Genomic DNA, 52217 nt, shown 5'->3' with positions numbered 1-52217 from the left:
GCTCCAGCCTAAAAGGGAGGGCTCCCCAGGCTCCTACCTCCACTAACTCCCCCTTCCTCACACTGGAGTAGTGGCTGCTGCTGGCCTGCGATGGAAAGACGGCTCCACCTACTCCAGAGACTCTGCCCTACTCAGTGCATGCAAGGGCACCCTGCAGCCAATGGGAGCAGCTAATGCTGCCACTTCTGAGCACAGTGATCTCTAGCGGCGGAAGGAGGAACTGCAGCAGACAAAATTACTGAGCTGCCTGTGGGTGTTTGTGTAATACCTAGTAACCCCTACCTTTCCTGCAAGGAGCAGGAGGTAATAGACGCTAGGGGCATGGGAGCAGCTGCTGCTGCTATACGCAGGGTTTGATTAATTATCACACCCACCTTGAGAGAGCATAGAGGGGAAGATAGACTGAAAACCATGATTTATCCTTTTTAAAGTCTCACTACTTGCAGGCTAATCTCCGCATTTTTGCAATCCTGTAGCTACAATGGATATTGGGAGTACATGTGTGTGTATGGATGTAGTGGCTAACTAACAATCCATTGTTCTTTGTACGTCTGGTTACATTCCAGAGGAAAGAACATTCGTGTTACAGACTTTTAGCAAGTTCTGGTTTGTATTATTAGGGCAGACCTCTAGGTCTGTAAGTGCTCTGAAATCCATATGTATTGCCTTGAAGTATGGTTTCACATTTCACAATGTTTTTTTGGTCAGACCTGGGAATCAATCCATGGAGGTGATCCTGGCACAGGGATCTCAGTTGCTGGAGAGTCTCCCCCCACGCCCCCAATCACACCCAGTACCCCTTTGGGGGAGTCAAATTTAGAATAGTATTTGCTAGAGCTTAGGGTTCATTTTACGCTCACATCTAATGTTCCTGACCTAAATAGAGTACACTGAGCATACGCAGACAAAGGAGTTAAGAGGAGCTGAAAAAAGTATAGCTGCATAACTCAAAGGGATATGCCTAGTCTTTGATTATGAACTACACAGTCCTAGTTCAAGACCAAGCCTCCTCCAGAACAGAAATCTGGAAAAGGGGTGAAAGCATATTGCTAAATTCTCTCAGTCAGAGGTTTTTTTTAATTATTATGGGGTAATGTAATCAAAGTGTTTTTGAACAAAAACAATTGGACATATTCAAATACTTTGTAAGGGGGTTAGGAGACAGGAGTGTGGGGAATACAAGGAGCAAGAATTATGGGGAGTGGTAGTAGGAGGGGGCTCAGCTGAGGGAGCAGGAGGGGAAGGATAGGACACTAGGAAAGGGACATGGGGGGGGAGTGGCTGGGGAAGTATAGGTTCAGGGGCACTTGTCAGTCCCACAGCTTCCCCTCTTGTGTGTGGGGCCAACTCTGGTTGAGGGGATATGAGCCCCTCTCTTTACCTTTGTGTGCCAGGATCTGGGGCCTCTGCCCCTCTATAGGTGACTAAATCCCCCTACTTATCCACCTTATGTGAGCTAGGCAATAAGAGGCCGTGACCCTCTGGGGGTATCTCAGCCCCTCTGCCTCACCTGTGTGTGTCCTCTGAGCTAAGCTGAGCTGTGGGGAGGGATCTAAGCTCTTCTCAACCTCTCCCCCACAATGTAAGCTGGTATCAGGGGGCCTTGGCCCTTGAGGTCTGAGCCCCACTCCCTGCCCCCTATGTGAGCCAGGATCTGGGGAAGCCCTGCACCGCTGAGTAGGGAGCTGAGAAATACAGGTATGCTTACAGAATACACCATGAACACACTCCTGAGACTGGACTGGAGCTGAGAACGGGCATGCTTGTTGCACATCACAGGTTCTTCAGCACAGAGGAGGGGGAATGGGAACACTCAGGTCTCTGGAGCTTTCTATGCTTCAGGTAAATGTATAAAGCCCCTTCCCTCCTTCAAAAGCCCCCTGTGACACTCTGTACCTCAGGGGAACACCCTACTCTCCCATGTTCATTTTTATAAAATGATTGTGTGGTATCCAATGCAAAGTTTGTCATGTTGGGTGTCTTCAGAAGGCTCATGATGCACTGAGCATGGTTGTTATAGTAAGGTTATAATTTCATATACATAGTTATGAGGCTGAAAATGTATCCTCATAGCTTAAAGCGAGCCCATGCAAAAACTCTCCAAGAACAGATTTCAGAGTAGCAGCCGTGTTAGTCTGTATTCGCAAAAAGAAAAGGAGGACTTGTGGCACCTTAGAGACTAACCGATTTATTAGAGCATAAGCTTTCGTGAGCTACAGCTCACTTCCTCAGATGCATATCGTGGAAACTGCAGTATAAATATATATAAATATATATAAATGCATATAAAGCTTATGCTCTAATAAATCGGTTAGTCTCTAAGGTGCCACAAGTCCTCCTTTTCTTTTTTCTCCAAGAACAGAGAGGCAGTTCACACCTCATCAGGTCATGGATGGGACAAACCCTCAAGGGAGTCACCCCTTCCTTTAGTCAGTTTGGAACCGCAATGAGGTAATGCTCACCTGACTCGGTGGGATGGAGGGGGGGAGGCAAAGCCAAGAGGAAAGAAAGGACATGATAAAAGGGAGGCACATTGCCATGCTCTTTCTCCCACCTACATCTACAGACACCACCAAGTGACTGAAGCACTGATCAAAGGGGAGAGCCTTACAGAAGAGCAACCAGCCAGCCCGTGGTGAGAAGCATTCAAGTTGTAAGGACATTGAAAGTGTTACAAGCAGCTTAGAATGCATTTTGCTTTTATTTCATTGGACCAAATTTGACTTATGTTTTGACTTATAATCACTTAAAATCTATCTTTATAGTTAATAAATTTGTTTTATTTATTCTACCTGAAGCAGTGTGTTTGGTTTGCAGTGTGTCAGAGACTCCCCTTGGGATAACAAGTCTGGTACATATCAATTTCTTTGTTAAATCGACAAACTCATATAAGCTTGCAGCGTCCAGCAGGTATAACTGGGCACTGCAAGTTGGAGGCTCCTAGGGTTGTGTCTGGGACCGGAGATATTGGCTAGTGTCATTCAGTTGCACAATCCAAAGAGCAGCTTACATGCCAGAGGCTGTGTGTGAACAGTCCAGGAGTGGGGGTTCTCACAGCAGAGCAGGGTAAGACTGGCTCCCAGAGTCAAGGAGTGGAGTGACCTAGCAGATAACACCAGAGGGAAACGTCACACCCCCTTTCAGCATTACCCTGTGCTAGGGATCTGGATCAGCAAAGCAATTGACGATGATTGATTTTATACTATATTACAGCAGAAGCACCAGCTTTGCTTCAGTTAAGGTTGGGAAGCCCTTCCTGTTTAAACAACTCTTCCAGGTCCTCAGGTGGATTGTCTTCAAATTTGCCATTGCTCATGGGAGAGTAGGAGAGGGTAAGTCAGTCATGGTGGGGCTTATTTAAGCAAGGGGTTCCTGAGATACAAACCTCTGGAAGAAAAACATCATTTCCTACAATTCGAAGTCTAGCAACTTTGAAGTTTGAAACCCATTATGCACAGAAGTCAAAGTGAACTGTAAATAGTTGAGTAAAATCCACTTCTGTCAACTCCATTTTTTATTTAATTTTATTTTGAAGAAATGTAATCTGAAAACAGCAAATAATTGAGATGGTGCCCAAACTATTTTTGAAAAGAAAATACATTTCACATACAAATGGTAGCTGGGATAAGTGACTATGGATGGGAAAGGATAAGGAGGTTGGGTGGAAGGCCCAGCTGGGGATGGAAGGGGGGCGGGGGGAGGATGATGATGATGATGATGAACCTAGCCAAGACTTCATAACCAAGGAAGTGGGCAGCCCTCCAGTAAGCTGCTGCTTGTAATGTGTACACAGCAACAGAGGACACAAGACAACAAAGAGCATCTTCTTATGTGCCAACAGTCCCTACAGTGTTAACAAATGGCTTAATGGGATGGGAAAAAGAGTGTGAGATGGAAGTATTGGTGCATGTGTGTGTGGGGAGAGGGGCCTATCTGTTGTGTGGAATAGTGATAAAAGACATACAGCGGTCTTCTCTTATGCACTTAAAAGTTACGGTAGCCACCATGCGGTAAAACTGTTTCGATTCTATGCCGCACACAGGCCATGTCTGAGAACTCTCACACGGGCACTGTTAGCAATTAGACCTTAGTACAATTATCCCCATTCCACGATAAACAAAAAAGGTAGAGCTGGGGGGGGGGAAGGGGGAGGGGGAAGAGCACAGTCACACAGCAACCATGTGGCCTAGCAGAGAGACCTGTACATTGGGCCTATTCAAGGCTCTGCCACTGGCCTGGTGGGGGACTTGGTCAAGTCACTTTACCTCCCTGTGCTTGTTTCACATCTGTAAAATGGGGCTCAATGATGTAAAAGTACTTTGAGATCTACTGATGAAAAGTGCTGTACAAAACTTCAGTTTTTTTGTTATTACCTAGCCCCACTAATGTATCAACTGCAAACCTAGGTGAGCAATGGCCTAAATGACCTTTTTTTTTTTTTTTTTTTAATAAAAGATTCACTGACAAAAAGATTAGTTACCATAGAGTTAAACAAAGTTGGCTGGAGTTCTCTCAGGCCCTTCCAGAATGTTGAGATCTCAAGCCTCTGAAAACCAGGAAAGGAAGAGTTAAGGGAGAATATTTTGGATAAACATGTATGTCATGGTGTCTGGAGTGTGGCTCACAACTCAGTGCGCCAAACTCAGGTCAGATCGTCAGAAAACAGTGCACACACCCAAAATGATGGTATATTCTATAATTAGATTTTACCAAACCAGTAACAAGTGTGCACTCCTGGATTACGATATTAGCCTTACCACGGAGCACAGATGGCCCCCTTAGGCTCTCCAGTGCATCTTGCCACTCAGACAAACCGGACTTTTGTGAAGAAAGGTTATTAAAACCAAAAATCACCACACATTAGGTTACTCCCAGCCCCAAAGGTCAGTCACTTTTGGTGAGATGTTCTGGATCTCACCAAAAACAACGCAAAAGCCAATCCGTTAGTAAACTAAAGATTTATTAGCAAAGAAAAAGAAATGAGAGATATTGAGAGGTTAAAGCAGGTAGAAGTTACAGTTTGTAAGTCCAAATGATGGCAGCAATGTGATAGCTGCTCGTTTCTCAAGTTCTCTCAGGGTTGCCCAAAATGGCTTTGGGGACCTCTGTCTTGTACCTGGAACGCCTCCTGACAGCAGCCAAATAGATCACAGATGCAGAATCGCTCCCAGGGTCCCTTCTTATAGCTGAAAACAGTCTGGCAAGCATTACCATCACAGCATGGGTCTGTATTCCCACTGCTGAACACAGAATGACCAGCCAGGCTTTGATGTCAACATGTTCCTTAATTAACATATCCAATACTCCAATCTCCAATGGGTAAACATAATGTAAACATAAAGTGATAGAAACAATTCTTTATAGTTTTCATGCAGCTTTACACCAAGTAAATTCACATTTATTTAACACTAATATATTTCAATCCAAGGCTACTTAAGTACAGGTCAGAGACCGATGAAAATAATTCAATCAACATCCCTTTTGATTTCTATCAGAACGAGTGAATTGGCCTGAATATTGATACTCAACCCTTCTCTGATATTCATACACAAGTGAATTGCCTTGTTGCTCTATTCTGAGCTAGACTTTCTGCATGACATAGCTGGAAACCTGTTTAGACCGCATCACAACTTACTCCCACTTGGGAGGTGAGAGACACAGGGTCCAGTCCCCCTGCTCCAATGATTATTTATCCGGAGTGGAACATCTTCAACAGGAGAGATGGGGAGAGACTCACATTCAAATATCCCATATCCCAGTGGGTAGGGTGTTTACCTGAACAGGGGAACAATCTTGTTTAAATCCTCTCTCCTCCCCCAACATTCAGACAGAGGAGGGAACTGAACCTGCATCTCCCACATCCTCAGTGAAGATTCTAAACACTGGGCTAAAAGTTATAAGGGAGGCATTTGCAGCATCACCTCCTCCAGCCATTTCTTGCAAAGAATGTCTTAGTCACTTAACTCCGGGTGAGGGTTTCCCGGATGTAAATCCCAAGCAGAGTGAAGCATCTACAGCTTGGATTTAGGTGCCTAAATTCCAGAGAGAGGGGGGGCTTAGCAGTACAGACAGAAGGGATGTGTCCTTTCGGTTCACTTAAGCAGGGGGCTGCCTAGGATGCTGGCTTTTGTGGCACCTAACTCAGGCCTTGTGAATTTCAGTGATTTTTCTTGGTACCTAAAAGTTGGGCATTGCAACACAAAGTCCAGTTGTGCTTCTGGGGCTAAGCTTTTTCTGGGCTGCTCCAACATTTAGAAGATTGAGACAAAAGGAAAATGGCTCATCCTGCACCATGGACTGCACTACTCAATTAAAACAACCCTTCACAATAGCTTGAAAAAGGCCTTGTTTTCATGATGCAGGTAGAAACACTTATATAAAATAGCAAAGGTTGCAGGACATACCTATCCTGGTGGCATATTGATAACCCAATCTGGGTTAACCCCAGTAATAACTTGCTTTGGGTCTCCTCCTGATCCACCCTGCAATGAAGTCATAATTGTACAGTTGTCATAACAGTTATTACAGCTTGCTGTCATGGAGATTGCAATGTGACAAAGAACATTGTAACTTCACTGCAGGCCAGGCTGAGAAGCAACAAATTCAAATAGCTTCCTGTCATCTGTAAACACGGCAAAAAAAATTACACGTGAAAAATAAATTGAGAAATGTGCACACCTAATATATTTGACACAGATTCTTCAAATCTTTGGTTTAAAGCGCTAGGTCATCGGTCTTCCTAGATTAAATATAGATCAAAAAAGGATCTCCAGGAGGTCCTTCACTGGAAGGTAAGCAGCTCTTGCAAAAGTGAAAATGTGGCATAAATTCCTTGCCACCCCACAGAGCTTGACAATTTCACTATAGTGCAAACACAACAGCTACAAATACACAGCATGTATATATTTTTAAGAATTAAGGTTTTTTAAAACAGGAACACACAGGAGTTTAGGAACAGTTTATTATTATTATTTTTTTTTTTTTACTACTTTGGTAGTACAAAAGTCTTATACAAACCATATTGTTAAAAATACAGTTGATGTCCAAGATTAAGAAAAACTGACTTCATGAAGTTTAGGTTTATTTGTTTTTTTGTTTGTTTTTTTTTGATGACAGCAATGTTTGTACCACTTATATGCAATAAGATCACACATTTACCACATTTTTTTTCTAAAGTGGCAATACACATTTTACTTCCCACAAACATCAGCCTTATGTACATAATTAGAAATTCATGTTAAATAATTACTAGATAATCTCAACGAATAAGATTTTACATGTTAATGTACTGGATAAAAATTCTGCATATTTCTAATGGAATCAAAATAGCAACTAATTTTAAATTAAGTAAAAAATAGCATATATATTAAACATTTTCACTCTTTTGAGCATATTTACTTGCAGTGTTAAGCCACATATTACTAAAATGTGCTCCCATCAGAATAAAATCTCAGGTTTTGGGATACTCTACAATTGCACATCTTCATATTCAAAACAATCAACTGCTTAGTTGACTGTGTAAGTACAAAACAACTTTTACTCTAGAGTCCACATTTTCATCCAGTAATTTTAATATTAAAAATACGGTCACATATGTACACTTCAGTTACCTATTCTCACGATATCCTGGAATTCTGAAATTAATATACTGGCACGATTTAAATTCCTTCTGCATACATTTTAGTATGCTGTAGAGCTGTTCATGAAAAGAGTGAAATCTGCAAACATAAGGGGAAAACACAGTAGGCCAAGGATTTATCAATTTAAGTATCTCTTTTAGTAGTTTTAAGATTATATTGGTAGTCTGAGTTAAATCTGAGTGAAGGAATATATCTTATTTACACTAATAATGAAAAATCTATTAAATCTTTGTATTTACTCCCAAATAGCAGTCGGGCTCAAATAAAAGTTACTTTTGGAACTCCGATCTTGAAAACTGTAAATAAAACATTTGTTAAAAGACTTAATTTTATTTAGAATTGACAAAAATAATTGGTTTCTCTTGTAGGTCTGAGATTTCTGGACTACATCTGCCACCTACCGATCAAGTAGAGCACAGTCAGCAATGTAAACTTCCCTATATACAGTGTTGCCAACTCTCATGAGTCTCATGATAATTGTTTTCCTTAAGCCCCAGCTCCTGGAGTCAAGGGATGTGTGATGATTTCAGCCTTCATTCTTAAAGAAAAAGTAAGTTTCTAGCCCTCATGGCTAGGGAGAAAGCTTCAATATGTGACCTCCAATGCACTCTGAAGGCTCAAAGAGCAGAAGGCAAACAAACATCAAATCTATTATTTTTACATAATCTCATGATTTTTGGTGAGCCTAACTCATGATTTTTGAGCTTTTGGGCTTTGCAATACTGCTACAATATTCCTCATTCCTGAACTTTAAGTGGCAACCTATGGGGCATGTGAAATGATAGCCAGGGGAAAATCTTTTGCTGTTACACATATTGATAATTAACAATACATGCGCTGATGGAGAAACCTGACTTTCAGAGATAAAGAAAAAAATTAGAGCACTTACTCCGACTAAATAAGATGGACAGTACTCATTTAAAAAGACAAGGTGGGTGAGGTAATATCTTTTATTGGACCAACTTCTGTCTCTCTCTTCAACAGAACTGGTCCAATAAGAGATATAACCTCACCCACATTGTGTGTCTAATATCCTGGGACCGACACAGCTACAAAAACACAGCATTTATTTAAAACATGAATCAGTTATAAAGACATTTACAAGAAGTTTGTGAAGCAGATTAAACTGCTTTATAGTTTTCTCATGATTTAGTACAATCCCTATTGACATGCATTAAAGCTACAGATTGATATGTATTCTTGTTAGGCACGCAGTAGAGCAAAAGTGTCACTTTTCAGTTTCTGTTATACAGCAAAGTCTGCCAAAATATCACAAATGCTCCCAATTAAACACATCATTTCTAAGGCAAAGTGGTAATCATGGCAAGCAGACACAAACAACAATTAGCACTGCTTAACAGTCACTGATTTTGTATGAGTCACACTCAAATATGAATATAAGAAAGGACACTGATATTATGGCTTAATAGTTGGCACAAATGGATTGAGGGTACCTATTTTCAGAGACAGACACTCTGAAGGACATGGGGCTGCTCTATAATAATATTTGAATACTGTATTGTGTGCTATATGTTTGATTGTTGTCAGGCAAGTTTACTATATGATATTGTCTTAGTTTAATAGCAGGCTGTTGTAAAAAACAAGTAGGAAGGCAAAACAATGACTCAAGATAATACATTCCTCAACAAAAAGTATGTGTGTGTAGACAATGGCAGGGCAATTGGCTCAGAAGAGGTGGGCTTGACCTTCAATGGAGCCCACCAAATTGGTTTTGAGCAGCAGAGTCCAAGCACAGGAATGTGAGAAGACTGGTTAAAAAGATTCTCTGGCCAGCAGTTAGGTAGTTATCGGGAAGCTGTTCAGGGGAAACAGACTGACACCCACAGACACCTAACATGGTGTCTGACAAAGCTAGGCCTTTCTAGGATCCTCTTGCAGAGTGAAAGCGCTTTGACAGGACAGACAGCATGTAGGCCTTTTGTTGTTTAAAAATCCTCTCTCTCATGTTTTACTTTGCTGCTAACTGTTAAGAATAGAAAATACTTTTGTTTTCAGAAGGCTGTTTGGTCATTGTATTTGCCACTGGTAATAAGCTCCCAAAGACAGACCAGCAGGTGCTGAATGTAGTTGGACCTGCTGGCATAAGCATGCTTGATTCAATGCCCCACTTTCAATGGGGGAGAATCACCACCCCATGGGAAGTAAACACATGAGGCTCAGGAAGACCAGACAATGATCAAAAGTGCTGTTATCCCTGTAACCATGACAGCCACCATGCCATAAGTTTCTTATTTGGAAATAAAGGATAAAGCTGTCCCCATATAATACAACTTGCCTATGTTTTCCATTGTTTACATTGCTAAGCTAATTAAATATTTTAATTTGGACACAGCAGTTAGGAAGTTCTGGTGGAAGAACATTTGCTTTCCCAAAGGGTTACATACGTTTTTCTTTGTAAGATGAAGGCAAACCAATAGGCTGCTGACCACAGGATGCAGCACTGTCAGTGACTGGAAATATTTTATTGGCTACAAGTCTTAAGTGCTTAGGACCTACCCCTGCATAGATTCCTTCACAGAAACTATAAAGAGCTACAGTGACATAAATACATTTCCTATAATAGTACATCTCCTAAGTTTTCAATTTCAGCAACATGTTATCAAACACACTTCTAAAAACCCCATCTGCAACAGAAACAAAACTATTTACCCCACAATAAAACTGACAGACTTGGTTTTCCTTTACAAAAGTTACTTTAAGTACATTGTTGACAATGCAACAGAATGTCACTCATGAACAAGTGGCCTGATCCACTGGTACATTGGAGCTGCCCTGCACCACTTTGAGTGCACAAAACAATCCGGAGTCCAACTTAACTGGTCACTGAATGATCTCCTGATCATTGAGCTCCTAGGCCACCCTTAAGTCCAGCTAGAGGGGCTCTGGTGAGGAAAAAAGTGCAAGATCAGGAATGTTCCTGTATCTGGCAAATTCCTGGCTGCTATAAGGGCCCAGAGGGTCACTGGCAAAGACAGATTAAAGCAATTTACAGGCTACTCTAACACACACTACTGTCTAGACAACCAAGAATTTGGGAGAAGGGTCCTCAGACTGGAGAAGATAGCACAAGATATTAGTTTAATATAGTGAATAGTGTGTGCAGGCTTTTTTCAGCATGCTCAAATTTAAGTAATTGCCTTGTATTTAGATTAACAGAACTTTAAATCAATAGCAGATGCCTTACAAGTAAACTTACAATTAACTGAAAAAACCCCCTGTATGTATACCTTTCCATTATGCCGGGTTTAACAAACTGATTGTGAACAACTAACCTACGCACAGGAATATATGGTGAGCCCTGCCACAGAATTCAGATTTGCTTGATCCATAGTACAACGAGCAAGAATACAGACCAATATTTCTAACAGACTTTAGGAAGTCAACCTATAGAGAAGAGTCACATGAGTTTTAGTGTTCATTTCCATTCCTTACTCTGTGTCTTCTCCTCTTCTCAGTGCATTTTCTCTTCCTCCTTGTTGCCTTAGCATAAATAGGTCATCTGGTGATGGCAAAGACACTGGAGTCAGAAAATGGTAGTAGAGCACACACCCTAGTACAGAATCTGTGACAGTGCTGATGCTAGTTAGGGTGCATTTTATTTATTATGAACAATTTTCATTTATGTATTTAAAGCTGAAGTTATACTTAAAAAGGGAAAGAGATAAATGTGAGTTTGTTTTTTGTTTTTTTAAGTGAACCTGGCAGATTTACCTGTGCTAAAATTTTAATGCATATCAGAGTAACTTAAGTGTTCTCAGAAAACCTGAGGCAAACAAGAAAAATTGTTCTTCTTAACCTCTGAGGATAGGACAAGAAGCAACGGGCTTAAATTGCAAGGGCGGTTTAGGTTGGACATTAGGAAAAACTTCCTAATTGTCAGAGTGGTTAAGCACTGAAATAAACTGCCTAGGGAGGTTGCGCAATCTCCATCACTGGGGATTTTTAAGAGCAGGTTGGACAAACATCTGTCAGGGATGCTGATAATGCTAGATAATACTTAGTCGTGCCTTGAGTGCAGGGACTGGACTAGATGACCTCGAGGTCCCTTCCAGTCCTATGATTCTATATGTTCAAAATTTGAAAAATGCCTTTTTTTACATAAATGTAAAATGACATTCTTAAAATTTTAACCTTGTCCTGTGCAAAGATGAGAATTTTACCAAGTGCGTAATCTATTACAAAAGACATTCAAAGAGCATATATATCTACCTTAATTATATCACTTCTCTGTGGTGCTCTGGTGCTGAAAGTTTAAGATGACACTCATTAGTGGGTGTGACAATGATTATACCTACTTATCTTTTGAATTTCTATACATCCTGTTATGGTTGTATCTAGTTTATCTGTACTGTGATTTATAGATTTTTTTTTTTCCCCTAGTAAAAAATTATTAGCATTTTCTTGCAGCACATGGACTATCTGACATGAACTGCACTTGTTGCTCATTTAGTAAGGTTAGTACTGTCTCTAAAGTACTGTGTTAGCTGTCAATCTGAAACTAGTAAACAACAGTTATCTGAGGGTGGAAAAGTAATTAACTTGCTAAAACAACGAGTAGTCCTTGTGGCACCTTAGAGACTAACAAATTTATTTGGGCATAAGCTTTTGTGGGCTCGAACCCACTTCATCGGATGCATGGAGTAGAAAATATATAAATACATGAAAGGATGGGAGTTGCCTTACCAAGTGTGAAGATACCTTTAAGAAAATGTCAAAGATAACAACAGATTCCATAATTAGTTTTAGGATGAAGCAGGCATGTATTCAATTTAAATAGCTAAACTTCAAAGGGATACTTTGAAATGGGAAGGTGCCTTTTTTGTATTAATGGAGATTGGGAAGAAGTTACACAAGGTTTTTAGGATTTTAATTAAATATGTTTCAGAGTAACAGCCGTGTTAGCCTGTATTCGCAAAAAGAAAAGGATTACTTGTGGCACCTTAGAGACTAACCAATTTATTTGAGCATTAGCTTTCGTGAGCTACAGCTCACTTCATCGGATGCATACTGTGGAAACTGTAAGGGGTTCTCTTCTGTGATTCTCTCTCTCTCACATACAGCACTCAAAAATATTTTCCACAAACCTGGATTTGTGCTGGAAATAGCCCAACTTGATTATCATACACATTGTAAGGAGAGTGATCACTTTAGATAAGCTATTACCAGCAGGAGAGTGGGGTGGGAGGAGATATTGTTTCATGGTCTCTGTGTATATAATGTCTTCTGCAGTTTCCACAATATGCATCCGATGAAGTGAGCTGTAGCTCACGAAAGCTTATGCTCAAATAAATTGGTTAGTCTCTAAGGTGCCACAAGTACTCCTTTTCTTTTTAATTAAATATGGTGTAACGGAGACTATGTGGTTATGTGTCTACATTTAAGGTAACAGACGAGAATGTCCAAACATGCTAATCACAAATTTTAAACATCTTAGAAAAAGCTCCACAGGGCAACTGGAATTCAATTGGAGGGGGAAAAGAGAAAGGAGGACACTAACTACAGATATTGAACTTTCTACCATGTGAAGTTTTTATCTTCTTTATCCAATAGATTGCAATCCAAATGCAAGGTCTGAGCTTGCTATGCTATCTGCAATATTTAGACTAGTTATGTTTATATTCTGCTTAAAAGTTTTTATTTTATTTTCTCTTATATGCCACGTAAACTTTTACTTTCAAAATAAATTAAATTGGTGGAACAGATTGCTATGCTGGGAATAAACTCTGACTTCCAGGAAGGCAGTCAGCATTGACACTCAAGCCTAAGCTGTGCAACTGCAGGGCTCACTTCAAAAAAGTGCTGAGAATATGCTGGCTACAAGCAGTTTAAGCAGAGGGAAAACTTCAAGGATATTAGGGCAACTGTTGGCAATACTGCACAAAACTGCCCTAAAGCAGGAATGCCCCCAGCATACAGGAATCCTCAAGTGGCACAGCAATGCTGCAACAGCCCCTACACCAGCCCAAACCCTGCAGCTGATGTCAGGGCACAGAGTTGCCTCTGCCATATCCCAGTGATCTCTATCAGCCAGAAATGTCCCCTTCATGCTGTGGGCAGCTGGTGCATAGCTTTTACGATGCCTTTGCGCCTCCCTGTCCTGCAACTGCATGAAGTCCTTTTACTGTAGCTGAGGATCAGGGTCAAAATTCTCTAGATGTGAATGTATTTCATCAACATATGTTTACTGGCTGCAGTGACAAAAAACTCTGAACAGGCACCTATCTCTGTTCAGTTTCAGTAAGTCAGGATATTTTCTTAGGAGATAGTAAAAGGAATATGTAGGTTACATTCCTGAAGTTACTATTGCTTCAATTTTCTTAAACACAACTGTGAAATAGGATTTTGATTCAATTTATATTAGAACAGCTTTTTGCCAGTATTAACAGAAAAAAACAGGGGTCTATAACTATGTTAGGGAAAAGTGTTTTAGCCATCAGTCAAGACCTGATTATGGCCTAACACTGGATTAGGCTCTCTCCCAGATGATTTACAGAACAGTTATATCAGACTGGCATGAACTTTACAAAAGTTTCCACTGAGTCCCTCCGCCACTACCCACATTATTTCTGTTTCAATAGCGAGCAACCACTTAAATCCTATGGGAGATTCTACAATACACACAAGGTTGCCTTAGATGGACATTCAAAATTTCTCGCAAAGCTATAGCAGTATCATGCATTCCTAGGGTACAGTCTATTTTTAAATTTAAAAGATACAGTAAATTTTAGAAAGCAGCTCAGGTAATATGCAGCAATACTGTTATTTAACAAATGGAGTCGCAAAACTATCAAGTTTTATGCTATCAAAAAGATTAAAGAAATACAAAACATGTCTCCTGTATCGTTTTGTATAGGTTTGAAATAAGACTATTTTATAGTAACCTTCCAAATGTACTGGAACTCAATTTTTACTTTAATGTTGTATGTCCTTTTCTTGCTGCTTCATGAGATATATTAGAAAGCCCGGATTTCTTTTTTATTAAACAAAAACTTAAAAATCCTGCATGCACGTTAAGTGTTCCCAACCTTGTCTTATCCTGGAAGACTTTATGGAGACAGGAGAACCAGTGAAACAAGAGTCCGAGTCAAGAAACAAAGATGAGAACTGAGAGTTTGGTTAGACTAGGAAAAGGAATCAAGGTTAATCCCTAGTGTAGAATCAAGTTATCACCTCAGGTTAGCTGGCAGAGATCGACTCTAATGGGAAGCAAGAAAAAACACTTTTAAAAAGTTAAAATAAAAAAAGTGTTCAAGCTACCATTTTACCGCAAAAGAAAAGCAAAATGGGCAAAGTCCATTTTTTAAATGGAAGTCCTTTGTAGGTCACTTTATGTAGGTCATTGCAGCAATAGCCACTAAAAAGCCAAGAGCTACCAACACAAGCAGGGGCACCATTTCAACCTGTTTCATACTGGAGGTCTGCTCATGGCACACACCCCAGCCCCAGGCGGAGCTCTTACCTGCCATGACATGCACCTAGGTCCCCTCCTTCAGGAGCCAGGGTTCTCTGGCTCCCGCAGTCAGTTTTCTACACTGTGGTAGCTCACCCATCCCGCCCCATCCTCTAATCAGCAGCCGCTCTCTTCCAATGGGATGCAAGGATGGGGATTCAAACGGAGTCTGAAGGCTTGGAAGATGAGGGGCTCGCACAGCCTAGCCCACTGGGGTCAAACGACAGCAGGACCGACACAGACAACTTAACTGGCCCAAGCCCAAGAGAAAGGGGTTGGCCCCTGGGAAGAGCAGGGCCCCTAGGGGTGGAGCAGGCAAGGAAGGGGTCAGTCAGGGTGGGAGGAGGGAGCACAGAGTCCCCTGTGGTGATGGGGGGAAGGACAGAGGGAGCAGGGGGTGCTGGAGCCTGGGGAAGGAAGGAGTACAGTGGGGTGGGAAAAGGGAGTCAATCTCCACAGGAAGGGAGAGGTGAGGGCATAGGGCTGTGTCCTGAGGGAGGGAGTAGTGAGGAGGAACAGACCCTGGGGCAAGGATCCTGAGGGAAGGGGAGCTGAAGAAGGATGGGGGGGGCTAGGAGCAGATAAGTGGGTCTTGGGATCCATTTGCCCTCAGAGAAGCAGGAAGCGCCCTCACCTCTTCCTGGGAAAAGGTTGGAGACAGACCCTTCTGGTCCAGAGCCATCATGTCCACTAGTGGGTGCAGCTTCAAGGACAGGTGTGTTCCCATGCTGCACTGAAAATTCTGCCAGCAGGTGCTGAGCTCACTGGGGTGTGCTGCTGGTCAACACAGATATTGACTTGCACTCCACTGACATCCCACCCACCAGGTAAGTCCCCTTCAGCTACCAGCAGCAGGCATCTCAACAGCTGACGAATGTTACACTAGTGTCCAAAGTCCTTAAATCAGGAGAAGTCCGCAGTGGTGCTAAGCACCATACAAACCACTAAGAAGGCTCAGTTCCTGTCCCACAGATCTGAATCTAATCCTTATAATTCCATATGGCACGCAGGCAAATATTATTCCCATTTTACAGCAATCAAAACTGAGGTACAGCGTCTCAACACAGACTGGAACTTTAAAAACATATCTACAAACTTTAAATAATAAACAAGACTATTTTTTCTCAAACTTTAAAATGTGCAATTTTCTTGGTGTTTGGTTTTACATATTCTCCTGTGAGAACTACAACTCAATCATTGCAGTGTTGTGTTTAAGAGCCTCCTGGAAAGTAAATAGCCTTTAAACAGAAGAGAAAGTGACTTTTAAATGTCAGTTTTACTCCCGTTTAAAGTCAGTTTCTAGTCTTATTATTTGTACTAGAGTAACACCCCTAGAATCCCAGGTAGGTGCAATATAAACTCATGGAGACTTGCCCTAGTAGGATGCTTCCAAGTCAGATGATCTATTCCAATTTTGGGATTGGGAATATCTTGCTGTATTATCTCATTCTAAATTTAAATATAAACTTAAATATGGCTTTAATTGGTGTTTGTATGTATTTTTTTCTTTCTTTATATAGGAATTAGATACAGGGCTCTTGTCAGCTAATTTCTAAGTTATTATCTGGAAAAAAAAAAGTTTTCAGGTGCCTAAGTAGCCCTTGGAATCATGGTTAAAGTTGCCTCCCCACCCCAACCAAAATTTGAAATGGTGCTCCTAACAAGGTATGTGCACCATTCAGAGGTATCCAAGATTCCACAGTTATGGCACCATTTGATACAAGAAGCAATAACTGCAGCATTTAAACTATAGGAAACAACAGACATCTCAGATATTCCTGTGAGGCTGTGATCTGCAAGTCTTAACCACCATTATAAATAAGTTTGGTTCCATGCCCATTCAGTGCTTTATGCCTCTGCTGACTGCCCAAGTATTTTCTAGTTAGTGCCAGTTGTGATAATGTTTTTTATACTGAGGACATAGTCCTCACCAGCACCTGGAATGAAATGAAATAATTTACAGAGAATATGAGTAAATACAGATGTTCTTTTACACCTCTTCATTCTTTGGATTGTGGAAGCGACAATAAAAGATAAATGGATTTTATTTCAATTTAAACCTTAAATATAGAATATAAATAAATAATTGGGTAAGAGTCTGGTTAGACTTGACAAGGTAACTGAAAGGTGGTGTATACATCTTTGTAGATGTATTTTCTCTTTGTGACATTTTATAATTAACCAATGTGTGTTAGAATATGGATAGCCACATATTTAACATCTTAACAAAAGAACTCAGTGAGAATATATCTGACCCTCTCACCAGATCCCACTTTCCATGTCAGTCTATAATCTTCAGCACCCACCAGTTATTCTGTGCCAGTTCTCCCGCCTGCTCCTTGTCTGATAGGTGTGGCAGGAACTTCTCGTGATCCATGTTTGACAGGTGTGGCAGGCACTTCTCCATTGACACCTTCAACACCACTAACAGACATCAAGCTTTTCCGCTCTTTGGATGTAGATTTGTGCTCTACTTTTGTGACTCTAAATCTGAAACAAGCAATACAAGAACCCATTTAGGATAGGTTGGTTCATCAATCTTCAACATCCCAATGAGGCAAGTATTATCCCAACTATATAGATAGAAAACAAGATATTTTAAAAGGGGCTTTCCAAGAATACAGCAGGAGGGAAGTCTAAAGTTGGGAGTTCCTATCTCAAACTCTAGTGTTTGGACCATACCTACCTCTATTGGAAAAAGAAACAAGATCTCTAATTTTAAAACAAGACTACACTATTGGTTGAGCAATCATGAATAGTCCAAAAGCCAAAAAAACTGAAACAAGAAGGAAAACTGCATCTTCTGTATTTGATACTTACTGTAAAGAAAGTCAAAAGAATGAGGATTTATCTGTAATTCTTGCTTTCTTTTTAGGCAGTTGTGTTACTGGATCCACAGCTTTGGATTTCTACTCACAATATGAAGGGATTTTAAAAAATTCCACAGCACAAAATTTTAAAGCCACTGGCTCTGAGGCAAAGTATAATTCATTAGTGTCCTTGACTAGATTAAAAAGAACAATTACCCATATTAGCCCACGCTGAAGTGAAATTCACTTTATTGTGCTCCTTAAGCATCTTCCATTTCCATCCCCTCAAAGGAAGCATAAACAGTCAGACATATGTCACAGACATCAGGGTCCATGTGCAATCCAAGCACTAAACTGCAAATACTCATGTCAATATGCTATGCACATGAGCAGATGAGAGGAAGAACCTGAGTCCAGGTCTTCTGTGGTTCCTATGATGGTGGAGGCATCCATCCATTAAAAAAAAGATCGTATTATGAGGGAAATTTGGAGCTTGTAGACTTCCCCACCTAAATGTGGGAGGTAGGGAGTAATATGCACACACGTGTGCTGGAACCCTGAAGCTCCAAAGACTCAGTATAAACCTGAACGTTATTAAACTATGGGGACCCATCAAGAATTTCATGACAACAGCAGATTAGTGCAAGGCACAGGTCTTTAGGCCTCATTTTGTGCCTTCTGGGAGGTGGTACTTTAATCTCCTTGCTCCGTTTAGAGGTTGTGACTAGGATGGGAAGCCTGAGGAGTGGTGACATAGCTAGGTGAAGAAAACAGGATGAGGAGCCAGTGGTGGGCAAAAGATAGGACTTAGAAAAGGCCAGGCTGGAGGGGACACAGCAGAAGGGGTCAAGTTGGTGGGGGGAAGGGGGGGCTGTGCGCAGAAAGGGCAGACAGGTCTGTTATCACTAGGGAACATGACTCCCCCTCAGAGACTGGGGTGGAACCCATGATTCCCAAATCTCATCATTCCTTTGGTGTCAGAACACATCGGTGAAAGCCTCTGGTAAAGTGTCTCATCCCCCTCCACACAGAATGACAACAGTCACTGTGCTCGAATAGCAAAGTTCCACGTAGCAGACACTGCTGATGACCCACGTGTGTTGATACGATGCCACATCATAGAATTTCTGTCTAAGTTTGCATTTATAAAAACCAGCAGCGCGCACGTGCACACACACACTAAGAGAACATTACGGTTGTAAAGTCAAGCTCTCAAAAGATAGGAAATGCAGGTTTCTGTGCAGTCTTAATTCAGCCCTCTGAGGTGTATGTCTTACGATACAGCTTCTAATTACAGACTAGATCTTGCCTTAGTCATATCCATTCACAATGCTGCTGCAAAGGTAATTTTCCTCTCCCACTGCTTTGACCTCTCTTTGCATCCCGTCTCCCCTCTCTATGCATCCCTCCACTAGCTCCCATTTCTCTCTCCCAAGAAATATAAGCTACTTGCTTTCACTTTCAGACTCTTTCATAGCCTATCCCCACCCTATCAATTCTCATTCATTACCAAGGTGTTGGATCACACCTCCAATCAGCCCATTGCCCACTTGTTAAATTTTCAAATAAGCATCTTAGTGCATTTTCCCATGCTGTCCCTTCACACTTGGGAGGAGCTCCATATAAAATATCTGCAAAATAGCTCATCCTCCTCCTTCAAACTCTCCTTTTCTACAGGGCCAACAAAAAAACATGACAATGGTTATGTTGATGATGTGCTGAGACCACTGACCAACACTGTCTCACTGTTTCCTTGTACTTCCCCATCTGTCATCTTTTGTCTCACACTTAGACTATGGCCTTGGCTACACTTGCGAGTTACAGCACAATAAAGAAGCCCTGGCCGCACTAGCTCACTGCCCATCCACACTGGCAAGGCATGTAGAGCACTCTGACTCTGTAGCTACAGCGCTCCTGGTACTCCACCTTGGTTAGTGGAATAACATGCGCCCCCGCTGGAGCGCCGCAGCACCAGTGTGGACACCCTGGTCCTATAGTGCGCTCTGATCAGCCTCCAGAAGTGTCTCACAATGCCTGTGCTAGCCACTCTGGTCATCACTTTGAACTCTACTGCCCGGCCCTCAGGTGACCACCTGTCAGACCGGCCCTTTAAATTCTCTGGGAATTTTGAAAAATCCTTTCCCGTTTGCTCAACCATGCGTGGAGTGCTCTCAGCAAATCTTTCCAGGTGACCATGCCTCCACACGCCAGGCGAGCCCCAGTATGGAGCAATGGTGAGTTGCTGGACCTCATCAGTGTTTGGGAGGCGGAAGCTGTCCAGTCCCAGCTGGGCTCCAACCGTAAGAATTACGATACCTTCGGGCAGATATCAAGGGACATGATGGAAAGGGGCCATGACCGGGACGCACTACAGTGCGGGATTAAAGTGAAGGAGCTGCAGAATGCCTACTGCAAAGCCAGTGAGGCAAACAAACGACCTGCCATTTCTACAAAGAGCTGGACATATTTGGGGGCGACCCCACCTCCACTCCGGGGACCACCATGGACACTTCAGAGCCCAGTGCAACAAGGGAGGAAGAGGAGCAGCAAAGTGGGAGCAAGGGTGCTGAGACGGAGGAAGATACCCTGGAATCCCTAGATGCATGCAGCCAGGAGCTGTTCTCAAGCCAGGAGGAAGGTAGCCAGTCACAGCGGCCAGTGCTTGGGGAAGGACAAACACCAAAGGAGGTTCCTGGTAAGTGGCTTTTATTTTGGGAAAGAAGTTATTTGGTGTGGGCTCTTGAGGCGAGGAGGGTTAGGGCTGCATGCATGCCTAGATGCGGAATAGGTGCTGATGTGCTCTCTCACATTGCGGTAATCGGCCTCAGTGATCTCTTCAAGGGTCTCATCCAGAACTTGGGCAATGCGCTTGCGCAGGTTTCTCAGGAGAGCCACTGTGGTCCTTGTCCCAGTCAGGCTAACTTCTCCGCGCCACTGTGCCATGAGGGGCGAGGGGACCATTGCTGCATACAGGCAAGCTGCATATGGGCCAAGGTGAAAACCACATTGCAGAAGACGACCTTCCCTTGCTTCCTCAGAAGCAAGAGATCTTCCAGGACGAACTCCTGCGGAAAATGTGGGGACACTGTTCAGTATAGGGGCCCCCTGCTGCTGTTGGCTCCCCAAAGGCACAGAAACCCAGAGGACAGTACAGCCATGAAACAATCAGTCACACTTGACCGTGCGCTTACTCACCATTTTGGGGCTCCTGTGGGTTGTGCGCTCTTGCTTTGGAACAGGCAAATTATGCTATTGTGTAGACTGTGCTTGCCCTTAAGTATGGGGGAATCATTGCTCTGTCTGGTGTGAACAATGTTGCCTCTGTTAAGTGTTGCATTTTGCCTTTACAGATGCAACCTTGAGATCTCATCCACCCGTGTTATCACCAGCCGAAAGACTCCAAAGAATCAGGAAGAGGCCACGTAGAAGGAAGGAAGACATGTTGCGTGAAGTAATGCAGCATTCAAGGAATGAAAATCAAAAAGGGCAGGAGTGGCGGGAGAGTGAAAGGAGGGTCCACTAGCAGAATGCGGATCGTCGGCACTAAAGCATGGAGCGGCTGCTAAGCATCACGGAGGGCCAAGCGGACTCGATTCAGGCGCTCGTAGCAATGCAGGCGGAGCACTACCACGCCGTGCCCACTCCCCCCCCCCCCCCCGCGCAGCCCTTGTCCCAAAACTCTTTCCCTTGTGCCCCCATGTCACCTCCAGCCCACTTTCCCCAACATCCAGGTTCTTACTACCACCCACTGCCTCCAACACCTGTAGCTTCACCACCCAGCCCTGAAAACTATGACCCTTACCCACTGCACTCAACCCCCATCACCATGCAGTATAGCCATCCTGAAGTGCAGCACTCATTGCACAGCACTCCAGACAGGACATAGGCAAATCTGTGATTGTACTGTCCCCCAAATCCTTTCCCTGTTTCCCAAGCAGTTGTGTCTCTTTTCAACAAATGAATTTTCTTTTCAATAAATGGATTTTTTGGATTTGAAAACATTTTTTTATTATTGCATAAAGTAAAAGATGCAGTGCCTGTTTCTTTCCTGGGCTAAGGTAAGTCAGCGTAGCAAACACAGATTCCTACTAACATTGGAACCACTGAACTTCACTCCTGTGCAAGGCACCAGACATTACTGGTGGCTTTCAGCCTCAAATTGCTCCCTCAAGGCATCCCTAATCCTTGCAGCCCCATGTTGGGCCGCTCTAATAGCCCTGCTCCTGGCTGTTCAAATTCAGCCTCCAGGTGTTGAACCTCCAAGTTCCATGCCTGAGTGAATCGTTCACCCTTCCCTTCACAAATGTTATGGAGGGTACACCACGCAGATAGAACCGCGGGGATGCTGTCATCGGCCAAGTCCAGCTTCCCATACAGAGAGAGCACCAGCGGCCCTTTAAATGGCCAAAAGCACACTCCACGGTCATTCTGCACTGGCTCAACCTGTTGTTGAACCACTCCTTGCTGCTGTCAAGGCTCCCTGTGTAGGGTTTCATGAGCCACGGCATTAAAGGGTAAGCGGGGTCTCCAAGGATCACAATGGGCATTTTGACTTCCCCTACGGTGATCTTCTGGTCTGGGAAAAGAGTCCCGGCTTGCAGCTTCTTGAACAGGCTAGTGTTCCGAAAGATGCATGCATCATGCACCTTTCCGGGCCAGCCTGCGTTTAATGTCAATGAAACACCCACGGCGATACACAAGTGCCTGGAGAACCATCGAGAAATACCCCTTCCGATTAACGTATTCGGAGGCTAGGTGGGCTGGTGCCAGAATTGGAATATGCGTCCCATCTATCGCCCCTCTCCAGTTAGGGAAACCCATTTGTGCCAAGCCATCCACAATGTCACACATGTTACCCAGAGTCATGGTTCTTCTCAGCAGGATGAGATTAAAGGCCCTGCAAACTTGCATCAACACGATTCCAACGGTCGACTTCCCCACTCCAAACTGGTTAGCGACCGATCAGTAGCTGTCTCGAGTTGCCAGCTTCCAGATTGCAATAGCCACCCGCTTCTCCACTGTCAGGGCAGCTCTCAATCTCGTGTCCTTGCGCCGCAGGGCTGGGGTGAGCTCCTCACACAGCCCCATGAAAGTGGCTTTTCTCATCCGAAAGTCGTCATCCCAGACTTGCATGACGATGTTATCGCACCACTCAGTGCTTGTTTTCCAAGCCCAAAAGCAGAGTTCCACAGTGGTAAGCATGTCCATGAATGCCACAAGCTTATGTCATATGCGTTACTCGAGTCGATATCATCAGAACCCTCACTGTCACTTTGGATCATAAGGAATAACTTGACTGCCAAACGTGACATGCTGACGAGACTCATCAGCATACTCCTCAGCAGTTTGGGCTCCATTCCTGCAGACCGAAAGGGAAGACAGAGCGCGCAGTACAAAAAACGTTGAAAGATGAAGCCAAATGTGGACAGAAGCAAAGGGAATGCTGGGATGCGAACCAATGCGTCGCGGGGCGTGGGACAGGACCCAGAATGCCCCGCTCTCCTGCCCCCTTCTCACAAGGGACAGCGCCAGAATGGGAAGAAGTGCTCTGTGGGACAGCTGCCCATAATGCACCGCTCCCAATGCTGCTGCAAGTGCCACAAATGTGGCCACACCAGTGTGCTTGCAGCTGTCAGTGTGGACAGACTGCAGCGCCTTCCCAACTGCGCTCCACGAAGGCGGGTGTAACTCTCAGCGCTCTACATCTGCAAGTGTAGCCATGCCCTATGTCTACACTGCAAGTGCTTCAGCAGCACACCAACACAGGAGCAGCTACAGTGCTGTAGCATAGACGCTCACTACAGTGACAGAAGGGGGTTTTTCCATCGCTCGATGGGTGGTCGCTAGATTGACAGAAGAATTCTTCCATCTTGCATCTGCAGTGGGGTTAGGTCAATATAACTACATCACACAGGGAATGAAAATTTTCATTGCCCAGAGCAATGTAGTTAGAATGACCTAAGTTTTAGGTGTAGACCAGGCCTTAGACTAAAGTAAGTTCTTTGGGGCAGAGGCTGTCTTTTTATTCTGCATTTGGGCAGCATCTAGCATAATGGGGTCCTGGTCCATGACTAGGGCTCCAGACACTAATGGTAATACAAATTAATCATTAAAATTCTTTCACTTGCCAATATGCTTATCCAAATCCCAATAAAAAAAATCTGATCAAAAAAGAGAACTAGTGAATTGACAAAGTTTGGATTAATAGGTCAGATATCTGATGCCTAGGGAAGTAACACAATGCCTTGAAAGTTAATTACAGTCTTGCAATTCAGAAAAATCCATGTGCTGGGTTGTGGTAAGAATCGTTACAGAAGTAGGTGGTAGCAGCATATAACTAATCCAACAGTAAGAGTCAGACGAGATAACATGTAAATAAAGCATGAAACAAAACAGAACAGTCTTACCTTCCCACAGAAAGTACTGTAACTTCTCCTTGTCGGCTTTTTCTTTGTTCTTTAGATTTGTTGGTTGGCTTTAAAAGATGCCATCTTTTGTGACTACAGCGAGTACAAACATCCTTCTCTGCTACTCCCCCAACAGTATGCAAGTGATGGCCATGACAGTTATGTTTTGATGGAGTATCACCTGGTGACAAAGGAGAGCCTGGACTTGTAGGACTGCCTGGAGTGGTAGGAGACACAGGGCTATTTTTAAAAAACAAAACAAAAATTAACAATGTTTAATTTTAATTACATATAATTGTTCTTCTTAGAAATAGCTTGCCAGTTTCTTTAAATTTAAATAATCATCCCACCTTATTCTCTGATCACACACCCTAAGGTTGTACCCAGTTAGTGTTAAATTTAGATTGTTGATTTTTTTCCCCCTCACAGAAGGTAGTTTTAGCTGACAAAAAGATACATTAGTCTGGTGTGGAAAAGTCAACAATTTATTCCAGCCTTCTCCCTCCACCCCCCCTTTTATTGAGAGAAGAGCACCAGCAGACACCACCACCACACACCACAAAAAAGGCAGTTTTGCAAATTCACATATACATCTTCATTTTCTCTTGTGAAAAGTCAAAGAGAAGCCAAAACCATTTAGTAGTTCAAATTTTAACTCAACCACACACTCCTGCATCATCACACAAGATTAGTTTGAAATTGGCCCATATTTGAAAACAGACATCTCTCAAGATTGCAAAGACATTTTCCTCAAAATATTGCTCCAAGTAAAATAGGAGGTAAAATGAAGGAGAAGGAACAAAGTGTGTAAATAATGCATATAGAGGGCTGATTTACACACAGGCTTTGTACTACTATAATTATATTTGTTTAGAAAATGGTATAATTAAAAGTGGAACAACCCTCTTCAGCGTGGATGCAGTTGTACCAGCCTAAAGGTGTTTATATCGGTGCTGATATAGTTAAACATGTTTTATCAGTACAGACACAAGCACCTTTAGAGACTGGTACAACTGCATCCAAAAGAAAGGTATGTCTACAGTGGCAAGTTTCTGCACAACAAGTTATACCACTTTTATTAAGGCGCTAGAATTAAACTGCTGTTACATGTCCACACCACTCCTTGTGACGGTGGAATCCATCCATGGTAGCAGCTCTTACAATGGCAAAGAGAGCAGTGCATTGTGGTAGTTATTCCACTGTGCAACTGGCTGCAGGGTGCTTTGGGAGGGGTTTGCAATGCCTCCTGGGGCAGGCACAGCGTCACATGATGCAGGTTTCCCAATCCTGCTGTTCCACGGGCATCCTACTAAATTGCCAGCTGCTTTTCAACTGAAAGGGGGAGAGGGGCAGAGTGCGACATGGAGTGTGTGTGTATACGGAGGGGGGAGGAGAGACTGTGTTTTGGGGGACAGAGTGTGTCAGCATACTGTCTTGTAAGTTCAGACAGCGGCAGGAAGTAACCAGAGCTGAGACAGGGGGAGGGGGAAACCCCGACATCAGCTCCTGCCTCCCTCCCTGGGCTTTCTGCACAGCACTCTCTCTCTCACACACACACACACACACACACACACACACCTGTGTTCAACAGCACAAGAATTACCACATTAATGGCTTGCTGTGTGTCCTAGAGCAGATCAGCACAGCATGTAAGGGCTGCCAGAAATGGAGCTTTGAAAGGGGAGGGGCACATGTCTCCAGGGAAGCTGAGTTCTAAACAATGAGCATAGCAGCCACTTGAGGGATTAGGGAACACTTCCGGAGGCCAACTGATTGTTTTCTGCACTGTAATATGTTTACACTGCCAATACAGCACTGGACCCTCTGCGCTGTAAGGTTTACGACAAGAGACTCTTGTTGAGGTGGTTTTTGGCAACGCTGCAACTGAGGAGTTTCTGCGCACTAAGTGACTTGGTAGTGTGTACACCTCAGTAGTTACACCACAGAAAGCTGCTTTAATGCACAGAAACTTGCCAGTGTAGACAAGGCCTAAGAAGGGTTGTTCCACTTTAACTCTCTCATTTTCTAAAACATATATAGTTATATTGGCACATAAAACTGTGTATACTACCCCAAAGTATACGCACATTTACAACTGAACAAATATTCTAAGAAAAAAAGAAAGATGTGTATTTTTGAAGTCAAGTTTTGTACAAATCAAGCCCCTAGAAAGCTACTGTCTCTTCCCCTCTCATCTTTCAGATCAGCCTCTAGCAATCTGGGTTAGTTCTCTAGCTGTTAAGCGGTGGGTTAGTTTTTCAAGCCCTAGCCTTGTTTTAAAGAATTAAACAAGTGTGTAAAGGCACTCTGAGCTACTGTCAATTTTCAATCCCCGGTATGATAGATTTCCTCTCTCTTCCGAGAGAAACTTTTTTCTGAGGAACTTTCAATTCTGTGTGTATGCATTGAGATTTACAGTAGAAATCTCAGTGAATCAGAGAAGAATAAGACAATGAAATCAAAATAGTTTCTTTTCAACCAATGACTCAGGCAAGTGAGAGCAAAAGAATAGAAAAAACCTGATTAGCAAGTAAAGCAACTTGTGGCAATCTGTATTTTTTCTAATAAGAGGTATAGATACCTTGTTTTTATGAAATCAAATGTACATTTCCAGTTTTGATAAAAATGGACACTACATAAACTTACAGGAGTAGTGTGACAAGAACATATGCATTTTTTGTTTTTTAAAAAAAGAGTAACTGCATCTTTGAAGTAGCATCCCTGTGATTAAGCTCCCAAATGACTGCTACTGAATGTTCTTGAATCTAAAACTAGAGTGAACAAACTTTCAGTTATCATAATAGCATTTAAAGGATTGCAATTTCACTGAGATTTCAGTTTTAATTAACATAGAATCATTGGTAGGGTACATCTTGACATAGTAGAGGAAACATACAGAGTTAAAATAGAAAGGTCTTACCTTTCAGGATCACACACACTGTTATCTGCCACCATGGCCTTTAACATATCAGCATTTGCTGCAAAAAGCATAAACAGAAATTGTTAGAAGAAATGTGTTGCTATGTCCTTGTATAACCAAAAAAAGATAGTAAAAAGTAAGCAAGCTGAAGATTCTAATTTTGACCCAGAATCCACTTAGCAAAGGTGCATTAACAGCAATCTCACGAGCTGAACTGAATGGCTCTGAATTTAGTTCCATCTAGACCGGAGAAGTCTGCATTATGGAGTCTCCAAAAGGTAAGATGCCAAAGGCAACAAATAAAAAATCTGCATGCAAACAAAATAAATCTGTATGATGAAATATTTTTAAGAGCAGGTGTCAAATATAAAGGGAAGGGTAAACCCCTTTGAAATCCCTCCTGGCCAGGGGAAAGCTCCTCTCACCTGTAAAGGGTTAAGAAGCTAAAGGTAACCTCGCTGGCACCTGACCAAAATGACCAATGAGGAGACAAGATACTTTCAAAAGCTGGGAGGAGGGAGAGAAACAAAGGGTCTGGGTCTGTCTGTAGTCGTCTTGGCCAGGGACAGAACAGGAATGGAGTCTTAGAACTTTTAGTAAGTAATCTAGCTAGGTATGTGTTAGATTATGATTTCTTTAAATGGCTGAGAAAAGAATTGTGCTGAATAGAATAACTATTTCTGTCTGTGTATCTTTTTTGTAACTTAAGGTTTTGCCTAGAGGGGTTCTCTATGTTTTTGAATCTAATTACCCTGTAAGATATCTACCATCCTGATTTTACAGGGGGGATTTCTTTATTTCTATTTACTTCTATTTTTTTATTAAAAGTCTTCTTGTAAAACACTGAATGCTTTTTCATTGTTCTCAGATCCAAGGGTTTGGGTCTGTGGTCACCTATGCAAATTGGTGAGGCTTTTTATCCAACATTTCCCAGGAAAGGGGGGGTGCAAGTGTTGGGAGGATTGTTCATTGTTCTGAAGATCCAAGGGTCTGGGTCTGTAGTCACCTAGGCAAATTGGTGAGGCTTTTTACCAAACCTTGTCCAGGAAGTGGGGTGCAAGGTTTTGGGAAGTATTTTGGGGGGAAGGACGCGTCCAAACAGCTCTTCCCCAGTAACCAGTATTAGTTTGGTGGTGGTAGCGGCCAGTCCAAGGATAACGGGGGTAATATTTTGTACCTTGGGGAAGTTTTGACCTAAGCTGGTAAAGATAAGCTTAGGAGGTTTTTCATGCAGGTCCCCACATCTGTACCCTAGAGTTCAGAGTGGGGGAGGAACCGTGACAGCAGGTTAGACAAACACCTGCCAGGGATGGTCTAGGTAACATTTAGTCCTGCCATGAGTGCGGGGACTGGACTAGACGACCTCTCAAGGTCCCTTTCAGTCCTATGATTCTATGAAATGCTGATTTATTTAAAAACTTATAGGAGTTTATAATTGAGAAGGTAAAGTTACTCTTGCTGTAGAACACATATCTCAGTCCCAATACAAAGCACATATATTACTGTCCATGTTATGAGAATGCTTGACATGCTTAATACCATGCATACAATCTACCAAACTGATAACCTTGTCTAAAAAGCACTCCCAGGCCACAAGTCAAAGATTAGTGGAGTTAATGAATATTTAATTATTTGGATGGATCTCAAAGGCAACAATTCAGCCACCATTAAAATAAAGCTGCCTTTTGGTAAAATAAGCAGCTGTTTAACAGTGCACACTAGTACTACACAACCTTAAGTACACTACAACTTAAGAATTATAGACAGATCACATATTCAGAGCAACATATTGAGGGCCAGCTACTCCCAACCTGCACAAAAAAAGTATTCCAATTATAAACAAGTGAATTCTGAATAGCCACCACATTCTCTCTTCAGGGTATTTATGAATGTACAGAAAAGGCCAGGAGCTACAACCCTTCAACTGTGAACAGCCCAAGTTTCCAAAGGAAAATCTGATCCAATTCCCTTCGCTTCCAGGACATCCACATAGATACTAGCCTTTGCATTGCATTTGGCATATTCCTAGAGCTGTACTGCTACTGGATCACTAGTTCAGCTATACACTGCAGGTTGGATACCACAAAGGAGAAGTTAATGGTCTAAGGGCAGTCTTAACTTGTACATAAATTTACACTGGGAGAAACTCATAGAAGAGCAGTTCAATACATAGCAGCTACTCCCTGATTAAGGTCCTACAACTCTCTAAAAACCCATGTAATCCCAATTGTGTGATGTTGCAAAGAGCAGATTCCATCAATGTTACAGAGAAGAATGCTACACAGGCACCACTCTCCTGTTTTGGCCGGACAGCCACTCTATTTCATTGCTCCCCTGCAAGCCGAGCTACAAGCAAGCCTCTGTCCTTACGTATCTTTGACTATGTATTAACTAACTTGAAATAAAGTAGAGTGTTTACTTCAATGTTCCAACATGTATATACGATCACACATTGAAACATGCATATAATATGGTGTGTTTATGGAAAGGGTGGAGATACAGATATATACTGCTCGCACATATATAAAATATTCAGGGGGTTCTACATTTTGATATATTGTTACAACTCTTCAATAAACCATTTAGTGTACCTTTTCAGCAGGTTTTTTTTTTTTAAATTCTTCTACCACCTCTTTCTAAAAGAATTTTATTGAATAAATCCAAAGTACTTGTCCTCAGAGGACTCAGTTTAGTGTTTAAGTATCTGAATTACACAAATGCAAAATACAAAATTTGAAAACAAAACAGAAAAACATTTTCCTAATCAGCTAGCCCTTTGTTTGGCCAAGCAGGCAGAATGTGAAGTGATGTTACAGGGGGAAGATCTTACATAACATGGCTGCATAGCTGCTCAGCATTCTTTCCCCCTTCCAAACATTTAGTTTTCCATTGTTTAGATACATCCATCACAAAGTAAACAGCAGTGCTGCTGTCCTGTTTTCCCTACTTTGCTGAAAACCTTTGCCTCAGTCACACATGTGCAGTAGTCGGAACTTGCCCCTCCATTCCAAGCCAGTCAGTGTAATGGTAGTATTTAAATGATCCCAAATAGGCTTTGACATTACCATTAAGCGAACAAGCTAGTTCTTTTATCTTCTTCTTTTAAAAATAAGAACATTCAGGCTCTTGCAAAGACTGCAAAGTTTCTATTATTTTTAATGACAGGAAAAGCAAGTTTGAAGTGTTTTAGCTGTGTTAGTTCCAGGATATTAGACAAGATGGGCGAGAGATCTTTTATTGGTCCAACTTGTGTTGGTGAAAGAGACAAGTTAAACTTCCAACATGAACCAACCTTCCCAAAAAAAAAAAACAACCCACAAAACTAACTTTAGAGAAGATATGGGAAGTCTCATTCTAAAAAGCAATTTCAGAACGTTAAGTGTGTGCCAACAAGAAGGTATGAGAGCGCATCGGAATGAAGAAAGCCCTAACATGCTGTGGAAACACTTTGATACTATGACAGGTATCAGAGTAGCAGCCGTGTTAGTCTGTAGTCGCAAAGAGAAAAGGAGTACTTGTGGCACCTTAGAGACTAACAAATTTATCTGAGCACATTACAGTGTGTATGGTAACACCCATTGTTTCATGTTCTCTATGTATATAAATCTCCCCACTGTATTTTCCACTGAATACATCTGATGAAGTGAGCTGTAGCTCACAAAAGCTTATGCTCAAATAAATTTGTCAGTCTCTAAGGTCCCACAAGTACTGCTTTTCTTTATGATACTATGTAGCTTTTTAAACTGCATCAGAGGAATTCACATCTTTAACGGAGAACACTGTACACTGATATTAAACTGTACCTTCGTTTTCCATAATGATGTTGACGATTCGCCCCACAGTATCGTTATTGTCATTTACACTTTCATTCATTTCTATGGGGGAAAAACAACAATATATAGTCAGTATTACAGCCTCCTATAATTTTTTTTCCTATGGTAAAGTAAGGAGAACAGGAGAACATCTCATTTTTTAAATATATATTTATTCCATACGTATTATATCACTGCATATTAAAACCCAAACACACACTTTTTATGGATTTTAGTAACAATCCTGAAGACAGTCCTGCAGCCCTTATTCAGGCAAGGTTCTCTCACTAGAGACATCAGGACTGAGTTCTTAAGTTCATGTATTTCATCTAATACCCCCTGAAAACACAGAGTTTTCATAAAACTTTGAAATATCAAACTTCTATCATCACTTTCATCCTCCTTCTCACCTAAATTTTAAGACAGCAGAAGGAATATAAATCTCAGCAGAAAATGGGTTTGGAGATTAAGTTACCACATATGGAATACCTCACACTTGACTAGTAGCAAATTAATGAGTTGTTGCAGGGAAGCTTGCACTGCTATATTGTTAACCACAGACTTCAGTAGCTAAGACTATATATTCAGCGCCTTTCACTACAACTAGGAAGACAAGAGTCAGGTACTGCCAGCCCCAAGCATTCAAATATCAAGAGCCAGACCCTCCCAAAATCATGAGATTATCTTAAAAATTGAAAGATTTTATAAAAATACTAAATTTTAGATTTTTGTTTGCCTTCTAGAGTTTGAATCTTTAGGATTTGCATTTTCAAGCTTTTCCACACAACACAGGGATAGAAACATTTTTTTAAATGAAAGCCAAGATTTTCATTTAACAGCATGACTCCAGGAGCCAAGGCTTTAAGAAAAAGCACTTAAATATAATGAGTATGTAAATATACCTGTGTAAAAAAATCTCTGAATTGAGAACTCTGGTGGGGGAGTCTCACAAAAAGCCTTCTCAAAGTAGTTTAAGGGGTAAAAATTGACTCTGTGACTGTGCATAATGAATACACCACTGCTTTCCACCCTATTATAGGGTTGACAACTTTCTAATCCCTGAAAACAGAACACCCCTCCCCCACCCCTTTACCGAGGTCCCACCCCCTGCCCTGCCTCCTCCTCCGAGGCTCTGCCCAGCCCCCCACCTGTCCCCCACCCCAGCCCATTACTCGTTCCCTCATCCCCTGGAACTCACCTGCCACCTGCAGAGCTGGGCTGGGAGGAGCTGGCGCAGAGCCTGCCCAATAGGGGCACAGCGGGGGTCGGTCCCTGGACCGAGGGGCTGGCGAAATCAGGGCATAATGGAGTGGGAGGGCAGTCTCCAGACCAAGGGGCTGGGGTGGGGAATTCGGGGCACAACAAGGTCCATCCCTAGAGCAAGGGACTGGGGCAGAGGGGGAACTGGTCCCCGGAGCGAGGGGCCGGGGTGGGGAAATCAGGGCACAGCACGGTGGGGCTGGGGAATAGGGGCAAAGCAGGAGGATCCCCAGAGCGAGGGGCTGGGGAATCGGGGCAAAGCGGGGCAGGAGGGCAGACAGGTTACCTACACACCCCCGGTTGGTGCCGGAACCTACTTTGGAGCCTGGTCCAGGAGCTAGCCAGTTCTCTCTGTCAGGCTGGGGGTGGGGGGGAAGAGCAGCAGCTGCTAAGCGGAGCCGCTCCTCCAGGCTCCAGCATCAGCTGTTGCTCTTCCTGTCCCCCAGTGGCAAAGGCCGCTGACCGAAGGCTGCCAGTTTCCCTTTTCAACCGGACATTCCAGTCAAAAACTGGACACCTGGCAACCCTATGTGGCAACAAAAATATAGAAAGTCACTTCCTTACTCAATATTTTAATTTTATTAGACCAGGAAAGGCAGCATTATCCCTAAAGCTACTTGGTCTCTCTGCTTCACTGAGGAGCTCCTGCCTGTCTCCTGAAGAGAGCCCACCCTACCATTCCTACCTGACTTCCAGCTACAAAGTTAAAGAAAAATACCCACGGCTCACAGGGTCTCCCAATAAAGACAGCAACAGGAACAACCTACCAGGCGTAAGCTTTTCTCCTCTGCTCCCAAGTCAAATAAGTAACTTCAGCACCACATGCTACTGAATTCATGGAGCCACTAACACACACTGCAAGTACACTTTGACAAGTAAGGGGACAAGAACAAGAGCACAAAGAAAAAATGTTAGAGAAGGGGGGGAAAAAAGAAAAGAAGGGGAAAAAATGATGGCAGCAAATGTGTTAAGGCCTGACACCAAAGAATATAGCCAGAGCACACCAATGTTCCAATCCATCACAACAGGGGAGGAGAGAGAGGGTGGAAACCGTAGTACTGGAGTATTAAATTTACTCAAATAAAATTCAAGTATCTGCACTGTTAAACATACACCAAAAAGTTATGCTTTAAAAAAGGCTGGTTTATGGATGTCAATCTTTAAAAGAGTTATGCACTGCACACTATTGCTGCAGACAGCAGATGAAATACAGAAAAGTGGGTTCGCTATTCAAATCGCAGTTTATAGTCACAAAAGCTATAAAGTATTTTGTATGCAGTGTTGTTGTAGCGCAAGGATTGGCAACCTGTCAAAAGTGGTGTGCCAAGCATTCATTTATTCACTCTAATTTAAGGTTAGGCGTGCCAGTAACACATGTTCATGTTGTTAGAAGGTCTCTTTCTATAAGTCTAGAATATATAACTAAACTAGTGTTGCATGTAAAGTAAACAAGGTTTTTAAAATGTTTAAGAAGCTTCATTTAAAATTAAAACGCAGAGCCCCTCAGACCAGTGGCCAGGAACCAGGCAGTGTGAGTGCCACTGAAAATCAGCTTGCGTGCTGCCTTTGGCATGCGTGCCATAGGTTGCCTACCCGTTGTAGCATGTTGGTCCGAGGACATTAGAGATACAAGGTCGGTGAGGTAATCTCTTTTATTTGACCAAAGTCTGTTGATGAGAGACACTAAGAGCCCATGTCTCTCTTACTGGACTAACATCCGTTGATGAGAGAGACATGGGCTCTTAGTGTCTCTCTTATCAACAGACTTTGGTCAAATAAAAGAGATTACCAATTCCCAATGTCAGTCCTCTAAAATATACTTTTAATACCTTTTTTTGAAGGATCAAAGTGTCCAAAATACTTCATGGAGACAAGGTGTGTGAGGTAATCTCTTTTATTTGACCAAAGTCTGTTGATAAGAGAGACACTAAGAGCCCATGTCTCTCTCATCAACGGATGTTAGTCCAGTAAGAGAGACATGGGCTCTTAGTGTCTCTCTTATCAACAGACTTTGGTCAAATAAAAGAGATTACCTCACACACCTTGTCTCCATGAAGTATTTTGGACACTTTGATCCTTCAAAAAAAGGTTTTAAAAGTATATTTTAGAGGACTGACATTGGGAATTGGTAGAATTTCCTAATAGAGGTCACTTGGTTAGGTTGGGAATGGCCAAAAGTAATTACCATTTAATTGTCTGTTAAGTCAATGTTCTTAAACTATTTAATCGAGGATATGTATTATGAGAGAGAGAGAGAGAGAGAGCGCGCGCTCCCGCTATGGATCATTCCAGATTAGTAACATACTGCATAAAAATGAACAAGACGACATTGACATTACTTACCTATCTTTTCTCGAAGTTTTTCCTCTTCAATTTCTTGTTCGGCCTCTGTTCTACACCGATATCCTTTTTTCTTAAGCACGTGACAGATGAGGATCCCCAAAAGGCCCATGATGAAAAAGACAGGAACCAACCCATAAGCAAGATATTCTGGATGCATGCCACTTCCTGTGCGATCACCGACAGCTTGAGATGTAGTACTTTCTAAACCATGGCTTGCCAAAATATTAGGAAAATCTTGATTTCCTATGTAAAATAAATACATGCTTATGAAGCACAGTTCTAGATAATACTTTGCACTTTCAAGCAGCTCTGACTTTAGGCTCGCAAAGGACTGGGTGAATTGTGAGCCTGATCCTAAGACCACTGAAGTCAATGGGAGTCTTTCCACTAATGGATCCAGGTCCATTGATGAATTAAGCCTCAAACCCCTATAAGTAGTTGGTATTCTCTTTTACAGATGGCGAAATGAGCACAAAAGGTGAAGCAACTTGCTTAAGGACACAGCAGTTCAGTGGCAGAGCTGGGAACAGAAGTCAAGAGTCCAGCCCTGGTGGCCCCAGCTCTACCCACTAGGCAACAATCCTTCCACAAACATTCATTATATTTCAAAATAAGGAGAAAAAACGTCAAACTTTCTTTTAATATAGTTAAATCAAAGTTTACGTCAATACAGATCCTTGAAGATACCATGAATTTCATTTTGTTTAGCTCAGACATAGAATTTAAGACAGAAAATCACTAGGTTGAAATCCCACCTATACACCTAGTCACAATGAGAAACTGACTAGGGCTATCACCATAAAGATGGCCCATTTTACAATACTTTCTGTACTATCTGAAAGGGGAAGTGTATGTACTGTCACAGATCATTACAATAGTTCATTGAATTGGAAGCATACCTGCATCTCTGTAGCTATTATGTTGCATTGGAATACTATCTACTGTTCGGATTATGCCTCTGAACCTGCTGTTTAAGCCATGCTCAGATGCACCCCCAAACTCATTACCTCACCACTCAAGAAGTTTATCTCCAAAGCAAGCAGACTTCCAAAATGCTGCCCAATGTTACCAGTGGCTAAATACTATCCATTACGCATCCTTACCTGGGACAAAATGGAAAAAAAGAACATCAGTGGAATGACGAGTGGAAACGGATCTGATGTAAAACGAAAAGCAGTTCACATCTAATCTAAAATACTGAACAGGTTCTACTGGAGGCAAACCAGATGCCTAGCCATTAACTTTAATGAATATGCAATTGTTTCTATGCCTCCCTATCACTCATCATTTGGTCCTACCACACTGAAAGATCATTCGTCCCACTCCCATCCTGCTGCGGATAAACATTATAAACATTATCCACACCTACATCTCAGAAGCACTAAATAATGCCGTTACCTCCCCTTGGATTCGAGGATAACCCAACACCACTTTAAAAATAGGACCCTTGCAGCTCTTATCTTCCATACAAAAAATTGAGATACTGGAAGGATCCATATCTTCCCTATCTAAGAGGGGAAACTGTATTTAGCACCAAAGATGCCGAACTTTCAGCTTTCCCTGGGGATGCTCCACCCCCACTCCATCCCTTCTCCCAAGTCTCCAACCTCGACCTGCCTCTTTCCCGAGACTCCGCCCTGCCTTTTCCTGCCCCCACTCTGCCCCAACACCCCCTAGAGTGCCCTGCCCTCGCTCCGCTTCTTCCCGCCCCTGCTCCTCCCCTCCCCCCCAGCGCCTCCCTCCCACCATTGAACAGCTGATCAGCGGCAGGTGGGAGGTGCAGGGCGGAAGGGGAGGAGCTGATCTGCGGGGCCCACCAAACAACTGTCTGGGGGGTGGCTGCTGAGCATCCACTTCTTTTTTTATGGGTGCTTTAGCCCCAGAGCGCACACAGAGTCAGTGCCTATGTTTAGCACGGACCCTTGTGATGGGAAAAATATATATCACCAAATTTAGGAGAGACAATCTGTTCTTCCCATACTGGGGTACTACAAGACATATAAAGAGGCTTTTACAGCAGAAATAACATTTTATTTCATCTTCTTTTACTCTTCCTCCCCAAATTATTTCTATATAGCGTCTGCCCCAGCTACTAAATCACAGGCAGATCAGCTTGTAGGTCTGCCTTACCTAAAGATATTAAATATTGCAGAGAATGTGGGAATGCTTTCCTTTCCACTATCAACCCTCTTTCCTCCCTGTCCCATCCCCCCACCAAATAATTTTGAAGTTTGGAAGGAAAGGCAGATGGCTAAATTAAGACGACCCACCAACAGCCAGTGGAAAACTACAAAAGGTGTGAGAACAACTGCGCAAATGGATTCTCCTCCCTAAGACAGCCTAAAACAAGCGCACTCTCAAAATACCTGAGCGCCACTTATGGACTAGGCACGATGAAGGCAACCTCTCTGCTATAGCAGTTAAGTCTACAGTTACCTGTGCCAAACTTGCTAGCTTCCTTTGTACTGCTCAGAGGGCTTAGCTTCTATCCCATTCAACCAGTTTCTCCTTTTGTTTCTCCCACCCCCCATCTCATTTCCCTTGAATTTTGCAATATTCCTGGATTTATGGTTCTGTGACATCAGCAACAGTTGGGATGGAAAAAGGAAATGCTGCAGCTCAGCCTTCAGAAGTGGCATTACATTTTTTTTTAACCTAATTCTGGAGAGAGAGAAAGGGACCCGTGTGCATGTGCGTGAAAAGGAGGACGAAGCGAGAAGAAACCTTTGCGGGTTAGGTTTAGATATTTTGTAAGTATGGACTCAAACAGCAATATAGTTTGGAACGGGACGGACAAATATTTAAATTTGTATTTGAAATGTATTTAAAAATTTTAAAGGTATACTCTGTACTATAAGGTATGTAAATAGATACTTGTTTTTAGTTACTGCAACAGTGTGTTTGCACAAAATGGCTTAAAAAAAGAGGATGAAGGGAATACAAGTCAAGAATTTTATGAAGTTTTTGCAAAAAAAGTGAAAGATCTCTAGCAAGTTTTTTCTCTGCAGAAAGAACTCCCAACATTTGTGCAATTTGATAATTTAATTTAAGTAAATGTAACTTAGATTTGAAATACATGAACCAGGTCCTCACTATTCCCTCTTTGCTGAAGATCTTTAGCAAGAATGTTGAAGGATCTTAATAGCGATGTTACATGACAACAACCTGGAACTGTAGCTTTCCCCAAAAGCGAGCAAAGAAATTTTGATAAAAAGAAGGTGGTTTCCATTACGGAAATGTCTACACAGAAGTTCTTATGGAATACTGCTACTCACATAGCTATTTCAACAGAGAGAGTTGACATTTGGCTTTTTTTTTTTTTTTTTTTTTTTTGCAGTTTTTTCATTTTACCACCAGAAGCCAAACAGATCAGTGGAGCGTCTCTTGCCCATTTTAAGGACAGGGTAAGGGATTTTTTCATATTTGCAAGAACCACACTCTCAAGACACAGAGGGGATACAGAGGATGAGTGGAAGATAGCAAAAAAGCTTACCAGCTACTGTAGGTATTCAATGACAAGCTGCACACAGTGCAACAGTGTTTTGGGGGCCTGTACTACAAGCACTGAATGGTAGGACTGGATCATGATGCAAATCTGGGATGATCAGCAACTGCTCCTGAACTTTTGTATGTGGAAGGTCACGTTCCTGTTGTTGTATGTGTTAGGATACAGATATTCAGGCCTGTCGGTAAAGGCCTGTACTCGAAGAATTTAGGTGTATTCTTATCACTTGGCTAGTTAAAGGTATAAAAGAAAGAATCAAAATCACTGTCTGCCAGTGTAAGGTCCTTCTCTTACTGTGACAGTCTGAGGCCCTGTGCTTAGGCTAAGACCTTTGGCTAAGCAACAGAGGCAGCCATAAACTGGGAAGTGAACGGTCACATCCTCACATTCACAACTAGTCACATTGAAATAAGGTGCTATTGGGCTGTTAGGAATACAATCCCGTCCTGATAGTGCCTATCGCCTCCAGAGAAAGGGAAGTGCCTAGAAAATGTAAAAGGAAACTTAGTTTGATAGCATCCTGTCTGGCAAGAACTCACTTATCAATAGCTGGGATGTAAAATCCTCACTTCTGTATTGTTTTGTCATTATAGTTCCCACTTTGCTATTGTTTGTCTGTATAATCTCTGTCTGGTTCTGTGATTGTTTCTGTCTGCTGTATAATTAATTTTGCTGGGTGTAAACTAATTAAGGTGGTGGGATATAATTGGTTATATAATCATGTTCCAATATGTTAGGATCGGTTAGTTAAATTTCAGGAAAATGATTAGTTAAGATATAGCTAAGCTGAACTCAAGTTTTACTATATAGTCTGCAGTCAATCAGGAAGTGAGTGGGTGGGTGTGTGCGTGGAAAATGGGAACAGGGAATGGGGGTGGGGAAAGTGGAATTATGTTTTGTTAAAGGGGAAAATGGGAACAGGGAATGGGGGTAAGGAAACTGGAATCATGTTTGGCCAAGGGCAGGAATGGGAACAGGGACACAGGTGTAAGGCTCTGTGGTGTCAGAGCTGGGAAGGGGGACACTAAGGAAGGAAACTGGAATCATGCTTGCTGGAAGTTCACTTCAATACACATCGAATTGTTTGCACCTTTGGACTTCGGGTATTGTTGCTCTCTGTTCATGCGAGAAGGACCAGGGAAGTAAGTGGGTGAAGGAATAAGCCCCTTAACAGTATGCCACACTCATCCCAACACTAAAGTGCATAGACACCAAGACGAGAGCTGCTCAGACAGTAAAGAAAGGGATGATAATTGTTCTCTGGAAGCTTGCAACCCCACAGTATGCCAACATTTTTATGGCGGACTTAGAACAACGCTTCCTCAGCTCTCGTCCCCTAATGCCCCTACTCAACTTGCTCTACATTGATGACATCTTCATCATCTGGACCCATGGAAAAGAAGCCCTTGAGGAATTCCACCATGATTTCAACAATTTCCATCCCACCATCAACCGCAGCCTGGACCAAGGGGATCTCTGTGACCGAACCCATCACAGCCAGTTTATACAAAGTTTACATGCAAAACTGCACTGGATTAACAAAAGGTGCTATTTTAAACTGATTTCGCTAAATTTGTCCAAAACCCTCGGTAGACACACTGAAGATTTAAAACTAATTCATATCACTTAAGCTTTCAATGGTAAAGTTACATATAAAAGCTAAGGTGGCAAATATTTTAAATCATTGTGTCACCATAGAGGGATTTGCACAGACTTAATTAGAATCAGTTTAAAAACCTATTTTAGTTAAAACAGCACAGCTTCTGTACATAGACAAGCCCTGTATTTCAACAATCTCTTTTAGGGTATGTCTACATTTAAAACGCTACAGTGGCACAGCTGCAGCAGTTCAGTGTAGACACTCATTACAGCAACAGGAGGGGTTCTCCCCTCACTGCAGTAAATCCACCTCCACCATGGACCCAGAACTGTCCACACTGGGGGTCCACACCGGGGGAATTTTTCACACCCCGACATGTGTAGCTATGCCAACTTAAGTTTTCAGTGTTGACCAGCCCTTACACTGCAGATAAGGCCCTACCAAATTCACGATCGTGAAAAACACATCATGGACCGTGAAATCAGTCTATTGTAGGGGAGGGGCAGGGCTGGGGGCACCCCAGCCACAGGCTTCTACTGTGGGTCAGGCTCCAATCGCTAATCCCAGCCCAGGCTGGGGAGGGACAGGACTTCCTTTTCCCTTGCAGGAGCCACTCCACAAGCTGGTCAAACCCACCTCTGGGAACCTCCCCCAGCTGTAGGAAGCTCTGTGGCAACTGGCTGGGACAGGCCACAATCCAGGCGGAGAGGCTGCAGCCCCAGCTATCAGCACCCCTCACCCCGACCCAGGCGGAGAGGCTGCCAGGAAAACCCAGATGTAGGGTAACCTGCTCCCCCATACCCTGCAATCCTCACTTCATGCTGCTGCTCGCAGTGGGGCTGGCTTTAGAGCTTGGAGCCCAGCCAGCAGCTGCTGTTCTCTAGTTGCCCAGCTCTGAAGGCGGCAGCAGCCCCCCAGCAGCAGCGCAGAAGTAAAGGTGGTGATCTCATAACTCCCCGTCAGTAGCCTTTCCTATGACCCATGTGGAGCGGGTTCGTCGGGGCTCATCCCTCCCCGGGGCAGTGGGGAACCACACCGCCTCCCTTAGTCCTAGCACTGGCCCCTGGGGAATCAGTCAGGCCACAGGAGTCCTGGCTCAAGCCGTCCCGCAGGGGCTGAACACACATAGGTAACAAGTGAAAGTTAACAAGCCCAAGCCTGGGATGTGGGCAGGGCAGTAAAGAGTCACAGCTCAAGCCCTTAGGCAGGGGCTGAGCAACAAGTTACACAGTCAACAGGCCCAGGCCCAGGCCCAAGCCCAGGGTGGGGCAGCAATGAATTCAAGTCTCAGGCCCTCAGATAGGGGCTGAGCAGCAGTTTATATAGGTAGGGAAGCAGTGAGTCTAAGGCTCAGACCCTCAGGCAGGGGCTGAGCAAACACAGGTAAATAGCACACCCAGGCTTCAGGCTCCAAGAGGCCTGGGAGGGGGGAGACTGCCACCCACATGTGGGGTGGCGCAAGCCCTTCCACTCCACTGCGTCCCAGCCCGGAGCCCTAGCAGCAGCCAAAGTCCCGCTGTTGTGTCAGTGCGGATCCCGGCCGTGTTGCAGCCAGACTTGGATCAGCTGTCCCCGGGCTACTTCCCAGCTCCCCCTCTGGGGGTACCTGGGTCAAGGTGGTGTCCTCAGGGGGGTCGATCACCATTGGATCTTCTGGGTAGCTGGCCAGGGGTAGGCTCAGCAACTCTTCTGGGTAGCTGGTGAGGGGTAGGCTCGGCAACTCTCCCACATGCTGATCTGTGTCAAGTATTGGCTGGTCGAGCCAGTCTCCAGGTCTGCCACTGGTTGCTGGAGTCTCCCCAGCAGGAGCTGGACAGGAGGCATCTGGCGTCTCCAGCGGCTGTTCTTTGAGTGAGCTCTGGGGTTGGGTTCTGATACTTCCTGTCCAGTAATTAACCCTCTGGAGGGGGGTGGGCTTGGAGTACTCTGGCCCTGCCCACTCTGGTGGCCAGTGGATCTTGTCCCTCTCCAGGGCAGCGGGGGACCACACCGCCTCCCTACACCCCCTTTTGGATCAGGCCCATGGTTACAATACCCTGAAATGTCAGATGTAAACATCTGAAACCATAAAATTGACTATTTTAAAAATCCTATGACCATGAAATTTTCCAAAATGGACCGTGACTTTGGCAGAGCCTTAACAATAGAGGATAGTTGTCACTATCATTTCCGATACTCAGCTGAAAACTGAAATTTAAGCACAACGGTGATTATCTCCACACTTCCCCGAGACTTACATCCAGTGGCTCACAGATGTGAAGAAGTGTAGCTGAGCAGCTGTCTTTTTAGAAAAGGGGAAGGGAAGAATTTCATAATAAACCCAGAAAGAAAATGAGTCTGACTCTCCCAGTCTCTTATGAGTTCCCTGTCCCAATGTTTTACAAGTCCAGTTTTCAGAAACAAGGTCCTGCCCATCTGATGATACTTGGCACTAACTGATTTTTAAAAAGAAAATAGAAAAGGAGTACTTGTGGCAGGGTAAAGCTTATGCAGGGTAAATTCATAAATTGTCCTCCCGCTATAACACTCAGAGATATACACAGCTGTTTGCTCCCCCCCGGTATTAATCACTTACTCTGGATTTATTAACAAACAGAAGTGAATTAACTATAAAAAGTAGGATTTAAGTGGTTTCAAATAATGACAGAACAAAGTAAGTCACCAAGCAAAATAAAGCAAAAACATGCAAGTCTAAGCCTAATACTTTAAGAAACTGATTTACAGGTCATCTCTCACCCTCAGAGATGTTTCAATAAGCTTCTTTCACAGACTAGACCCCTTCCTAGCCTGGGCCCAATCCTGTCCCCTGGTACAGTCCTTGTTAGTTCCAGCAGACATCTTAGGTGTTAACTGGGGGTTTTCTCCGGACTGGAAGCCCCCTTTGTTCTGTTCCACCGCCTTTTATAGCTTTGGCACAAGGTGAGAATCTTTTGTCTGTGCTTGTCCCCACCCCTCCTTCTAAATGGAAAAGTACCAGATTTAAGATGGATTCCAGTATCAGGTGACATGATCACATGTCCTGTGAGACCCCAGCCTCCATTCTTCCTGGGCTGGCCCACAGGTGTATATGAAGGTTTGCAAGTAAACGGAGCCATTTACAACCAACTGTCCTGTCAATGGGAGCCATCAAGATTCTAAACCACCATTAATGGCCCACACTTTGCATAATTACAACAGGATTTCAGAGTTATACTTCTAGCTTCAGAAACAAGAATGATGCATGCATACAAATAGGATGAATACACCCAGTAGATTATAAACTTTGTTATAAGAAAAGTAGTACTAGTGGCACTTTAGAGATTAACCAATCTATTCGAGCATAAGCTTTCGTGAGCTACAAATACCACTGAATGCATCCGATGAAGTGAGCTGTAGCTCACAAAAGCTTATGCTCAAATAAATTGGTTTCTTAGTACTCCTTTTCTTTTTGCAAATACAGACTAACACGGCTGCTACTCTGAAACCTCAAACAGCAACAGGAAGCATCTGAAGACAAGTCATCTGCCTTGAATTTGTGTGACTTAATTTTGGATCCAAGTTTAACTTAGACATGCCAAATTCATATAAGAAAAGCAAAAAAACAGCCCTGAAACCAATATTTTAGAGTTTTGTTTTAGCAAAAATTGGGCAACTTGCAACGTGAGGTGAACCTGAAAAGACAAGAACTTTCTTGCTACAGCTTTGAAACACTGCAGGGACCTCCTTACCCTCAGCTATGCCTCTAGTTATGGGATATTACACAAGAAGCTGTACCAAAGTGAACCCTCATCGGTGGGGGAGGACCTCTTTCAACTATCAGAAAAGTAAGATCGCCAAGAGAAAGGCTCGGAAGGGAGAGAAGAAATACCCAGCCCGAGCTCTGCTTCTCCTCACCCAGCTCGGGTGCCCAACCCGGAGACTACATAATACAACTCCTCAAAAAGCGCCTGTGGCCCCAGCCTGCCGCTCTCACTTCGGGCAGAGATTAGGCGACTCCGGAGGCGGCGCCTCTCAGTAACAAGCGGCTGCACTGGGCTAGTTAGCCGGAAGGACCGGGGTCGCCCCCAGAGCTCCGGCTGCCTCTGCTCCCCGCCGGGCGTGCCCAGGCCAGGCAGGCAGGTAGTGGCGAGCGCGCCGGCCCCCGGGGAAGTCAGTGCGCAGGGAAAGGGAGGCAGAGGGGGGCGCTGCGCTAGCGGACGCCTGGGTGGGACGGGGAGCCGGGGGAAGATACGGGGAGGGGTCCCGGGAGATCTATGGGCTGGGACGGGGACTGAGGGAGGCTCTGGGGCGGCCCGTGGCGGACGCCCACGGAGGAACGCTGCCTGCTCCGGGGAAGGGCGGCGGGGAGAAGCACCAGGGTGCTCGGCGGGAGTCAGGCGCGCAGCACCGGGAGGCCGCAGCCGGGGCAGGCGAACCCAGGCGCGGGGAGAGGCCCTAGGGAGGGCTAGGGAAGGTCAGGGGCCGGGAAGCGGGTGCTCGGCGGGGCGGCGGCGGCGGCTCCAGGCCCGGCCCAGCGTTCGTTCCCCCCCCCCCCCCGAAACTCCCGCGCGGCGCAAGGAAACAACGGAGTCACCCACCGAGGTCGGAGGGGTTCCCCTGGGCGCCCGGCGCAGGGGGAGTCGGGGAGACCCACGGAGCCATCACTGATCCCAGCGGCTGCAGCTCGCGCTGCACGTCCCCGGCCCCGGGGGCGGGACCCCCTAGCCTCCGCCTTCCCCGCCCCGCCCCGCCTCGCCTCGCCTCGCCTAGCCTAGGGGCTGCGTCGCTCCCTCGCAGCACTGAGCATGCCCGGGGGGAGCGGATGTAGTGACTGTCCGACGGCTCCCAGCCCGTGCCATCACTGCAAGGAAGCAAATGTAATATACCAATAGCTATGTTCCTCCTGCTCCTGCCAAATGCAGATTGGGGACACAAAAGCGGGGGGAGAGGGAAGCTGGCCTAAAGCATAAAATGTCACCTAAAGACAAACGTTTCCCTCTTCTCCTTGTGTGTTTCCCCTGTTTACCCGTAGTAAAGAGTAAATTTGCAAAGATTACCCCAACATTTTGCGAGAATTACCCCCTACATTTGGAGCCTGAACCCTTCAAGTTTCAGAGTAACAGCCGTCTTAGTCTGTATTCGCAAAAAGAAAAGGAGGACTCGTGGCACCTTAGAGACTAACCAATTTATTTGAGCATAAGCAATGCATCCGATGAAGTGAGCTGTAGCTCCCGAAAGCTTATGCTCAAATAAATTGGTTTGTCTCTAGGGTGCCACAAGTACTCCTTTTCTTTTTGTGAACCCTTCAAGAGGATCAACAGAGAGCTCTTGGAAGTATTGGCTGCTGCATGGCTTGTTTGATCTAAAGAGAGTATTCCTTATCCATGGCTCTAGCCACCTGTACCTTTTGAATAACATTTGAAATATGTTTGAAAGAAATTTAATATGCTTTTAATTAATAAAAGGTCCATTTTTAAGATGACACGCTGGTTTTTAAGAAAATTGTGTTTGGCTGTAGGCATGATGAATTTTGCCCACAAAGGAATACGTTTCAGAATTTGTCTTAGCTTTTTACCCCTCTTGACACCATTTCATTTTTTGTTATAATTATAGTAAATAGTGGAAGATGATCTCCTGAGGTCCCTTCCAACCCTGATACTCTATGATTCTAAGTGGAATGAGAGCTTCATAAGAAACCACATACGTTTGGCCAAATCCTGCTTGCTTGCAGTTTATGCCAGGGCTGAATGATTCAATGCAAGCTGATAAGGGGTACCTAAAAGCCCTTGCATTGATCCACTTGAACTACACAGGGACAGAGTTGGGGTTGGGGCAAGTTTGTGTCACAAAGGCAATAATATGGTGGGGGGATATACATAATTTTGTGTAAGAAATGCTGAAATAGGCAGTTATGAAATAACCTGCACACAGTGAGAAAAAGTTTCTCCCTGCCACCTGTTAATTATAATCTGGCATATACTTTGAAGCATATATATCTTTTACCATTCAGTTGAGTTTTTATGTTACTGATGTATTTTAAAAACTCCTAACTGTTGTAACTCCTGCTTTTTCCATTATTTTGAGATGGTGGAGCATCACAAATGGCAAGGAGTCGGACCAAAGAGCTGAGTGTTAGGCTGTTATGGCTTTCCTTTTTACCAACTCCTCACAGAAAATTGTTGAAAAACATCAGCTGGCCAAACTTCCTTCTTTGAGGGGATTATCAAAAATAGGAGGCACTTAGTATCTGAAGTCCTATTGACTTTCACTGAGACTTAAGCATATAAGGACCAGATCTGAAAGGCATTTAGGTACCTAAAGATTTAGATAGAAAATCCTAGTGGGATTTTCAAGAGCACCTGGATGCTTAACTCCCATTGAAATTAATGTTGAGAGGAACAATGCCTAAATATCTTTTAAAAATTTGGACCACAACGACTAAGCAAGCATTGTAAGTACAATTACTTCCCTGTCCTCCCTCTATTTCTGTGTTACCCCCTCTGATTCATTTCTATTTCCAGAATATGAATTGGATGTCAATAGTGAAAAAGTTAAAAAAATGTGGTTCGCTGTATTAATTCACTTGTCTGAATCAGACATTGAGAAAGATGGTGATAAAGTTGTTTCTGATCAAATTGAATGCTGTGGTAATCTTATGGCATCTGTGCAGCTGAAATGACACATTCATTCAAAGTAGCATAATGTCTGGTTTAAGCCTCAATTACATTGGTCTTTTAATTGTGCAAGGGAACTGTTTAAAAATAAGTTTAAACAGTGTTCCCACTAAAAGCATCGAATGCATCCGATGATGTGAGCTGTGGCTCACGAAAGCTTATGCTCAAATAAATTTGTTAGTCTCTAAGGTGCCACAAGTACTCCTTTTCTTCTTCCCACTAAAAGAGTTTCTAACATGGTTTGGTAGTGTGGCACAGTCTAGAAAGTGATTTCTAGAAACTAAGTCTGATATGGTTTGACTCTACCAGCTGGCCAACTCATTAGCAACTAATGTCCTTGGCTGCAGCCATGATTAAACATGATTGATTACTTTACCTTAAGGGCTTGGACTTTTATCCACATCAAGCAATCAGACACAACATGAATCAGAGAAGTGTAAGACTGGAAGGGATCTCAATAGGTTATCTAGTCCAGTCCCCTGCAGTCAAGGCAGGACTAAGTAAATAACTAGACCATTCTTGACAGGTGTTTGTCTAATCTGCTCTTAAAAACCTCCAAGGATGAAGATTCCACAACCTCCCTCGGCAATTTGTTCCAGTACTTAACTACCCTGATAGTTAGGAAGCTTTTCCTAATGTCCAACCTAAACCTTCCTTGCTTTAATTCAAGCCTATTGCTTCTTGTACTATCCTCAAAGGTTAAGGAGAACAATTTTTCACCCTCATCCTTGTAACAACCTTTTATGTACTTAAACAGTTATGTCCCCACTGGGTCTTCTCTTCTCCAGAGTAAAACCCAAGTTTTTCAATCTTTCCTCATCGGTCATGTTTTCTAGACTTTAATCATTTTTGTTGCTCTCCTATGGCCTTTCTCCAATTTGTGCACATCTTTCCTGAAATGTGGCGCTGAGAACTGGACACAATACTCCAGCTGAGCCTAATCAGCGTGGAGTAGAGTGGAAGAATTACTTCACATATCTTACTTACAAAACTCCTGCTAATACATCCAGAATTACGTTTGCTTGTTTTGCAACAGTATTACACTGTTGACTCATTTAGCTTGTGATCCACGAAAACTCCCAGAATTCTTTCTACAGTACTCCATCATAGTCAGTCATTTCCCATTTTGTATGTATGCAATTGAAGACTACACACTTAAAGGAGAGTCCTATTTCGTAATTTGCAGTGAATCTTTTTCAAAGGAATGACAGTGTTCATGCATGCATAGTTTGTAGAGCTTATTTTTGCATGGTTGATAGGACACTGGCTATTCTATTTTTAAACTCTATATAGGGCAGAGCTGATATAAGATGAAAATCCAATTCTGCCAGGTCTATTTATGAGCACTACGTGGGGTGTGAAACTCTTTGAGGGAGAAGCTACGCCAATTGGTCTCAAAGCTGCAAACTAAGTTAAAGAACATCATAATAAATGCAGTGAATAGTAATACAAATCAGAAAATATATGGAGCAGAAGGAAAAACGTTCTCTGGGAAGTCAAACATTTGGAGCCAGGGAACACTTATAAAGAGTAATATGTTTCTAAAAATAGAATGAGAGATGCAATGGAGATGGCTATAAATATACCCATGACACATCATTTCATGTTATTTGATTATAGTTCCTTTCTGACAGCATACACATCTATTATGCTGGTGTCACTTGAAATTAACAACAATTGAATATCATGAATGCTGGGGATTTTCTGCAGTTCTTCATTTTGTATTCTCCATGCACAGTTGTTGTGGAGAATTACCAAAATTAGGTCTTCATATCAAGTCAGCCTCTTACAGTAGTTCTTGAATTGCTTTTCTTATTGCAATGAAAAAAACTTAAAAAAAAAAAAATCAAGTGAGTGGCTGGATTTTTTGATCGAGAGCCAAACAGGAAGTTCTTGACAGAGCTAGGAGGAGAGATTTCTTCAGCTTCCTGTTTCATGAAGGCAAAAGGAAATGATCTGAGAAATATGGAACAACATTATTTTAAGAAACATTCTGATGAGAGGAATGATACAGCTACAGAGGGATGGGTGAAAAATGGCCTGCAGCTGCCTACACTGCCAGCTGGGATCAGCCTGAGGACACTGAAAAATGAATTGTACTGTTTTGTTCCACCAAGTCAAACACATTCACACTTGTTTTAGACTAGGAAATAAATGTTGCTATTGCTTTTGAAGAGGCAAATGAAAGTAGGTTTAGTGTTGTTGGGGACACTGGGCATGGCCATTAGGTAACTCGAGGGGATGGAAGACCACGAGTGTCGAAGCCCCCTTGCACTAGGCCCAAGTGTCCTTGCCCCCACCGCCTGGAGGCACTCGCAGCAGTTATGCTGAGGATCTGCAACAATATGTTGCAGAGTCAGACTGCCTGAAACTAAACAAGGCCAAACAGGGCAGATATGGAAGAACAGTGCTGAATAAAACAGCTTTATGTATGGTTTAACAAGGGAACTAGCTGGTAACTGGATTGGCTGGCTATATGGATACTTAGAGCAGCTTGCTATTGGATAAGTATGCTGAAGAAAGGATGTATAAAAGCCTGTGTAACTTGCTGCTCTGTGTGCAGGAATTGAGATTCTATTCTCCCTGTACCTTCTTTGAAGCTTCAAATAAACTTTTCTGCTTCTCCACACCATTGTGATTATTGGGTGACGCACATCGGGCAACGAACCTTGCTGTTGTTCGCCTCTGGCACTGGGTGCCGGCAACAGTGTTGCTCTCTGGAAATGAGGATAGCCAGCATTATCTTAGCCGGATTCTTATGCATATACACAGCTGCCAACTTTGCAGAGAATCCAGATCTGGAGAGGAGCAAGGGTGTTTGTTTGGTAATGGGGATGGAGGCAGAGAAGGGGGTGTCACTGGATTGGGAAAAGACAGTAGTGAGGATCTCATCCTGACTCTGCAGGAGATCTGCTGGATGCCAGAGTAGAAGCTCTACTTCATAGAAATTTAGGGCTTGTTACCCGCACAAAATTTCTGTTACTCTCACACTCTAGGGGCACCCACCTTTACCCAGTTCCTAGGGCTCAAGGCGTAACCCTCTTAATTTAGGGACCCATCCTTACCCTGTTCCTCGGGCTCAGGCTGTCAATCTAGGCACCCATTCTTATCCTTCTGTGGGCTCAGGCGTAACCTTACTCTCTTACTGGTAAAAGACCCCGCAATCCTGCAAAGAGCCTTACACAGTAATATCCTATGTAACCTCTATTTATTAACAACCACCAAAACAGAATGTACACGTTACACATACAATGCTCACCACTCCCAATAAGACAGATGAACTTTTCCCTGTTGGCCAGTCAGGATCAGGTCCATCTGCGGGACTCCAGTTTCTGCACGGTGTCATTGGCAGAGTGTTGAGGTCTGGCAGCTCTGTTCTTGGGGCTGTGTTCTGGAGTTGGTTCCCAAAAAACTTCCTTTTGGACCCCTGTTTACATAGTGAAACTTGAGTCCTACTTAGCTATACTTTAACCACTCATTTTACTAAAATTTTACCAATCCTAACATAGTGTAACAAAATTCTCTAACCAATCATACCCCACCACCTTAATTAATTTACACCTAGCAAAATTAATTATGAAACAGAAACAATCAAAGAACCAGAGAGAGATCATACAAACAAACAATAGGGAAGTGGGGACCATAAAGATAAAACAAGAAAGAAATGAGGATTTCACAACCACAACTATTGATAAGTGATTTCTTGCCAGATAAGAATGCTATCAAACTAAGTTTTCTTTAACCATCTTAAGATCTGTTTCTTTATCTGGTGATAGTGGGTGATATTATTAGGACAGGATCTCCTAAACAGCCTGATATTACATTGTTTTAATGTAATTTAAATGGAATGTGAGGTTGTGACTTCCTGCTTTTTTAGCTAATGGCTGCTGCTCTTTTAATATGGCTGCAGACAAAAGCCTTTTTCTTATAGGACTAGATGTGATCTTGAGTGGTCATCCAGTCCAGCCTGCTGCAGATAAATCTAGACCATCTCTGACAGGTGTTTGCCTAATCTGTTCTTAAAAACCTCCAATGACAGGGTTTCCAAACTTTCCTTTGTAGTCTACTTTAGTACTTAACTATCCTTATAGTTCTAATATCTAAACTATCTCTCTCTTGCTGCAGATTAAGCCCACTAGTTCTTGTCCTACCTTCAGTGGACATGGAGAACAACTGATCACCATCCTTTTTATAACAGCTCTTCACGTATTTAAAGAGTGTTATCAGGTCCCCTTTCAGGCTTTTTAAAAAAAAAAAAAAAAAAAAAAGACTTTCTTCATAGGTCATAGTTTCTAAACCTTTTATATAAACCTCTTTATATAGAAGCCTCTTACAGGAAAACTAGCAACAAAAGCCCTGCAAGAGAGCTGCTAAGTGCTTCACTGGAAGGGATGGATACCAAGGAGCAAGTGGCTTGAGCGGTTAGTTTTCTTGAGGAACAGGTCTCTGAACATACCTAGGACACAGGAATTGATGCCAATTTCCTGGAATTGGTGTCACAAATCCGGGCCTGTCCTGGCCAAGCTAGGACTGCTGGTAAGTTTGCATAAATTAAGTGACAGCTTTAAAAAACAAAACTAACTTTGATATAAGTTCCTCTTAAAATAGTTAATAATTCAGCTATTAGAATACAGTGAGCTTCTTTAAAATAATCAGTCAGGATGTGTTCTTGAACAGTTGTTTATGTACTGTTATTTATCTTCTATACTCCAATGTGGGGCACACAATCTTATTTACTGTCCTGTTTGCTCTGCTGTATAACCTACCCTGCCACAGGATGAGAAGCAAACACTTCAGCAAAAAAATTTTTAAAAAAAGATTAGATAATTACATGAATATGAAAAATATCTTGCAGTTACATTAGCAAGTTAAAGTGTTACAAGGACTGTCATCCTTTGGGGCCAAACTCAGCTCTGGTATAACAACTCTGTTGAAGTTAATGGAGTTGCAGCCCTGATTCCAGCATATCGTTTGCCTTCTGTGGAATGGGGTGTAGTAAGGCCACAGCCCACTGCTCTGACTCTTTTGAGCTCAAGAAATGGAAGCACCAGGGTTCTTGCTGTCCCGGTGCAGATGCGCAAATCAGTTTCTTATATGAAGCTATAACTGTAAGAATCATATACTTAATTGCCATTTACTCCAGTACAAAAATAGGATAGAAGAAATAGTTGAGCCTTTCTCTGGTAAAACAGCCACTGCAAACTAGGAAATACTTAATATATCAGTTCACTGAAAGTATCTAAATGCTATGCAGTTTTTTGTAAGGACTGATTAACATGACCTTCATTCAGATGCCTAAAGAAAACATTTAGAAATACTCCATGAGATTAATAGTGATGTTATGTTGACAGGGGGTTATGCATTTCCAAATATTTTCTTTTGGTGATAGTATATTAAAAAATAAAAAGCCTTAATCAGTGCTTTCACCTGATGTTTATAGAATCTAATCCTGTCCCAACTACAAAGGTCACACGAGGAAAGGTAAGAAGCAGCCACTGAAGGTCTCTTCACTCAAACTATTTAGACTTCAGAAGAGTCAGAGCATGATTTTATGGGCATCTCTTTATCTACCATATAATGACCTTCAGGATTGAAGCACAATTTGTCACTGCAGTAGCTGAGAGAATGTCTTCAAATGGATGAGCACAGGCCCAAGCTTAGATGCTGATAACACAAAATGTCTTACTATTCAGACTGGCGAAGGAGAAAAAAACCCATCTTACACAAATAAGGGTTCTGTGCATTCACAAAATCATGGTAAGCCATTTGGGCTGAGATGCCTCAACAGGGCCAAATCCTCAGTAAAGAGTTAATAAT

The 52217-nt window shown here is 43.0% G+C and overlaps 1 protein-coding gene across 5 annotated transcripts; it reads right to left on the bottom strand.

Annotated features, from left to right (window-relative positions):
• Positions 1 to 7001: 7001 nt before the first annotated feature.
• On the bottom strand, positions 7002 to 44454 carry RELL1 (RELT like 1). 5 transcript variants are annotated; one of them, XR_014711455.1, is made up of 8 exons: positions 44325 to 44454; positions 34664 to 34906; positions 31052 to 31123; positions 27249 to 27306; positions 24329 to 24568; positions 17375 to 17601; positions 11871 to 11904; positions 7002 to 11160 (listed from the first exon to the last, which is right to left on the bottom strand). XR_014711455.1 is itself a non-coding variant. In XM_084627268.1 (8 exons), exons 1-6 carry the CDS (start codon positions 44386 to 44388, stop codon positions 17421 to 17423), a joined length of 858 nt encoding a protein of 285 aa, XP_084483394.1. In that variant the 5' UTR covers positions 44389 to 44454; the 3' UTR covers positions 7002 to 11160; positions 11871 to 11904; positions 17418 to 17420. The 5 variants fall into 5 exon arrangements, 4 of the variants coding, with proteins under 4 accessions (XP_084483394.1, XP_084483393.1, XP_084483392.1 ...); XM_084627268.1 differs by having other exon boundaries at positions 17418 to 17601; XM_084627267.1 differs by lacking the exon at positions 11871 to 11904.
• Between the last annotated feature and the right edge of the window lie 7763 nt (positions 44455 to 52217).

The sequence above is a fragment of the Lepidochelys olivacea genome, assembly GCF_965140295.1.
Source record: "Lepidochelys olivacea isolate rLepOli2 genome assembly, chromosome: 4".
Lineage (NCBI taxonomy): Eukaryota > Metazoa > Chordata > Testudines > Cheloniidae > Lepidochelys > Lepidochelys olivacea.
This window is presented reverse-complemented; position numbering and strand designations above follow the sequence as displayed.

Coding starts and splice junctions, on each gene's coding strand:
- RELL1 (XM_084627267.1), bottom strand. CDS start 44,388: ATGGCTCCGTGGGTCTCCCCGACTCCCCCTGCGCCGGGCGCCCAGGGG. Junction 27,307..31,051: donor CATCATTATGGAAAACGAAG/GTACAGTTTAAT, acceptor TGCTTTTTGCAG/CAAATGCTGATATGTTAAAG. Junction 24,569..27,248: donor AGTGTGTGTGATCCTGAAAG/GTAAGACCTTTC, acceptor TTTTAAAAATAG/CCCTGTGTCTCCTACCACTC.